Source organism: Ovis canadensis, chromosome 24 (genome assembly GCF_042477335.2).
Source record: "Ovis canadensis isolate MfBH-ARS-UI-01 breed Bighorn chromosome 24, ARS-UI_OviCan_v2, whole genome shotgun sequence".
In the NCBI taxonomy this organism is placed as follows: domain Eukaryota; kingdom Metazoa; phylum Chordata; class Mammalia; order Artiodactyla; family Bovidae; genus Ovis; species Ovis canadensis.
The window spans coordinates 3,241,322-3,312,041 of record NC_091268.1 but is presented as its reverse complement, the minus strand read 5'-3'; positions in this window follow the sequence as shown (position 1 = coordinate 3,312,041).

Sequence of the window (70,720 nt, the reverse complement as noted above, 5' to 3'; positions counted from 1 at the left end):
CAACTCGAGAAAATCCAGGAGGTTTTGCCCTCCAGGCGAGATGAGGCCCATTTCCGCTGAGGCTTCTCGAGGCCAATCACGTCTAACCACTGGAACTTCCAAAGGGTCCTTCACACCCTTGCTGCAACTCAAGAAGTTCCCCGACATACCCGTCTCCACTCGAGAGGAAGCACGTGGGGTCCCGCACACATCCAGGGGAGCCCCGTTTCCGCCTCCTAGCTCGAGATGAGGGATCCTTTCCCTGTTTCGTAGGGAAAGAATTCCCGGCGTTCCCGTCGCATCTCAAGAGGAGGCGCTCTCCACAGGAAAGGCGAGAGGAACTCCAGGGTCATGCCACCATTCCAAGAGTCCCCCAGATGTGTCAGTCCATTCCAGAGGAACCGGTTTTCCCTGCACTGCCTTGACGTTCAAGCCGAGGATCGACTCCCACCACGTGTGCACGTGGGACAGCCCTGTGGGAAGCCTCGTGGGAAAGCCTCGTGGGAAAGACTCGAGGGAAAACCATAGATCCTTTGATCCACGCGGCGGACTGCGTGACACTGCTGCTACCGCTCTGGAGGAAAGCGCAAGTGCATGCCCGCATTCGAGACGAGGACTGACTCCCCTGGGGAGACTCCAGAAGTACCCCAAGATCCATGTCAGCACTGGAGAGGAATCCTCAGGTTCCGGCCCCGACTCCACACAAGATCTTAGGCCCCGGCATCGACGGGAGAGGAATCCCGAGAGACCCCCGAGGAACTCGCATGGGGACTGGCCTTTCCTGAGGCCACCAGAGCGGTTCCCTGAGGTCCCCGTCGTAAGTCGAGAGCACCTGCCGCAACTCGAGAAAATCCAGAAGGTTTTGCCCTCGAGGCGAGATGAGGCCCATTTCGGCTGAGGCTTCTCGAGGCTAATCACGTCTAACCACTGGAACTTCCAAAGGGTCCTTCACACCCTTGCTGCAACTCAAGAAGTTCCCCGACATACACGTCTCCACTCGAGAGGAAGCACGTGGGTCCCGCACAAATCCAGGGGAGCCCCGTTTCCGCCTCCTAGCTCGAGATGAGGGATCCTTTCCCTGTTTCGTAGGGAAAGAATTCCCAGCGTTCCCGTCGCATCTCAAGAGGAGGCGCTCTCCACAGGAAAGGCGAGAGGAACTCCAGGGTCGTGACACCATTCCAAGAGTCCCCCAGATGTGTCAGTCCATTCCAGAGGAACCAGTTTTCCCTGCACTGCCTTGACGTTCAAGCCGAGGATCGACTCCCACCACGTGTGCACGTGGGACAGCCCTGTGGGAAAGCCTCGTGGGAAAGCCTCGTGGGAAAGACTCGAGGGAAAACCATAGATCCTTTGATCCACGCGGCGGACTGCGTGACACTGCTGCTACCGCTCTGGAGGAAAGCGCAAGTGCATGCCCGCATTCGAGACGAGGACTGACTCCCCTGGGGAGACTCCAGAAGTACCCCAAGATCCATGTCAGCACTGGAGAGGAATCCTCAGGTTCCGGCCCCGACTCCACACAAGGTCTTAGGCCCCGGCATCGACGGGAGAGGAATCCCGAGAGGCCCCCGAGGAACTCGCATGGGGACTGGCCTTTCATGAGGCCACCAGAGCGGTTCCCTGAGGTCCCCGTCGTAAGTCGAGAGCACCTGCCGCAACTCGAGAAAATCCAGGAGGTTTTGCCCTCCAGGCGAGATGAGGCCCATTTCCGCTGAGGCTTCTCGAGGCCAATCACGTCTAACCACTGGAACTTCCAAAGGGTCCTTCACACCCTTGCTGCAACTCAAGAAGTTCCCCGACATACCCGTCTCCACTCGAGAGGAAGCACGTGGGGTCCCGCACACATCCAGGGGAGCCCCGTTTCCGCCTCCTAGCTCGAGATGAGGGATCCTTTCCCTGTTTCGTAGGGAAAGAATTCCCGGCGTTCCCGTCGCATCTCAAGAGGAGGCGCTCTCCACAGGAAAGGCGAGAGGAACTCCAGGGTCGTGCCACCATTCCAAGAGTCCCCCAGATGTGTCAGTCCATTCCAGAGGAACCTGTTTTCCCTGCACTGCCTTGACGTTCAAGCCGAGGATCGACTCCCACCACGTGTGCACGTGGGACAGCCCTGTGGGAAAGCCTCGTGGGAAAGCCTCGTGGGAAAGACTCGAGGGAAAACCATAGATCCTTTGATCCACGCGGCGGACTGCGTGACACTGCTGCTACCGCTCTGGAGGAAAGCGCAAGTGCATGCCCGCATTCGAGACGAGGAGTGACTCCCCTGGGGAGACTCCAGAAGTACCCCAAGATCCATGTCAGCACTGGAGAGGAATCCTCAGGTTCCGGCCCCGACTCCACACAAGGTCTTAGGCCCCGGCATCGACGGGAGAGGAATCCCGAGAGGCCCCCGAGGAACTCGCATGGGGACTGGCCTTTCCTGAGGCCACCAGAGCGGGTCCCTGAGGTCCCCGTCGTAAGTCGAGAGCACCTGCCGCAACTTGAGAAAATCCAGGAGGTTTTGCCCTCCAGGCGAGATGAGGCCCATTTCCGCTGAGGCTTCTCGAGGCCAATCACATCTAACCACTGGAACTTCCAAAGGGTCCTTCACACCCTTGCTGCAACTCAAGAAGTTCCCCGACATACCCGTCTCCACTCGAGAGGAAGCACGTGGTGTCCCGCAAACATCCAGGGGAGCCCCGTTTCCGCCTCCTAGCTCGAGATGAGGGATCCTTTCCCTGTTTCGTAGGGAAAGAATTCCCGGCGTTCCCGTCGCATCTCAAGAGGAGGCGCTCTCCACAGGAAAGGCGAGAGGAACTCCAGGGTCATGCCACCATTCCAAGAGTCCCCCAGATGTGTCAGTCCATTCCAGAGGAACCTGTTTTCCCTGCACTGCCTTGACGTTCAAGCCGAGGTTCGACTCCCACCACGTGTGCACGTGGGACAGCCCTGTGGGAAAGCCTCGTGGGAAAGCCTCGTGGGAAAGACTCGAGGGAAAACCATAGATCCTTTGATCCACGCGGCGGACTGCGTGACACTGCTGCTACCGCTCTGGAGGAAAGCGCAAGTGCATGCCCGCATTCGAGACGAGGACTGACTCCCCTGGGGAGACTCCAGAAGTACCCCAAGATCCATGTCAGCACTGGAGAGGAATCCTCAGGTTCCGGCCCCGACTCCACACAAGGTCTTAGGTCCCGGCATTGACGGGAGAGGAATCCCGAGAGGCCCCCGAGGAACTCGCATGGGGACTGGCCTTTCCTGAGGCCACCAGAGCGGGTCCCTGAGGTCCCCGTCGTAAGTCGAGAGCACCTGCGGCCACTGGTGAAAATCCAGGAGGTTTTGCCCTCCAGGCGAGATGAGGCCCATTTCCGCTGAGGCTTCTCGAGGCTAATCACGTCTAACCACTGGAACTTCCAAAGGGTCCTTCACACCCTTGCTTCAACTCAAGAAGTTCCCCGACATACCCGTCTCCACTCGAGAGGAAGCACGTGGGTCCCGCACACATCCAGGGGAGCCCCGTTTCCGCCTCCTAGCTCGAGATGAGGGATCCTTTCCCTGTTTCGTAGGGAAAGAATTCCCGGCGTTTCCGTCGCATCTCAAGAGGAGGCGCTCTCCACAGGAAAGGCGAGAGGAACTCCAGGGTCGTGACACCATTCCAAGAGTCCCCCAGATGTGTCAGTCCATTCCAGAGGAACCAGTTTTCCCTGCACTGCCTTGACGTTCAAGCCGAGGATCGACTCCCACCACGTGTGCACGTGGGACAGCCCTGTGGGAAAGCCTCGTGGGAAAGCCTCGTGGGAAAGACTCGAGGGAAAACCATAGATCCTTTGATCCACGCGGCGGACTGCGTGACACTGCTGCTACCGCTCTGGAGGAAAGCGCAAGTGCATGCCCGCATTCGAGACGAGGACTGACTCCCCTGGGGAGACTCCAGAAGTACCCCAAGATCCATGTCAGCACTGGAGAGGAATCCTCAGGTTCCGGCCCCGACTCCACACAAGGTCTTAGGCCCCGGCATCGACGGGAGAGGAATCCCGAGAGGCCCCCGAGGAACTCGCATGGGGACTGGCCTTTCATGAGGCCACCAGAGCGGTTCCCTGAGGTCCCCGTCGTAAGTCGAGAGCACCTGCCGCAACTCGAGAAAATCCAGGAGGTTTTGCCCTCCAGGCGAGATGAGGCCCATTTCCGCTGAGGCTTCTCGAGGCCAATCACGTCTAACCACTGGAACTTCCAAAGGGTCCTTCACACCCTTGCTGCAACTCAAGAAGTTCCCCGACATACCCGTCTCCACTCGAGAGGAAGCACGTGGGGTCCCGCACACATCCAGGGGAGCCCCGTTTCCGCCTCCTAGCTCGAGATGAGGGATCCTTTCCCTGTTTCGTAGGGAAAGAATTCCCGGCGTTCCCGTCGCATCTCAAGAGGAGGCGCTCTCCACAGGAAAGGCGAGAGGAACTCCAGGGTCGTGCCACCATTCCAAGAGTCCCCCAGATGTGTCAGTCCATTCCAGAGGAACCTGTTTTCCCTGCACTGCCTTGACGTTCAAGCCGAGGATCGACTCCCACCACGTGTGCACGTGGGACAGCCCTGTGGGAAAGCCTCGTGGGAAAGCCTCGTGGGAAAGACTCGAGGGAAAACCATAGATCCTTTGATCCACGCGGCGGACTGCGTGACACTGCTGCTACCGCTCTGGAGGAAAGCGCAAGTGCATGCCCGCATTCGAGACGAGGACTGACTCCCCTGGGGAGACTCCAGAAGTACCCCAAGATCCATGTCAGCACTGGAGAGGAATCCTCAGGTTCCGGCCCCGACTCCACACAAGGTCTTAGGCCCCGGCATCGACGGGAGAGGAATCCCGAGAGGCCCCCGAGGAACTCGCATGGGGACTGGCCTTTCCTGAGGCCACCAGAGCGGGTCCCTGAGGTCCCCGTCGTAAGTCGAGAGCACCTGCCGCAACTTGAGAAAATCCAGGAGGTTTTGCCCTCCAGGCGAGATGAGGCCCATTTCCGCTGAGGCTTCTCGAGGCCAATCACATCTAACCACTGGAACTTCCAAAGGGTCCTTCACACCCTTGCTGCAACTCAAGAAGTTCCCCGACATACCCGTCTCCACTCGAGAGGAAGCACGTGGTGTCCCGCAAACATCCAGGGGAGCCCCGTTTCCGCCTCCTAGCTCGAGATGAGGGATCCTTTCCCTGTTTCGTAGGGAAAGAATTCCCGGCGTTCCCGTCGCATCTCAAGAGGAGGCGCTCTCCACAGGAAAGGCGAGAGGAACTCCAGGGTCATGCCACCATTCCAAGAGTCCCCCAGATGTGTCAGTCCATTCCAGAGGAACCTGTTTTCCCTGCACTGCCTTGACGTTCAAGCCGAGGTTCGACTCCCACCACGTGTGCACGTGGGACAGCCCTGTGGGAAAGCCTCGTGGGAAAGCCTCGTGGGAAAGACTCGAGGGAAAACCATAGATCCTTTGATCCACGCGGCGGACTGCGTGACACTGCTGCTACCGCTCTGGAGGAAAGCGCAAGTGCATGCCCGCATTCGAGACGAGGACTGACTCCCCTGGGGAGACTCCAGAAGTACCCCAAGATCCATGTCAGCACTGGAGAGGAATCCTCAGGTTCCGGCCCCGACTCCACACAAGGTCTTAGGTCCCGGCATTGACGGGAGAGGAATCCCGAGACACCCCCGAGGAACTCGCATGGGGACTGGCCTTTCCTGAGGCCACCAGAGCGGGTCCCTGAGGTCCCCGTCGTAAGTCGAGAGCACCTGCGGCAACTCGTGAAAATCCAGGAGGTTTTGCCCTCCAGGCGAGATGAGGCCCATTTCCGCTGAGGCTTCTCGAGGCTAATCACGTCTAACCACTGGAACTTCCAAAGGGTCCTTCACACCCTTGCTTCAACTCAAGAAGTTCCCCGACATACCCGTCTCCACTCGAGAGGAAGCACGTGGGTCCCGCACACATCCAGGGGAGCCCCGTTTCCGCCTCCTAGCTCGAGATGAGGGATCCTTTCCCTGTTTCATAGGGAAAGAATTCCCGGCGTTTCCGTCGCATCTCAAGAGGAGGCGCTCTCCACAGGAAAGGCGAGAGGAACTCCAGGGTCGTGACACCATTCCAAGAGTCACCCAGATGTGTCAGTCCATTCCAGAGGAACCTGTTTTCCCTGCACTGCCTTGACGTTCAAGCCGAGGATCGACTCCCACCACGTGTGCACGTGGGACAGCCCTGTGGGAAAGCCTCGTGGGAAAGCCTCGTGGGAAAGACTCGAGGGAAAACCATAGATCCTTTGATCCACGCGGCAGAAGCGTTACACTGCTGCTACCGCTCTGGAGGAAAGCGCAAGTGCATGCCCGCATTCGAGATGAGGACTGACTCCCCTGGGGAGACTCCAGAATTACCCCAAGATCCATGTCAGCACTGGAGAGGAATCCTCAGGTTCCGGCCCCGACTCCACACAAGGTCTTAGGCCCCGGCATCGACGGGAGAGGAATCCCGAGAGGCCCCCGAGGAACTCGCATGGGGACTGGCCTTTCCTGAGGCCACCAGAGCGGGTCCCTGAGGTCCCCGTCGTAAGTCGAGAGCACCTGCCGCAACTTGAGAAAATCCAGGAGGTTTTGCCCTCCAGGCGAGATGAGGCCCATTTCCGCTGAGGCTTCTCGAGGCCAATCACATCTAACCACTGGAACTTCCAAAGGGTCCTTCACACCCTTGCTGCAACTCAAGAAGTTCCCCGACATACCCGTCTCCACTCGAGAGGAAGCACTTGGGTCCCGCACACATCCAGGGGAGCCCCGTTTCCGCCTCCTACCTCGAGATGAGGGATCCTTTCCCTGTTTCGTAGGGAAAGAATTCCCGGCGTTTCCGTCGCATCTCAAGAGGAGGCGCTCTCCACAGGAAAGGCGAGGGGAACTCCAGGGTCGTGCCACCATTCCAAGAGTCCCCCAGATGTGTCAGTCCATTCCAGAGGAACCTGTTTTCCCTGCACTGCCTTGACGTTCAAGCCGAGGATCCACTCCCACCACGTGTGCACGTGGGACAGCCCTGTGGGAAAGCCTCGTGGGAAAGCCTCGTGGGAAAGACTCGAGGGAAAACCATAGATCCTTTGATCCACGCGGCAGAAGCGTTACACTGCTGCTACCGCTCTGGAGGAAAGCGCAAGTGCATGCCCGCATTCGAGATGAGGACTGACTCCCCTGGGGAGACTCCAGAAGTACCCCAAGATCCATGTCAGCACTGGAGAGGAATCCTCAGGTTCCGGCCCCGACTCCACACAAGGTCTTAGGCCCCGGCATCAACGGGAGAGGAATCCCGAGAGGCCCCCGAGGAACTCGCATGGGGACTGGCCTTTCCTGAGGCCACCAGAGCAGGTCCCTGAGGTCTCCGTCGTAAGTCGAGAGCACCTGCCGCAACTCGAGAAAATCCAGGAGTTTTTGCCCTCGAGGCGAGATGAGGCCCATTTTGGCTGAGGCTTCTCGAGGCTAATCACGTCTAACCACTGGAACTTCCAAAGGGTCCTTCACACCCTTGCTGCAAATCAAGAAGTTCCCCGACATACCCGTCTCCACTCGAGAGGAAGCACGTGGGGTCCCGCACACATCCAGGGGAGCCCCGTTTCTGCCTCCGAGCTCGAGATGAGGGATCCTTTCCCTGTTTCGTAGGGAAAGAATTCCCGGCGTTCCCGTCGCATCTCAAGAGGAGGCGCTCTCCACAGGAAAGGCGAGAGGAACTCCAGGGTCGTGCCACCATTCCAAGAGTCCCCCAGATGTGTCAGTCCATTCCAGAGGAACCTGTTTTCCCTGCACTGCCTTGACGTTCAAGCCGATGATCGACTCCCACCACGTGTGCACGTGGGACAGCCCTGTGGGAAAGCCTCGTGGGAAAGCCTCGTGGGAAAGACTCGAGGGAAAACCATAGATCCTTTGATCCACGCGGCGGACTGCGTGACACTGCTGCTACCGCTCTGGAGGAAAGCGCAAGTGCATGCCCGCATTCGAGACGAGGACTGACTCCCCTGGGGAGACTCCAGAAGTACCCCAAGATCCATGTCAGCACTGGAGAGGAATCCTCAGGTTCCGGCCCCGACTCCACACAAGGTCTTAGGCCCCGGCATCGACGGGAGAGGAATGCCGAGAGGCCCCTGAGGAACTCGCATTGGGACTGGCCTTTCCTGAGGCCACCAGAGCGGGTCCCTGAGGTGCCCATCGTAAGTCGAGAGCACCTGCCGCAACTCGAGAAAATCCAGGAGGTTTTGCCCTCCAGGCGAGATGAGGCCCATTTCCGCTGAGGCTTCTCGAGGCTAATCACGTCTAACCACTGGAACTTCCAAGGGGTCCTTCACACCCTTGCTGCAACTCAAGAAGTTCCCCGACATACCCGTCTCCACTCGAGAGGAAGCACGTGGGGTCCCGCACACATCCAGGGGAGCCCCGTTTCCGCCTCCTAGCTCGAGATGAGGGATCCTTTCCCTGTTTCGTAGGGAAAGAATTCCCGGCGTTCCCGTCGCATCTCAAGAGGAGGCGCTCTCCACAGGAAAGGCGAGAGGAACTCCAGGGTCGTGCCACCATTCCAAGAGTCCCCCAGATGTGTCAGTCCATTCCAGAGGAACCTGTTTTCCCTTCACTGCCTTGACGTTCAAGTCGAGGATCCACTCCCACCACGTGTGCACGTGGGACAGCCCTGTGGGAAAGCCTCGTGGGAAAGCCTCGTGGGAAAGACTCGAATGAAAACCATAGATCCTTTGATCCACGCGGCGGACTGCGTGACACTGCTGCTACCGCTCTGGTGGAAAGCGCAAGTGCATGCCCGCATTCGAGACGAGGACTGACTCCCCTGGGGAGACTCCAGAAGTACCCCAAGATCCATGTCAGCACTGGAGAGGAATCCTCAGGTTCCGGCCCCGACTCCACACAAGGTCTTAGGCCCCGGCATCGACGGGAGAGGAATCCCGAGAGGCCCCCGAGGAACTCGCATGGGGACTGGCCTTTCCTGAGGCCACCAGAGCGGGTCCCTGAGGTCCCCGTCGTAAGTCGAGAGCACCTGCCGCAACTCGAGAAAATCCAGGAGGTTTTGCCCTCCAGGCGAGATGAGGCCCATTTCCGCTGAGGCTTCTCGAGGCCAATCACGTCTAACCACTGGAACTTCCAAAGGGTCCTTCACACCCTTGCTGCAACTCAAGAAGTTCCCCGACATACCCGTCTCCACTCGAGAGGAAGCACGTGGGGTTCCGCACACATCCAGGGGAGCCCCGTTTCCGCCTCCTAGCTCGAGATGAGGGATCCTTTCCCTGTTTCGTAGGGAAAGAATTCCCGGCGTTCCCGTCGCATCTCAAGAGGAGGCGCTCTCCACAGGAAAGGCGAGAGGAACTCCAGGGTCGTGCCACCATTCCAAGAGTCCCCCAGATGTGTCAGTCCATTCCAGAGGAACCTGTTTTCCCTGCACTGCCTTGACGTTCAAGCCGAGGATCGACTCCCACCACGTGTGCACGTGGGACAGCCCTGTGGGAAAGCCTCGTGGGAAAGCCTCGTGGGAAAGACTCGAGGGAAAACCATAGATCCTTTGATCCACGCGGCGGACTGCGAGACACTGCTGCTACCGCTCTGGAGGAAAGCGCAAGTGCATGCCCGCATTCGAGACGAGGACTGACTCCCCTGGGGAGACTCCAGAAGTACCCCAAGATCCATGTCAGCACTGGAGAGGAATCCTCAGGTTCCGGCCCCGACTCCACACAAGGTCTTAGGCCCCGGCATCGACGGGAGAGGAATGCCGAGAGGCCCCCGAGGAACTCGCATGGGGACTGGCCTTTCCTGAGGCCACCAGAGCGGGTCCCTGAGGTCCCCGTCGTAAGTCGAGAGCACCTGCCGCAACTCGAGAAAATCCAAGAGGTTTTGCCCTCCAGGCGAGATGAGGCCCATTTCCGCTGAGGCTTCTCGAGGCTAATCACGTCTAACCACTGGAACTTCCAAAGGGTCCTTCACACCCTTGCTGCATCTCAAGAAGTTCCCCGACAAACCCGTCTCCACTCGAGAGGAAGCACGTGGGGTCCCGCACACATCCAGGGGAGCCCCGTTTCCGCCTCCTAGCTCGAGATGAGGGATCCTTTCCCTGTTTCGTAGGGAAAGAATTCCCGGCGTTCCCGTCGCATCTCAAGAGGAGGCGCTCTCCACAGGAAAGGCGAGAGGAACTCCAGGGTCGTGCCACCATTCCAAGAGTCCCCCAGATGTGTCATTCCATTCCAGAGGAACCTGTTTTCCCTGCACTGCCTTGACGTTCAAGGCGAGGATCGACTCCCACCACGTGTGCACGTGGGACAGCCCTGTGGGAAAGCCTCGTGGGAAAGCCTCGTGGGAAAGACTCGAGGGAAAACCATAGATCCTTTGATCCACGCGGCGGACTGCGTGACACTGCTGCTACCGCTCTGGAGGAAAGCGCAAGTGCATGCCCGCATTCGAGACGAGGACTGACTCCCCTGGGGAGACTCCAGAAGTACCCCAAGATCCATGTCAGCACTGGAGAGGAATCCTCAGGTTCCGGCCCCGACTCCACACAAGGTCTTAGGTCCCGGCATTGACGGGAGAGGAATCCCGAGACGCCCCCGAGGAACTCGCATGGGGACTGGCCTTTCCTGAGGCCACCAGAGCGGGTCCCTGAGGTCCCCGTCGTAAGTCGAGAGCACCTGCGGCAACTCGTGAAAATCCAGGAGGTTTTGCCCTCCAGGCGAGATGAGGCCCATTTCCGCTGAGGCTTCTCGAGGCTAATCACGTCTAACCACTGGAACTTCCAAAGGGTCCTTCACACCCTTGCTTCAACTCAAGAAGTTCCCCGACATACCCGTCTCCACTCGAGAGGAAGCACGTGGGTCCCGCACACATCCAGGGGAGCCCCGTTTCCGCCTCCTAGCTCGAGATGAGGGATCCTTTCCCTGTTTCGTAGGGAAAGAATTCCCGGCGTTTCAGTCGCATCTCAAGAGGAGGCGCTCTCCACAGGAAAGGCGAGAGGAACTGCAGGGTCGTGACACCATTCCAAGAGTCACCCAGATGTGTCAGTCCATTCCAGAGGAACCTGTTTTCCCTGCACTGCCTTGACGTTCAAGCCGAGGATCCACTCCCACCACGTGTGCACGTGGGACAGCCCTGTGGGAAAGCCTCGTGGGAAAGCCTCGTGGGAAAGACTCGAGGGAAAACCATAGATCCTTTGATCCACGCGGTAGAAGCGTTACACTGCTGCTACCGCTCTGGAGGAAAGCGCAAGTGCATGCCCGCATTCGAGATGAGGACTGACTCCCCTGGGGAGACTCCAGAAGTACCCCAAGATCCATGTCAGCACTGGAGAGGAATCCTCAGGTTCCGGCCCCGACTCCACACAAGGTCTTAGGCCCCGGCATCGACGGGAGAGGAATCCCGAGAGGCCCCCGAGGAACGCGCATGGGGACTGGCCTTTCCTGAGGCCACCAGAGCAGGTCCCTGAGGTCTCCGTCGTAAGTCGAGAGCACCTGCCGCAACTCGAGAAAATCCAGGAGGTTTTGCCCTCCAGGCGAGATGAGGCCCATTTCCGCTGAGGCTTCTCGAGGCTAATCACGTCTAACCACTGGAACTTCCAAAGGGTCCTTCACACCCTTGCTGCAACTCAAGAAGTTCCCCGACATACACGACTCCACTCGAGACGAAGCACGTGGGTCCCGCACACATCCAGGGGAGCCCCTTTTCCGCCTCCTAGCTCGAGATGAGGGATCCTTTCCCTGTTTCGTAGGGAAAGAATTCCCGGCGTTCCCGTCGCATCTCAAGAGGAGGCGCTCTCCACAGGAAAGGCGAGAGGAACTCCAGGGTCGTGCCACCATTCCAAGAGTCCCCCAGATGTGTCAGTCCATTCCAGAGGAACCTGTTTTCCCTGCACTGCCTTGACGTTCAAGCCGAGGATCGACTCCCACCACGTGTGCACGTGGGACAGCCCTGTGGAAAGCCTCGTGGGAAAGCCTCGTGGGAAAGACTCGAGGGAAAACCATAGATCCTTTGATCCACGCGGCGGACTGCGTGACACTGCTGCTACCGCTCTGGAGGAAAGCGCAAGTGCATGCCCGCATTCGAGACGAGGACTGACTCCCCTGGGGAGACTCCAGAAGTACCCCAAGATCCATGTCAGCACTGGAGAGGAATCCTCAGGTTCCGGCCCCGACTCCACACAAGGTCTTAGGCCCCGGCATCGACGGGAGAGGAATCCCGAGAGGCCCCCGAGGAACTCGCATGGGGACTGGCCTTTCCTGAGGCCACCAGAGCGGGTCCCTGAGGTCCCCGTCGTAAGTCGAGAGCACCTGCCGCAACTTGAGAAAATCCAGGAGGTTTTGCCCTCCAGGCGAGATGAGGCCCATTTCCGCTGAGGCTTCTCGAGGCCAATCACGTCTAACCACTGGAACTTCCAAAGGGTCCTTCACACCCTTGCTGCAACTCAAGAAGTTCCCCGACATACCCGTCTCCACTCGAGAGGAAGCACGTGGGGTCCCGCACACATCCAGGGGAGCCCCGTTTCCGCCTCCTAGCTCGAGATGAGGGATCCTTTCCCTGTTTCGTAGGGAAAGAATTCCCGGCGTTCCCGTCGCATCTCAAGAGGAGGCGCTCTCCACAGGAAAGGCGAGAGGAACTCCAGGGTCATGCCACCATTCCAAGAGTCCCCCAGATGTGTCAGTCCATTCCAGAGGAACCTGTTTTCCCTGCACTGCCTTGACGTTCAAGCCGAGGATCGACTCCCACCACGTGTGCACGTGGGACAGCCCTGTGGGAAAGCCTCGTGGGAAAGACTCGAGGGAAAACCATAGATCCTTTGATCCACGCGGCGGACTGCGTGACACTGCTGCTACCGCTCTGGAGGAAAGCGCAAGTGCATGCCCGCATTCGAGACGAGGACTGACTCCCCTGGGGAGACTCCAGAAGTACCCCAAGATCCATGTCAGCACTGGAGAGGAATCCTCAGGTTCCGGCCCCGACTCCACACAAGGTCTTAGGTCCCGGCATTGACGGGAGAGGAATCCCGAGACGCCCCCGAGGAACTCGCATGGGGACTGGCCTTTCCTGAGGCCACCAGAGCGGGTCCCTGAGGTCCCCGTCGTAAGTCGAGAGCACCTGCGGCAACTCGTGAAAATCCAGGAGGTTTTGCCCTCCAGGCGAGATGAGGCCCATTTCCGCTGAGGCTTCTCGAGTCTAATCACGTCTAACCACTGGAACTTCCAAAGGGTCCTTCACACCCTTGCTTCAACTCAAGAAGTTCCCCGACATACCCGTCTCCACTCGAGAGGAAGCACGTGGGTCCCGCACACATCCAGGGGAGCCCCGTTTCCGCCTCCTAGCTCGAGATGAGGGATCCTTTCCCTGTTTCGTAGGGAAAGAATTCCCGACGTTTCCGTCGCATCTCAAGAGGAGGCGCTCTCCACAGGAAAGGCGAGAGGAACTCCAGGGTCGTGACACCATTCCAAGAGTCACCCAGATGTGTCAGTCCATTCCAGAGGAACCTGTTTTCCCTGCACTGCCTTGACGTTCAAGCCGAGGATCGACTCCCACCACGTGTGCACGTGGGACAGCCCTGTGGGAAAGCCTCGTGGGAAAGACTCGAGGGAAAACCATAGATCCTTTGATCCACGCGGCGGACTGCGTGACACTGCTGCTACCGCTCTGGAGGAAAGCGCAAGTGCATGCCCGCATTCGAGACGAGGACTGACTCCCCGGGGAAACTCCAGAAGTACCCCAAGATCCATGTCAGCACTGGAGAGGAATCCTCAGGTTCCGGCCCCGACTCCACACAAGGTCTTAGGCCCCGGCATCGACGGGAGAGGAATCCCGAGAGGCCCCCGAGGAACTCGCATGGGGACTGGCCTTTCCTGAGGCCACCAGAGCGGGTCCCTGAGGTCCCCGTCGTAAGTCGAGAGCACCTGCCGCAACTCGAGAAAATCCAGGAGGTTTTGCCCTCCAGGCGAGATGAGGCCCATTTCCGCTGAGGCTTCTCGAGGCTAATCACGTCTAACCACTGGAACTTCCAAAGGGTCCTTCACACCCTTGCTGCAACTCAAGAAGTTCCCCGACATACCCGTCTCCACTCGAGAGGAAGCACGTGGGTCCCGCACACATCCAGGGGAGACCCGTTTCCGCCTCCTAGCTCGAGATGAGGGATCCTTTCCCTGTTTCTTAGGGAAAGAATTCCCGGCGTTCCCGTCGCATCTCAAGAGGAGGCGCTCTCCACAGGAAAGGCGAGAGGAACTCCAGGGTCGTGCCACCATTCCAAGAGTCCCCCAGATGTGTCAGTCCATTCCAGAGGAACCTGTTTTCCCTGCACTGCCTTGACGTTCAAGCCGAGGATCGACTCCCACCACGTGTGCACGTGGGACAGCCCTGTGGGAAAGCCTCGTGGGAAAGCCTCGTGGGAAAGACTCGAGGGAAAACCATAGATCCTTTGATCCACGCGGCGGACTGCGTGACACTGCTGCTACCGCTCTGGAGGAAAGCGCAAGTGCATGCCCACATTCGAGACGAGGACTGACTCCCCTTGGGGAGACTCCAGAAGTACCCCAAGATCCATGTCAGCACTGGAGAGGAATCCTCAGGTTCCGGCCCCGACTCCACACAAGGTCTTAGGCCCCGTCATGGACGGGAGAGGAATCCCGAGAGGCCCCCGAGGAACTCGCCTGGGGACTGGCCTTTCCTGAGGCCACCAGAGCGGGTCCCTGAGGTCCCCGTCGTAAGTCGAGAGCACCTGCCGCAACTCGAGAAAATCCAGGAGGTTTTGCCCTCCAGGCGAGATGAGGCCCATTTCCGCTGAGGCTTCTCGAGGCCAATCACATCTAACCACTGGAACTTCCAAAGGGTCCTTCACACCCTTGCTGCAACTCAAGAAGTTCCCCGACATACCCGTCTCCACTCGAGAGGAAGCACGTGGTGTCCCGCACACATCCAGGGGAGCCCCGTTTCCGCCTCCTAGCTCGAGATGAGGGATCCTTTCCCTGTTTCGTAGGGAAAGAATTCCCGGCGTTCCCGTCGCATCTCAAGAGGAGGCGCTCTCCACAGGAAAGGCGAGAGGAACTCCAGGGTCATGCCACCATTCCAAGAGTCCCCCAGATGTGTCAGTCCTTTCCAGAGGAACCTGTTTCCCCTGCACTGCCTTGACGTTCAAGCCGAGGATCGACTCCCACCACGTGTGTACGTGGGACAGCCCTGTGGGAAAGCCTCGTGGGAAAGCCTCGTGGGAAAGACTCGAGGGAAAACCATAGATCCTTTGATCCACGCGGCGGACTGCGTGACACTGCTGCTACCGCTCTGGAGGAAAGCGCAAGTGCATGCCCGCATTCGAGACGAGGACTGACTCCCCTGGGGAGACTCCAGAAGTACCCCAAGATCCATGTCAGCACTGGAGAGGAATCCTCAGGTTCCGGCCCCGACTCCACACAAGGTCTTAGGCCCCGGCATCGACGGGAGAGGAATCCCGAGAGGCCCCCGAGGAACTCGCATGGGGACTGGTCTTTCCTGAGGCCACCAGAGCGTGTCCCTGAGGTCCCCGTCGTAAGTCGAGAGCACCTGCCGCAACTCGAGAAAATCCAGGAGGTTTTGCCCTCCAGGCGAGATGAGGCCCATTTCCGCTGAGGCTTCTCGAGGCCAATCACATCTAACCACTGGAACTTCCAAAGGGTCCTTCACACCCTTGCTGCAACTGAAGAAGTTCCCCGACATACCCGTCTCCACTCGAGAGGTAGCACGTGGGGTCCCGCACACATCCAGGGGAGCCCCGTTTACCCCTCCTAGTTCGAGATGAGGGATCCTTTCCCTGTTTCGCAGGGAAAGAATTCCCGGCGTTCCCGTCGCATCTCAAGAGGAGGCGCTCTCCACAGGAAAGGCGAGAGGAACTCCAGGGTCGTGCCACCATTCCAAGAGACCCCCAGATGTGTCAGTCCATTCCAGAGTAACCTGTTTTCCCTGCACTGCCTTGACGTTCAAGCCGAGGATCGACTCCCATCACGTGTGCACGTGGGACAGCCCTGTGGGAAAGCCTCGTGGGAAAGCCTCGTGGGAAAGACTCGAGGGAAAACCATAGATCCTTTGATCCATGCGGCGGACTGCGTGACACTGCTGCTACCGCTCTGAAGGAAAGCGCAAGTGCAATCCCGCATTCGAGACGAGGACTGACTCCCCTGGGGAGACTCCAGAAGTACCCCAAGATCCATGGAAGCACTGGAGAGGAATCCTCAGTTTCCGGCCCCGAATCCACACAAGGTCTTAGGCCCCGGCATCGACGGGAGAGGAATCCCCAGAGGCCCCAGGGGAACTCGCATGGGGACTGGCCTTTCCTAAGGCCACCAGAGCGGGTCCCTGAGGTCCCCGTCGTAAGTCGAGAGCACCTGCCGCAACTCGAGAAAATCCAGGAGGTTTTGCACTCCAGGCGAGATGAGGCCCATTTCCGCTGAGGCTACTCGAGGCTAATCACGTCTAACCACTGGAACTTCCAAAGGGTCCTTCACACCCTTGCTGCAACTCAAGAAGTTCCCCGACATACACGTCTCACTCGAGAGGAAGCACGTGGGGTCCCGCACACATCCAGGGGAGCCCCTTTTCCGCCTCCTAGCTCGAGATGAGGGATCCTTTCCCTGTTTCTTAGGGAAAGAATTCCCGGCGTTCCCGTCGCATCTCAAAAGGAGGCACTCTCCACAGGAAAGGCGAGAGGAACTCCAGGGTCGTGCCACCATTCCAAGAGTCCCCCAGATGTGTCAGTCCATTCCAGAGGAACCTGTTTTCCCTGCACTGCCTTGACGTTCAAGCCGAGGATCGACTCCCACCACGTGTGCACGTGGGACAGCCCTGTGGGAAAGCCTCGTGGGAAAGCCTCGTGGGAAAGACTCGAGGGAAAACCATAGATCCTTTGATCCACGCGGCGGACTGCGTGACACTGCTGCTACCGCTCTGGAGGAAAGCGCAAGTGCATGCCCGCATTCGAGACGAGGACTGACTCCTCTGGGGAGACTCCAGAAGTACCCCAAGATCCATGTCAGCACTGGAGAGGAATCCTCAGGTTCCGGCCCCGACTCCACACAAGGTCTTAGGCCCCGGCATCGACGGGAGAGGTATCCCGAGAGGCCCCCGAGGAACTCGCATGGGGACTGGCCTTTCCTGAGGCCACCAGAGCGGGTCCCTGAGGTCCCCGTCATAAGTCGAGAGCACCTGCCGCAACTCGAGAAAATCCAGGAGGTTTTGCCCTCCAGGCGAGATGAGGCCCATTTCCGCTGAGGCTTCTCGAGGCTAATCACGTCTAACCACTGGAACTTCCAAAGGGTCCTTCACACCCTTGCTGCAACTCAAGAAGTTCCCCGACATACCCGTCTCCACTCGAGAGGAAGCACGTGGGGTCCCGCACATATCCAGGGGAGCCCCGTTTCTGCCTCCGAGCTCGAGATGAGGGATCCTTTCCCTGTTTCGTAGGGAAAGAATTCCCGGCGTTCCCGTCGCATCTCAAGAGGAGGCGCTCTCCACAGGAAAGGCGAGAGGAACTCCAGGGTCGTGCCACCATTCCAAGAGTCCCCCAGATGTGTCAGTCCATTCCAGAGGAACCTGTTTTCCCTTCACTGCCTTGACGTTCAAGCCGAGGATCGATTCCCACCACGTGTGCACGTGGGACAGCCCTGTGGGAAAGCCTCGTGGGAAAGCCTCGTGGGAAAGACTCGAGGGAAAACCATAGATCCTTTGATCCACGCGGAGGACTGCGTGACACTGCTGCTACCGCTCTGGAGGAAAGCACAAGTGCATGCCCGCATTCGAGACGAGGACTGACTCCCCTGGGGAGGCTCCAGAAGTACCCCAAGATCCATGTCAGCACTGGAGAGGAATCCTCAGGTGCCGGCCCCGACTCCACACAAGGTCTTAGGACCCGGCATCGACGGGAGAGGAATCCCGAGAGGCCCCCGAGGACCTCGCATGGGGACTGGCCTTTCCTGAGGCCACCAGAGCGGGTCCCTGAGGTCCCCGTCGTAAGTCGAGAGCACCTGCCGCAACTCGAGAAAATCCAGGAGGTTTTGCCCTCCAGGCGAGATGAGGCCCATTTCCGCTGAGGCTTCTCGAGGCTAATCACGTCTAACCACTGGAACTTCCAAAGGGTCCTTCACACCCTTGCTGCAACTCAAGAAGTTCCCCGACATACCCGTCTCCACTCGAGAGGAAGCACGTGGGGTCCCGCACACATCCAGGGGAGCCCCGTTTCCGCCTCCTAGCTCGAGATGAGGGATCCTTTCCCTGTTTCGTAGGGAAAGAATTCCCGGCGTTCCCGTCGCATCTCAAGAGGAGGCGCTCTCCACAGGAAAGGCGAGAGGAACTCCAGGGTCGTGCCACCATTCCAAGAGTCCCCCAGATGTGTCAGTCCATTCCAGAGGAACCTGTTTTCCCTGCACTGCCTTGACGTTCAAGCCGAGGATCGACTCCCACCACGTGTGCACGTGGGACAGCCCTGTGGGAAAGCCTCGTGGGAAAGCCTCGTGGGAAAGACTCGAGGGAAAACCATAGATCCTTTGATCCAAGCGGCGGACTGCGTGACACTGCTGCTACCGCTCTGGAGGAAAGCGCAAGTGCATGCCCGCATTCGAGACGAGGACTGACTCCCCTGGGGAGACTCCAGAAGTACCCCAAGATCCATGTCAGCACTGGAGAGGAATCCTCAGGTTCCGGCCCCGACTCCACACAAGGTCTTAGGCCCCGGCATCGACGGGAGAGGAATGCCGAGAGGCCCCTGAGGAACTCGCATTGGGACTGGCCTTTCCTGAGGCCACCAGAGCGGGTCCCTGAGGTGCCCATCGTAATTCGAGAGCACCTGCCGCAACTCGAGAAAATCCAGGAGGTTTTGCCCTCCAGGCGAGATGAGGCCCATTTCCGCTGAGGCTTCTCGAGGCTAATCACGTCTAACCACTGGAACTTCCAAGGGGTCCTTCACACCCTTGCTGCAACTCAAGAAGTTCCCCGACATACCCGTCTCCACTCGAGAGGAAGCACGTGGGGTCCCGCACACATCCAGGGGAGCCCCGTTTCCGCCTCCTAGCTCGAGATGAGGGATCCTTTCCCTGTTTCGTAGGGAAAGAATTCCCGGCGTTCCCGTCGCATCTCAAGAGGAGGCGCTCTCCACAGGAAAGGCGAGAGGAACTCCAGGGTCGTGCCACCATTCCAAGAGTCCCCCAGATGTGTCAGTCCATTCCAGAGGAACCTGTTTTCCCTGCACTGCCTTGACGTTCAAGCCGAGGATCGACTCCCACCACGTGTGCACGTGGGACAGCCCTGTGGGAAAGCCTCGTGGGAAAGCCTCGTGGGAAAGACTCGAGGGAAAACCATAGATCCTTTGATCCACGCGGCGGACTGCGTGACACTGCTGCTACCGCTCTGGAGGAAAGCGCAAGTGCATGCCCGCATTCGAGACGAGGACTGACTCCCCTGGGGAGACTCCAGAAGTACCCCAAGATCCATGTCAGCACTGGAGAGGAATCCTCAGGTTCCGGCCCCGACTCCACACAAGGACTTAGGCCCCGGCATCGACGGGAGAGGAATCCCGAGAGGCCCCCGAGGAACTCGCATGGGGACTGGCCTTTCCTGAGGCCACCAGAGCGGGTCCCTGAGGTCCCCGTCGTAAGTCGAGAGCACCTGCCGCAACTCGAGAAAATCCAGGAGGTTTTGCCCTCCAGGCGAGATGAGGCCCATTTCCGCTGAGGCTTCTCGAGGCCAATCACGTCTAACCACTGGAACTTCCAAAGGGTCCTTCACACCCTTCCTGCAACTCAAGATGTTCCCCGACATACCCGTCTCCACTCGAGAGGAAGCACGTGGGGTTCCGCACACATCCAGGGGAGCCCCGTTTCCGCCTCCTAGCTCGAGATGAGGGATCCTTTCCCTGTTTCGTAGGGAAAGAATTCCCGGCGTTCCCGTCGCATCTCAAGAGGAGGCGCTCTCCACAGGAAAGGCGAGAGGAACTCCAGGGTCGTGCCACCATTCCAAGAGTCCCCCAGATGTGTCAGTCCATTCCAGAGGAACCTGTTTTCCCTGCACTGCCTTGACGTTCAAGACGAGGATCGAGTCCCACCACGTGTGCACGTGGGACAGCCCTGTGGGAAAGCCTCGTGGGAAAGACTCGTGGGAAAGACTCGAGGGAAAACCATAGATCCTTTGATCCACGCGGCGGACTGCGTGACACTGCTGCTACCGCTCTGGAGGAAAGCGCAAGTGCATGCCCGCATTTGAGACGAGGACTGACTCCCCTGGGGAGACTCCAGAAGTACCCCAAGATCCATGTCAGCACTGGAGAGGAATCCTCAGGTTCCGGCCCCGACACCACACAAGGTCTTAGGCCCCGGCATCGACGGGAGAGGAATCCCGAGAGGCCCCCGAGGAACTCGCATGGGGACTGGCCTTTCCTGAGGCCACCCGAGCGGGTCCCTGAGGTCCCCGTCGTAAGTTGAGAGCACCTGCCGCAACTCGAGAAAATCCAGGACGTTTTGCCCTCCAGGCGAGATGAGGCCCAATTCCGCTGAGGCTTCTCGAGGCTAATCACGTCTAACAACCCGAACTTCCAAAGGGTCCTTCACACCCTTGCTGCAACTCAAGAAGTTCCCCGACATACCCGTCTCCACTCGAGAGGAAGCACGTGGGGTCCCGCACACATCCAGGGGAGCCCCGTTTCCGCCTCCTAGCTCGAGATGAGGGATCCTTTCCCTGTTTCGTAGGGAAAGAATTCCCGGCGTTCCCGTCGCATCTCAAGAGGAGGCGCTCTCCACAGGAAAGGCGAGAGGAACTCCAGGGTCGTGCCACCATTCCAAGAGTCCCCCAGATGTGTCAGTCCATTCCAGAGGAACCTGTTTTCCCTGCACTGCCTTGACGTTCAAGCCGAGGATACACTCCCACCACGTGTGCACGTGGGACAGCCCTGTGGGAAAGCCTCGTGGGAAAGCCTCGTGGGAAAGACACGAGGGAAAACCATAGATCCTTTGATCCACGGGGCGGACTGCGAGACACTGCTGCTACCGCTCTGGAGGAAAGCGCAAGTGCATGCCCGCATTCGAGACGAGGACTGACTCCCCTGGGGAGACTCCAGAAGTACCCCAAGATCCATGTCAGCACTGGAGAGGAATCCTCAGGTTCCGGCCCCGACTCCACACAAGGTCTTAGGCCCCGGCATCGACGGGAGAGGAATCCCGAGAGGCCCCCGAAGAACTCGCATGGGGACTGGCCTTTCCTGAGGCCACCAGAGCGGGTCCCTGAGGTCCCCGTCGTAAGTCGAGAGCACCTGCCGCAACTCGAGAAAATCCAGGAGGTTTTGCCCTCCAGGCGAGATGAGGCCCATTTCCGCTGAGGCTTTTCGAGGCTAATCACGTCTAACCACTGGAACTTCCAAAGGGTCCTTCACACCCTTGCTGCAACTCAAGAAGTTCCCCGACATACCCGTCTCCACTCGAGAGGAAGCACGTGGGGTCCCGCACACATCCAGGGGAGCCCCGTTTCCGCCTCCTAGCTCGAGATGAGGGATCCTTTCCCTGTTTCGTAGGGAAAGAATTCCCGGCGTTCCCGTCGCATCTCAAGAGGAGGCGCTCTCCACAGGAAAGGCGAGAGGAACTCCAGGGTCGTGCCACCATTCCAAGAGTCCCCCAGATGTGTCAGTCCGTTCCAGAGGAACCTGTTTTCCCTGCACTGCCTTGACGTTCAAGCCGAGGATCGACTCCCACCACGTGTGCACGTGGGACAGCCCTGTGGGAAAGCCTCGTGGGAAAGCCTCGTGGGAAAGACTCGAGGGAAAACCATAGATCCTTTGATCCACGCGGCGGACTGCGTGACACTGCTGCTACCGCTCTGGAGGAAAGCGCAAGTGCATGCCCGCATTCGAGACGAGGACTGACTCCCCTGGGGAGACTCCAGAAGTACCCCAAGATCCATGTCAGCACTGGAGAGGAATCCTCAGGTTCCGGCCCCGACTCCACACAAGGTCTTAGGCCCCGGCATCGACGGGAGAGGAATCCCGAGAGGCCCCCGAGGAACTCGCATGGGGACTGGCCTTTCCTGAGGCCACCAGAGCGGGTCCCTGAGGTCCCCGTCGTAAGTCGAGAGCACCTGCCGCAACTCGAGAAAATCCAGGAGGTTTTGCCCTCCAGGCGAGATGAGGCCCATTTCCGCTGAGGCTTCTCGAGGCTAATCACGTCTAACCACTGGAACTTCCAAAGGGTCCTTCACACCCTTGCTGAAACTCAAGAAGTTCCCCGACATACCCGTCTCCACTCGAGAGGAAGCACGTGGGGTCCCGCACACATCCAGGGGAGCCCCGTTTCCGCCTCCTAGCTCGAGATGAGGGATCCTTTCCCTGTTTCGTAGGGAAAGAATTCCCGGCGTTCCCGTCGCATCTCAAGAGGAGGCGCTCTCCAAAGGAAAGGCGAGAGGAACTCCAGGGTCGTGCCACCATTCCAAGAGTCCCCCAGATGTGTCAGTCCATTCCAGAGGAACCTGTTTTTCCTGCACTGCCTTGACGTTCAAGCCGAGGATCCACTCCCACCACGTGTGCACGTGGGACAGCCCTGTGGGAAAGCCTCGTGGGAAAGCCTCGTGGGAAAGACTCGAGAGACAACCATAGATCCTTTGATCCACGCGGCGGACTGCGTGACACTGCTGCTACCGCTCTGGAGGAAAGCGCAAGTGCATGCATGCATTAGAGACGAGGACTGACTCCCCTGGGGAGACTCCAGAAGTACCCCAAGATCCATGTCAGCACTGGGGAGGAATCCTCAGGTTCCGGCCCCGACTACACAAGGTCTTAGGCCCCGGCATCAACGGGAGAGGAATGCCGAGAGGCCCCCGAGGAACTCGCATGGGGACTGGCCTTTCCTGAGGCCACCAGAGCGGGTCCCTGAGGTCCCCGTCGTAAGTCGAGAGCACCTGCCGCAACTCGAGAAAATCCAGGAGGTTTTGCCCTCCAGGCGAGATGAGGCCCATTTCCGCTGAGGCTTCTCGAGGCTAATCACGTCTAACCACTGGAACTTCCAAAGGGTCCTTCTCACCCTTGCTGCATCTCAAGAAGTTCCCCGACAAACCCGTCTCCACTCGAGAGGAAGCACGTGGGGTCCCGCACACATCCAGGGGAGCCCCGTTTCCGCCTCCTAGCTCGAGATGAGGGATCCTTTCCCTGTTTCGTAGGGAAAGAATTCCCGGCGTTCCCTTCGCATCTCAAGAGGAGGCGCTCTCCACAGGAAAGGCGAGAGGAACTCCAGGGTCGTGCCACCATTCCAAGAGTCCCCCAGATGTGTCAGTCCATTCCAGAGGAACCTGTTTTCCCTGCACTGCCTTGACGTTCAAGCCGAGGATCGACTCCCACCACGTGTGCACGTGGGACAGCCCTGTGGGAAAGCCTCGTGGGAAAGCCTCGTGGGAAAGACTCGAGGGAAAACCATAGATCCTTTGATCCACGCGGCGGACTGCGTGACACTGCTGCTACCGCTCTGGAGGAAAGCGCAAGTGCATGCCCGCATTCGAGACGAGGACTGACTCCCCTGGGGAGACTCCAGAAGTACCCCAAGATCCATGTCAGCACTGGAGAGGAATCCTCAGGTTCCGGCCCCGACTCCACACAAGGTCTTAGGCCCCGGCATCGACGGGAGAGGAATCCCGAGAGGCCCCCGAGGAACTCGCATGGGGACTGGCCTTTCCTGAGGCCACCAGAGCGGGTCCCTGAGGTCCCCGTCGTAAGTCGAGAGCACCTGCCGCAACTCGAGAAAATCCAGGAGGTTTTGCCCTCCAGGCGAGATGAGGCCCATTTCCGCTGAGGCTTCTCGAGGCCAATCACGTCTAACCACTGGAACTTCCAAAGGGTCCTTCACACCCTTGCTGCAACTCAAGAAGTTCCCCGACATACCCGTCTCCACTCGAGAGGAAGCACGTGGGGTTCCGCACACATCCAGGGGAGCCCCGTTTCCGCCTCCTAGCTCGAGATGAGGGATCCTTTCCCTGTTTCGTAGGGAAAGAATTCCCGGCGTTCCCGTCGCATCTCAAGAGGAGGCCCTCTCCACAGGAAAGGTGAGAGGAACTCCAGGGTCGTGCCACCATTCCAAGAGTCCCCCAGATGTGTCAGTCCATTCCAGAGGAACCTGTTTTCCCTGCACTGCCTTGACGTTCAAGCCGAGGATCGACTCCCACCACGTGTGCACGTGGGACAGCCCTGTGGGAAAGCCTCGTGGGAAAGCCTCGTGGGAAAGACTCGACGGAAAACCATAGATCCTTTGATCCACGCGGCGGACTGCGTGACACTGCTGCTACCGCTCTGGAGGAAAGCGCAAGTGCATGCCCGCATTCGAGACGAGGACTGACTCCCCTGGGGAGACTCCAGAAGTACCCCAAGATCCATGTCAGCACTGGAGAGGAATCCTCAGGTTCCGGCCCCGACTCCACACAAGGTCTTAGGCCCCGGCATCGACGGGAGAGGAATGCCGAGAGGCCCCTGAGGAACTCGCATTGGGACTGGCCTTTCCTGAGGCCACCAGAGCGGGTCCCTGAGGTGCCCATCGTAATTCGAGAGCACCTGCCGCAACTCGAGAAAATCCAGGAGGTTTTGCCCTCCAGGCGAGATGAGGCCCATTTCCGCTGAGGCTTCTCGAGGCTAATCACGTCTAACCACTGGAACTTCCAAGGGGTCCTTCACACCCTTGCTGCAACTCAAGAAGTTCCCCGACATACCCGTCTCCACTCGAGAGGAAGCACGTGGGGTCCCGCACACATCCAGGGGAGCCCCGTTTCCGCCTCCTAGCTCGAGATGAGGGATCCTTTCCCTGTTTCGTAGGGAAAGAATTCCCGGCGTTCCCGTCGCATCTCAAGAGGAGGCGCTCTCCACAGGAAAGGCGAGAGGAACTCCAGGGTCGTGCCACCATTCCAAGAGTCCCCCAGATGTGTCAGTCCATTCCAGAGGAACCTGTTTTCCCTGCACTGCCTTGACGTTCAAGCCGAGGATCGACTCCCACCACGTGTGCACGTGGGACAGCCCTGTGGGAAAGCCTCGTGGGAAAGCCTCGTGGGAAAGACTCGAGGGAAAACCATAGATCCTTTGATCCACGCGGCGGACTGCGTGACACTGCTGCTACCGCTCTGGAGGAAAGCGCAAGTGCATGCCCGCATTCGAGACGAGGACTGACTCCCCTGGGGAGACTCCAGAAGTACCCCAAGATCCATGTCAGCACTGGAGAGGAATCCTCAGGTTCCGGCCCCGACTCCACACAAGGTCTTAGGCCCCGGCATCGACGGGAGAGGAATCCCGAGAGGCCCCCGAGGAACTCGCATGGGGACTGGCCTTTCCTGAGGCCACCAGAGCGGGTCCCTGAGGTCCCCGTCGTAAGTCGAGAGCACCTGCCGCAACTCGAGAAAATCCAGGAGGTTTTGCCCTCCAGGCGAGATGAGGCCCATTTCCGCTGAGGCTTCTCGAGGCCAATCACGTCTAACCACTGGAACTTCCAAAGGGTCCTTCACACCCTTGCTGCAACTCAAGAAGTTCCCCGACATACCCGTCTCCACTCGAGAGGAAGCACGTGGGGTTCCGCACACATCCAGGGGAGCCCCGTTTCCGCCTCCTAGCTCGAGATGAGGGATCCTTTCCCTGTTTCGTAGGGAAAGAATTCCCGGCGTTCCCGTCGCATCTCAAGAGGAGGCGCTCTCCACAGGAAAGGCGAGAGGAACTCCAGGGTCGTGCCACCATTCCAAGAGTCCCCCAGATGTGTCAGTCCATTCCAGAGGAACCTGTTTTCCCTGCACTGCCTTGACGTTCAAGACGAGGATCGAGTCCCACCACGTGTGCACGTGGGACAGCCCTGTGGGAAAGCCTCGTGGGAAAGACTCGTGGGAAAGACTCGAGGGAAAACCATAGATCCTTTGATCCACGCGGCGGACTGCGTGACACTGCTGCTACCGCTCTGGAGGAAAGCGCAAGTGCATGCCCGCATTTGAGACGAGGACTGACTCCCCTGGGGAGACTCCAGAAGTACCCCAAGATCCATGTCAGCACTGGAGAGGAATCATCAGGTTCCGGCCCCGACTCCACACAAGGTCTTAGGCCCCGGCATCGACAGGAGAGGAATCCCGAGAGGCCCCCGAGGAACTCGCATGGGGACTGGCCTTTCCTGAGGCCACCCGAGCGGGTCCCTGAGGTCCCCGTCGTAAGTTGAGAGCACCTGCCGCAACTCGAGAAAATCCAGGACGTTTTGCCCTCCAGGCGAGATGAGGCCCAATTCCGATGAGGCTTCTCGAGGCTAATCACGTCTAACCACCCGAACTTCCAAAGGGTCCTTCACACCCTTGCTGCAACTCAAGAAGTTCCCCGACATACCCGTCTCCACTCGAGAGGAAGCACGTGGGGTCCCGCACACATCCAGGGGAGCCCCGTTTCCGCCTCCTAGCTCGAGATGAGGGATCCTTTCCCTGTTTCGTAGGGAAAGAATTCCCGGCGTTCCCGTCGCATCTCAAGAGGAGGCGCTCTCCACAGGAAAGGCGAGAGGAACTCCAGGGTCGTGCCACCATTCCAAGAGTCCCCCAGATGTGTCAGTCCATTCCAGAGGAACCTGTTTTCCCTGCACTGCCTTGACGTTCAAGCCGAGGATACACTCCCACCACGTGTGCACGTGGGACAGCCCTGTGGGAAAGCCTCGTGGGAAAGCCTCGTGGGAAAGACTCGAGGGAAAACCATAGATCCTTTGATCCACGGGGCGGACTGCGAGACACTGCTGCTACCGCTCTGGAGGAAAGCGCAAGTGCATGCCCGCATTCGAGACGAGGACTGACTCCCCTGGGGAGACTCCAGAAGTACCCCAAGATCCATGTCAGCACTGGAGAGGAATCCTCAGGTTCCGGCCCCGACTCCACACAAGGTCTTAGGCCCCGGCATCGACGGGAGAGGAATCCCGAGAGGCCCCCGAAGAACTCGCATGGGGACTGGCCTTTCCTGAGGCCACCAGAGCGGGTCCCTGAGGTCCCCGTCGTAAGTCGAGAGCACCTGCCGCAACTCGAGAAAATCCAGGAGGTTTTGCCCTCCAGGCGAGATGAGGCCCATTTCCGCTGAGGCTTTTCGAGGCTAATCACGTCTAACCACTGGAACTTCCAAAGGGTCCTTCACACCCTTGCTGCAACTCAAGAAGTTCCCCGACATACCCGTCTCCACTCGAGAGGAAGCACGTGGGGTCCCGCACACATCCAGGGGAGCCCCGTTTCCGCCTCCTAGCTCGAGATGAGGGATCCTTTCCCTGTTTCGTAGGGAAAGAATTCCCGGCGTTCCCGTCGCATCTCAAGAGGAGGCGCTCTCCACAGGAAAGGCGAGAGGAACTCCAGGGTCGTGCCACCATTCCAAGAGTCCCCCAGATGTGTCAGTCCGTTCCAGAGGAACCTGTTTTCCCTGCACTGCCTTGACGTTCAAGCCGAGGATCGACTCCCACCACGTGTGCACGTGGGACAGCCCTGTGGGAAAGCCTCGTGGGAAAGCCTCGTGGGAAAGACTCGAGGGAAAACCATAGATCCTTTGATCCACGCGGCGGACTGCGTGACACTGCTGCTACCGCTCTGGAGGAAAGCGCAAGTGCATGCCCGCATTCGAGACGAGGACTGACTCCCCTGGGGAGACTCCAGAAGTACCCCAAGATCCATGTCAGCACTGGAGAGGAATCCTCAGGTTCCGGCCCCGACTCCACACAAGGTCTTAGGCCCCGGCATCGACGGGAGAGGAATCCCGAGAGGCCCCCGAGGAACTCGCATGGGGACTGGCCTTTCCTGAGGCCACCAGAGCGGGTCCCTGAGGTCCACGTCGTAAGTCGAGAGCACCTGCCGCAACTCGAGAAAATCCAGGAGGTTTTGCCCTCCAGGCGAGATGAGGCCCATTTCCGCTGAGGCTTCTCGAGGCTAATCACGTCTAACCACTGGAACTTCCAAAGGGTCCTTCACACCCTTGCTGAAACTCAAGAAGTTCCCCGACATACCCGTCTCCACTCGAGAGGAAGCACGTGGGGTCCCGCACACATCCAGGGGAGCCCCGTTTCCGCCTCCTAGCTCGAGATGAGGGATCCTTTCCCTGTTTCGTAGGGAAAGAATTCCCGGCGTTCCCGTCGCATCTCAAGAGGAGGCGCTCTCCAAAGGAAAGGCGAGAGGAACTCCAGGGTCGTGCCACCATTCCAAGAGTCCCCCAGATGTGTCAGTCCATTCCAGAGGAACCTGTTTTTCCTGCACTGCCTTGACGTTCAAGCCGAGGATCCACTCCCACCACGTGTGCACGTGGGACAGCCCTGTGGGAAAGCCTCGTGGGAAAGCCTCGTGGGAAAGACTCGAGAGACAACCATAGATCCTTTGATCCACGCGGCGGACTGCGTGACACTGCTGCTACCGCTCTGGAGGAAAGCGCAAGTGCATGCATGCATTCGAGACGAGGACTGACTCCCCTGGGGAGACTCCAGAAGTACCCCAAGATCCATGTCAGCACTGGGGAGGAATCCTCAGGTTCCGGCCCCGACTACACAAGGTCTTAGGCCCCGGCATCAACGGGAGAGGAATGCCGAGAGGCCCCCGAGGAACTCGCATGGGGACTGGCCTTTCCTGAGGCCACCAGAGCGGGTCCCTGAGGTCCCCGTCGTAAGTCGAGAGCACCTGCCGCAACTCGAGAAAATCCAGGAGGTTTTGCCCTCCAGGCGAGATGAGGCCCATTTCCGCTGAGGCTTCTCGAGGCTAATCACGTCTAACCACTGGAACTTCCAAAGGGTCCTTCACACCCTTGCTGCATCTCAAGAAGTTCCCCGACAAACCCGTCTCCACTCGAGAGGAAGCACGTGGGGTCCCGCACACATCCAGGGGAGCCCCGTTTCCGCCTCCTAGCTCGAGATGAGGGATCCTTTCCCTGTTTCGTAGGGAAAGAATTCCCGGCGTTCCCTTCGCATCTCAAGAGGAGGCGCTCTCCACAGGAAAGGCGAGAGGAACTCCAGGGTCGTGCCACCATTCCAAGAGTCCCCCAGATGTGTCAGTCCATTCCAGAGGAACCTGTTTTCCCTGCACTGCCTTGACGTTCAAGCCGAGGATCGACTCACACCACGTGTGCACGTGGGACAGCCCTGTGGGAAAGCCTCGTGGGAAAGCCTCGTGGGAAAGACTCGAGGGAAAACCATAGATCCTTTGATCCACGCGGCGGACTGCGTGACACTGCTGCTACCGCTCTGGAGGAAAGCGCAAGTGCATGCCCGCATTCGAGACGAGGACTGACTCCCCTGGGGAGACTCCAGAAGTACCCCAAGATCCATGTCAGCACTGGAGAGGAATCCTCAGGTTCCGGCCCCGACTCCACACAAGGTCTTAGGCCCCGGCATCGACGGGAGAGGAATGCCGAGAGACCCCCGAGGAACTCGCATGGGGACTGGCCTTTCCTGAGGCCACCAGAGCGGGTCCCTGAGGTCCCCGTCGTAAGTCGAGAGCACCTGCCGCAACTCGAGAAAATCCAGGAGGTTTTGCCCTCCAGGCGAGATGAGGCCCATTTCCGCTGAGGCTTCTCGAGGCCAATCACGTCTAACCACTGGAACTTCCAAAGGGTCCTTCACACCCTTGCTGCAACTCAAGAAGTTCCCCGACATACCCGTCTCCACTCGAGAGGAAGCACGTGGGGTTCCGCACACATCCAGGGGAGCCCCGTTTCCGCCTCCTAGCTCGAGATGAGGGATCCTTTCCCTGTTTCGTAGGGAAAGAATTCCCGGCGTTCCCGTCGCATCTCAAGAGGAGGCCCTCTCCACAGGAAAGGTGAGAGGAACTCCAGGGTCGTGCCACCATTCCAAGAGTCCCCCAGATGTGTCAGTCCATTCCAGAGGAACCTGTTTTCCCTGCACTGCCTTGACGTTCAAGACGAGGATCGAGTCCCACCACGTGTGCACGTGGGACAGCCCTGTGGGAAAGCCTCGTGGGAAAGACTCGTGGGAAAGACTCGAGGGAAAACCATAGATCCTTTGATCCACGCGGCGGACTGCGTGACACTGCTGCTACGGCTCTGGAGGAAAGCGCAAGTGCATGCCCGCATTTGAGACGAGGACTGACTCCCCTGGGGAGACTCCAGAAGTACCCCAAGATCCATGTCAGCACTGGAGAGGAATCCTCAGGTTCCGGCCCCGACTCCACACAAGGTCTTAGGCCCCGGCATCGACGGGAGAGGAATCCCGAGAGGCCCCCGAGGAACTCGCATGGGGACTGGCCTTTCCTGAGGCAACCAGAGCGGGTCCCTGAGGTCCCCGTCGTAAGTTGAGAGCACCTGCCGCAACTCGAGAAAATCCAGGACGTTTTGCCCTCCAGGCGAGATGAGGCCCAATTCCGCTGAGGCTTCTCGAGGCTAATCACGTCTAACCACTGGAACTTCCAAAGGGTCCTTCACACCCTTGCTGCAACTCAAGAAGTTCCCCGACATACCCGTCTCCACTCGAGAGGAAGCACGTGGGGTCCCGCACACATCCAGGGGAGCCCCGTTTCCGCCTCCTAGCTCGAGATGAGGGATCCTTTCCCTGTTTCGTAGGGAAAGAATTCCCGGCGTTCCCGTCGCATCTCAAGAGGAGGCGCTCTCCACAGGAAAGGCGAGAGGAACTCCAGGGTCGTGCCACCATTCCAAGAGTCCCCCAGATGTGTCAGTCCATTCCAGAGGAACCTGTTTTCCCTGCACTGCCTTGACGTTCAAGCCGAGGATCCACTCCCACCACGTGTGCACGTGGGACAGCCCTGTGGGAAAGCCTCGTGGGAAAGCCTCGTGGGAAAGACTCGAGGGAAAACCATAGATCCTTTGATCCACGGGGCGGACTGCGAGACACTGCTGCTACCGCTCTGGAGGAAAGCGCAAGTGCATGCCCGCATTCGAGACGAGGACTGACTCCCCTGGGGAGACTCCAGAAGTACCCCAAGATCCATGTCAGCACTGGAGAGGAATCCTCAGGTTCCGGCCCCGACTCCACACAAGGTCTTAGGCCCCGGCATCGACGGGAGAGGAATCCCGAGAGGCCCCCGAGGAACTCGCATGGGGACTGGCCTTTCCTGAGGCCACCAGAGCGGGTCCCTGAGGTCCCCGTCGTAAGTCGAGAGCACCTGCCGCAACTCGAGAAAATCCAGGAGGTTTTGCCCTCCAGGCGAGATGAGGCCCATTTCCGCTGAGGCTTTTCGAGGCTAATCACGTCTAACCACTGGAACTTCCAAAGGGTCCTTCACACCCTTGCTGCAACTCAAGAAGTTCCCCGACATACCCGTCTCCACTCGAGAGGAAGCACGTGGGGTCCCGCACACATCCAGGGGAGCCCCGTTTCCGCCTCCTAGCTCGAGATGAGGGATCCTTTCCCTGTTTCGTAGGGAAAGAATTCCCGGCGTTCCCGTCGCATCTCAAGAGGAGGCGCTCTCCACAGGAAAGGCGAGAGGAACTCCAGGGTCGTGCCACCATTCCAAGAGTCCCCCAGATGTGTCAGTCCGTTCCAGAGGAACCTGTTTTCCCTGCACTGCCTTGACGTTCAAGCCGAGGATCGACTCCCACCACGTGTGCACGTGGGACAGCCCTGTGGGAAAGCCTCGTGGGAAAGCCTCGTGGGAAAGACTCGAGGGAAAACCATAGATCCTTTGATCCACGCGGCGGACTGCGTGACACTGCTGCTACCGCTCTGGAGGAAAGCGCAAGTGCATGCCCGCATTCGAGACGAGGACTGACTCCCCTGGGGAGACTCCAGAAGTACCCCAAGATCCATGTCAGCACTGGAGAGGAATCCTCAGGTTCCGGCCCCGACTCCACACAAAGTCTTAGGCCCCGGCATCGACGGGAGAGGAATCCCGAGAGGCCCCCGAGGAACTCGCATGGGGACTGGCCTTTCCTGAGGCCACCAGAGCGGGTCCCTGAGGTCCCCGTCGTAAGTCGAGAGCACCTGCCGCAACTCGAGAAAATCCAGGAGGTTTTGCCCTCCAGGCGAGATGAGGCCCATTTCCGCTGAGGCTTCTCGAGGCTAATCACGTCTAACCACTGGAACTTCCAAAGGGTCCTTCACACCCTTGCTGCAACTCAAGAAGTTCCCCGACATACCCGTCTCCACTCGAGAGGAAGCACGTGGGGTCCCGCACACATCCAGGGGAGCCCCGTTTCCGCCTCCTAGCTCGAGATGAGGGATCCTTTCCCTGTTTCGTAGGGAAAGAATTCCCGGCGTTCCCGTCGCATCTCAAGAGGAGGCGCTCTCCAAAGGAAAGGCGAGACGAACTCCAGGGTCGTGCCACCATTCCAAGAGTCCCCCAGATGTGTCAGTCCATTCCAGAGGAACCTGTTTTCCCTGCACTGCCTTGACGTTCAAGCCGAGGATCCACTCCCACCACGTGTGCACGTGGGACAGCCCTGTGGGAAAGCCTCGTGGGAAAGCCTCGTGGGAAAGACTCGAGGGAAAACCATAGATCCTTTGATCCACGCGGCGGACTGCGTGACACTGCTGCTACCGCTCTGGAGGAAAGCGCAAGTGCATGCCCGCATTCGAGACGAGGATTGACTCCGCTGGGGAGACTCCAGAATTACCCGAAGATCCATGTCAGCACTGGAGAGGAATCCTCAGGTTCCGGCCCCGACTCCACACAAGGTCTTAGGCCCCGGCATCGACGGGAGAGGAATCCCGAGAGGCCCCCGAGGAACTCACATGGGGACTGGCCTTTCCTGAGGCCACCAGAGCGGATCCCTGAGGTCCCCGTCGTAAGTCGAGAGCACCTGCCGCAACTCGAGAAAATCCAGGAGGTTTTGCCCTCCAGGCGAGATGAGGCCCATTTCCGCTGAGGCTTCTCGAGGCTAATCACGTCTAACCACTGGAACTTCCAAAGGGTCCTTCACACCCTTGCTGCATCTCAAGAAGTTCCCCGACATACCCGTCTCCACTCGAGAGGAAGCACGTGGGGTCCCGCACACATCCAGGGGAGACCCGTTTCCGGCTCCTAGCTCGAGATGAGGGATCCTTTCCCTGTTTCTTAGGGAAAGAATTCCCGGCGTTCCCGTCGCATCTCAAGAGGAGGCGCTCTCCACAGGAAAGGCGAGAGGAACTCCAGGGTCGTGCCACCATTCCAAGAGTCCCCCAGATGTGTCAGTCCATTCCAGAGGAACCTGTTTTCCCTGCACTGCCTTGACGTTCAAGCCGAGGATCGACTCCCACCACGTGTGCACGTGGGACAGCCCTGTGGGAAAGCCTCGTGGGAAAGCCTCGTGGGAAAGACTCGAGGGAAAACCATAGATCCTTTGATCCACGCGGCGGACTGCGTGACACTGCTGCTACCGCTCTGGAGGAAAGCGCAAGTGCATGTCCGCATTCGAGACGAGGACTGACTCCCCTGGGGAGACTCCAGAAGTACCCCAAGATCCATGTCAGCACTGGAGAGGAATCCTCAGGTTCCGGCCCCGACTCCACACAAGGTCTTAGGCCCCGGCATCGACGGGAGAGGAATCCCGAGACGCCCTCGAGGAACTCGCATGGGGACTGGCCTTTCCTGAGGCCACCAGAGCGGGTCCCTGAGGTCCCCGTCGTAAGTCGAGAGCACCTGCCGCAACTCGAGAAAATCCAGGAGGTTTTGCCCTCCAGGCGAGATGAGGCCCATTTCCGCTGAGGCTTCTTGAGGCTAATCACGTCTAACCACTGGAACTTCCAAAGGGTCCTTCACACCCTTGCTGCAACTCAAGAAGTTCCCCGACATACCCGTCTCCACTCGAGAGGAAGCACGTGGGGTCCCTCACACATCCAGGGGAGCCCCGTTTCCGCCTCCTAGCTCGAGATGAGGGATCCTTTCCCTGTTTCGTAGGGAAAGAATTCCCGGCGTTCCCGTCGCATCTCAAGAGGAGGCGCTCTCCACAGGAAAGGCGAGAGGAACTCCAGGGTCGTGCCACCATTCCAAGAGTCCCCCAGATGTGTCAGTCCATTCCAGAGGAACCTGTTTTCCCTGCACTGCCTTCACGTTCAAGCCGAGGATCGACTCCCACCACGTGTGCACCTGGGACAGCCCTGTGGGAAAGCCTCGTTGGAAAGCCTCGTGGGAAAGACTCGAGGGAAAACCATAGATCCTTTGATCCACGCGGCGGACTGCGTGACACTGCTGCTACCGCTTTGGAGGTAAGCGCAAGTGCATGCCCGCATTCGAGACGAGGACTGACTCCCCTGGGGAGACTCCAGAACTACCCGAAGATCCATGTCAGCACTGGAGAGGAATCCTCAGGTTCCGGCCCCGACTCCACACAAGGTCTTAGGCCCCGGCATCGACGGGAGAGGAATCCCGAGAGGCCCCCGAGGAACTCGCATGGGGACTGGCCTTTCCTGAGGCCACCAGAGCGGGTCCCTGAGGTCCCGGTCGTAAGTCGAGAGCACCTGCCGCAACTCGAGAAAATCCAGGAGGTTTTGCCCTCCAGGCGAGATGAGGCCCATTTCCGCTGAGGCTTCTCGAGGCTAATCACGTCTAACCACTGGAACTTCCAAAGGGTCCTTCACACCCTTGCTGCATCTCAAGAAGTTCCCCGACAAACCCGTCTCCACTCGAGAGGAAGCACGTGGGGTCCCGCACACATCCAGGGGAGCCCCGTTTCCGCCTCCTAGCTCGAGATCAGGGATCCTTTCCCTGTTTCGTAGGGAAAGAATTCCCGGCGTTCCCTTCGCCTCTCAAGAGGAGGCGCTCTCCACAGGAAAGGCGAGAGGAACTCCAGGGTCGTGCCACCATTCCAAGAGTCCCCCAGATGTGTCAGTCCATTCCAGAGGAACCTGTTTTCCCTGCACTGCCTTGACGTTCAAGCCGAGGATCGACTCCCACCACGTGTGCACGTGGGACAGCCCTGTGGGAAAGCCTCGTGGGAAAGCCTCGTGGGAAAGACTCGACGGAAAACCATAGATCCTTTGATCCACGCGGCGGACTGCGTGACACTGCTGCTACCGCTCTGGAGGAAAGCGCAAGTGCATGCCCGCATTCGAGACGAGGACTGACTCCCCTGGGGAGACTCCAGAAGTACCCCAAGATCCATGTCAGCACTGGAGAGGAATCCTCAGGTTCCGGCCCCGACTCCACACAAGGTCTTAGGCCCCGGCATCGATGGGAGAGGAATCCCGAGAGGCCCCCAAGGAACTCGCATGGGGACTGGCCTTTCCTGAGGCCACCAGAGCGGGTCCCTGAGGTCCCCGTCGTAAGTTGAGAGCACCTGCCGCAACTCGAGAAAATCCAGGACGTTTTGCCCTCCAGGCGAGATGAGGCCCATTTCCGCTGAGGCTTCTCGAGGCTAATCACGTCTAACCACTGGAACTTCCAAAGGGTCCTTCACACCCTTGCTGCAACTCAAGAAGTTCCCCGACATACACGTCTCCACTCGAGAGGAAGCACGTGGGGTCCCGCACACATCCAGGGGAGCCCCGTTTCCGCCTCCTAGCTCGAGATGAGGGATCCTTTCCCTGTTTCGTAGGGAAAGAATTCCCGGCGTTCCCGTCGCATCTCAAGAGGAGGCGCTCTCCACAGGAAAGGCGAGAGGAACTCCAGGGTCGTGCCACCATTCCAAGAGTCCCCCAGATGTGTAAGTCCATTCCAGAGGAACCTGTTTTCCCTGCACTGCCTTGACGTTCAAGCCGAGGATCGACTCCCACCACGTGTGCACGTGGGACAGCCCTGTGGGAAAGCCTCGTGGGAAAGCCTCGTGGGAAAGACTCGAGGGAAAACCATAGATCCTTTGATCCACGCGGCGGACTGCGTGACACTGCTGCTACCGCTCTGGAGGAAAGCGCAAGTGCATGCCCGCATTCGAGACGAGGACTGACTCCCCTGGGGAGACTCCAGAAGTACCCCAAGATCCATGTCAGCACTGGAGAGGAATCCTCAGGTTCCGGCCCCGACTCCACACAAGGTCTTAGGCCCCGGCATCGACGGGAGAGGAATGCCGAGAGGCCCCCGAGGAACTCGCATGGGGACTGGCCTTTCCTGAGGCCACCAGAGCGGGTCCCTGAGGTCCCCGTCGTAAATCGAGAGCACCTGCCGCAACTCCAGAAAATCCAGGAGGTTTTTCCCTCCAGGCGAGATGAGGCCCATTTCCGCTGAGGCTTCTCGAGGCTAATCACGTCTAACCACTGGAACTTCCAAAGGGTCCTTCACACCCTTGCTGCAACTCAAGGAGTTCCCCGACATACCCGTCTCCACTCGAGAGGAAGCACGTGGGGTCCCGCACACATCCAGGGGAGCCCCGTTTCCGCCTCCTAGCTCGAGATGAGGGATCCTTTCCCTGTTTCGTAGGGAAAGAATTCCCGGCGTTCCCGTCGCATCTCAAGAGGAGGCGCTCTCCACAGGAAAGGCGAGAGGAACTCCAGGGTCGTGCCACCATTCCAAGAGTCCCCCAGATGTGTCAGTCCATTCCAGAGGAACCTGTTTTCCCTGCACTGCCTTGACGTTCAAGCCGAGGATCGACTCCCACCACGTGTGCACGTGGGACAGCCCTGTGGGAAAGCCTCGTGGGAAAGCCTCGTGGGAAAGACTCGAGGGAAAACCATAGATCCTTTGATCCACGCGGCGGACTGCGTGACACTGCTGCTACCGCTCTGGAGGAAAGCGCAAGTGCATGCCCGCATTCGAGACGAGGACTGACTCCCCTGGGGAGACTCCAGAAGTACCCCAAGATCCATGTCAGCACTGGAGAGGAATACTCAGGTTCCGGCCCCGACTCCACACAAGGTCTTAGGCCCCGGCATCGACGGGAGAGGAATCCCGAGAGGCCCCCGAGGAACTCGCATGGGGACTGGCCTTTCCTGAGGCCACCAGAGCGGGTCCCTGAGGTCCCCGTCGTAAGTCGAGAGCACCTGCCGCAACTCGAGAAAATCCAGGAGGTTTTGCCCTCCAGGCGAGATGAGGCCCATTTCCGCTGAGGCTTCTCGAGGCTAATCACGTCTAACCACTGGAACTTCCAAAGGGTCCTTCACACCCTTGCTGCAACTCAAGAAGTTCCCCGACATACCCATCTCCACTCGAGAGGAAGCACGTGGGGTCCCGCACACATGCAGGGGAGCCCCGTTTCCGCCTCCTAGCTCGAGATGAGGGATCCTTTCCCTGTTTCGTAGGGAAAGAATTCCCGGCGTTCCCGTCGCATCTCAAGAGGAGGCGCTCTCCACAGGAAAGGCGAGAGGAACTCCAGGGTCGTGCCACCATTCCAAGAGTCCCCAGATTTGTCAGTCCATTCCAGAGGAACCTGTTTTCCCTGCACTGCCTTGACGTTCAAGCCGAGGATCGACTCCCACCAGGTGTGCACGTGGGACAGCCCTGTGGGAAAGCCTCGTGGGAAAGCCTCGTGGGAAAGACTCGAGGGAAAACCATAGATCCTTTGATCCACGCGGCGGACTGCGTGACACTGCTGCTACCGCTCTGGAGGAAAGCGCAAGTGCATGCCCGCATTCGAGACGAGGACTGACTCCCCTGGGGAGACTCCAGAAGTACCCCAAGATCCATGTCAGCACTGGAGAGGAATCCTCAGGTTCCGGCCCCGACTCCACACAAGGTCTTAGGCCCCGGCATGGACGGGAGAGGAATCCCGAGAGGCCCCCGAGGAACTCGCCTGGGGACTGGCCTTTCCTGAGGCCACCAGAGTGGGTCCCTGAGGTCCCCGTCGTAAGTCGAGAGCACCTGCCGCAACTCGAGAAAATCCAGGAGGTTTTGCCCTCCAGGCGAGATGAGGCCCATTTCCGCTGAGGCTTCTCGAGGCTAATCACGTCTAACCACTGGAACTTCCAAAGGGTCCTTCACACCCTTGCTGCAACTCAAGAAGTTCCCCGACATACCCGTCTCCACTCGAGAGGAAGCACGTGGGGTCCCGCACACATCCAGGGGAGCCCCGTTTCCGCCTCCTAGCTCGAGATGAGGGATCCTTTCCCTGTTTCGTAGGGAAAGAATTCCTGGCGTTCCCGTCGCAACTCAAGAGGAGGCGCTCTCCACAGGAAAGGCGAGAGGAACTCCAGGGTCGTGCCACCATTCCAAGAGTCCCCCAGATGTGTAAGTCCATTCCAGAGGAACCTGTTTTCCCTGCACTGCCTTGACGTTCAAGCCGAGGATCGACTCCCACCACGTGTGCACGTGGGACAGCCCTGTGGGAAAGCCTCGTGGGAAAGCCTCGTGGGAAAGACTCGAGGGAAAACCATAGATCCTTTGATCCACGCGGCGGACTGCGTGACACTGCTGCTACCGCTCTGGAGGAAAGCGCAAGTGCATGCCCGCATTCGAGACGAGGACTGACTCCTCTGGAAGACTCCAGAAGTACCCCAAGATCCATGTCAGCACTGGAGAGGAATCCTCAGGTTCCGGAGCCGACTCCACACAAGGTCTTAGGCCCCGGCATCGACGGGAGAGGAATCCCGAGAGGCCCCCGAGGAACTCGCATGGGGACTGGCCTTTCCTGAGGCCACCAGAGCGGGTCCCTGAGGTCCCCGTCGTAAGTCGAGAGCACCTGCCGCAACTCGAGAAAATCCAGGAGGTTTTGCCCTCCAGGCGAGATGAGGCCCATTTCCGCTGAGGCTTCTCGAGGCTAATCACGTCTAACCACTGGAACTTCCAAAGGGTCCTTCACACCCTTGCTGCAACTCAAGAAGTTCCCCGACATACCCGTCTCCACTCGAGAGGAAGCACGTGGGGTCCCGCACACATCCAGGGGAGCCCCGTTTCCACCTCCTAGCACGAGATGAGGGATCCTTTCCCTGTTTCGTAGGGAAAGAATTCCCGGCGTTCCCGTCGCATCTCAAGAGGAGGCGCTCTCCACAGGAAAGGCGAGAGGAACTCCAGGGTCGTGCCACCATTCCAAGAGTCCCCCAGATGTGTCAGTCCATTCCAGAGGAACCTGTTTTCCCTGCACTGCCTTGACGTTCAAGCCGAGGATCGACTCCCACCACGTGTGCACGTGGGACAGCCCTGTGGGAAAGCCTCGTGGGAAAGCCTCGTGGGAAAGACTCGAGGGAAAACCATAGATCCTTTGATCCACGCGGCGGACTGCGTGACACTGCTGCTACCGCTCTGGAGGAAAGCGCAAGTGCATGCCCGCATTCGAGACGAGGACTGACTCCCCTGGGGAGACTCCAGAATTACCCGAAGATCCATGTCAGCACTGGAGAGGAATCCTCAGGTTCCGGCCCCGACTCCACACAAGGTCTTAGGCCCCGGCATCGACGGGAGAGGAATCCCGAGAGGCCCCCGAGGAACTCGCATGGGGACTGGCCTTTCCTGAGGCCACCAGAGCGGGTCCCTGAGGTCCCCGTCGTAAGTCGAGAGCACCTGCCGCAACTCGAGAAAATCCAGGAGGTTTTGCCCTCCAGGCGAGATGAGGCCCATTTCCGCTGAGGCTTCTCGAGGCTAAGCACGTCTAACCACTGGAACTTCCAAAGGGTGCTTCACACCCTTGCTGCAACTCAAGAAGTTCCCCGACATACCCGTCTCCACTCGAGAGGAAGCACGTGGGGTCCCGCACACATCCAGGGGAGCCCCGTTTCCGCCTCCTAGCTCGAGATGAGGGATCCTTTCCCTGTTTCGTAGGGAAAGAATTCCCGGCGTTCCCGTCGCATCTCAAGAGGAGGCGCTCTCCACAGGAAAGGCGAGAGGAACTCCAGGGTCGTGCCACCATTCCAAGAGTCCCCCAGATGTGTCAGTCCATTCCAGAGGAACCTGTTTTCCCTGCACTGCCTTGACGTTCAAGCCGAGGATCGACTCCCACCACGTGTGCACGTGGGACAGCCCTGTGGGAAAGCCTCGTGGGAAAGCCTCGTGGGAAAGACTCGAGGGAAAACCATAGATCCATTGATCCACGCGGCGGACTGCGTGACACTGCTGCTACCGCTCTGGAGGAAAGCGCAAGTGCATGCCCGCATTCGAGACGAGGACTGACTCCCCTGGGGAGACTCCAGGAGTACCCCAAGATCCATGTCAGCACTGGAGAGGAATCCTCAGGTTCCGGCCCCGACTCCACACAAGGTCTTAGGCCCCGGCATCGACGGGAGAGGAATCCCGAGAGGCACCCGAGGAACTCGCATGGGGACTGGCCTTTCCTGAGGCCACCAGAGCGGGTCCCTGAGGTCCCCGTCGTAAGTCGAGAGCACCTGCCGCAACTCGAGAAAATCCAGGAGGTTTTGCCCTCCAGGCGAGATGAGGCCCATTTCCGCTGAGGCTTCTCGAGGCTAAGCACGTCTAACCACTGGAACTTCCAAAGGGTGCTTCACACCCTTGCTGCAACTCAAGAAGTTCCCCGACATACCCGTCTCCACTCGAGAGGAAGCACGTGGGGTCCCGCACACATCCAGGGGAGCCCCGTTTCCGCCTCCTAGCTCGAGATGAGGGATCCTTTCCCTGTTTCGTAGGGAAAGAATTCCCGGCGTTCCCGTCGCATCTCAAGAGGAGGCGCTCTCCACAGGAAAGGCGAGAGGAACTCCAGGGTCGTGCCACCATTCCAAGAGTCCCCCAGATGTGTCAGTCCATTCCAGAGGAACCTGTTTTCCCTGCACTGCCTTGACGTTCAAGCCGAGGATCGACTCCCACCACGTGTGCACGTGGGACAGCCCTGTGGGAAAGCCTCGTGGGAAAGCCTCGTGGGAAAGACTCGAGGGAAAACCATAGATCCATTGATCCACGCGGCGGACTGCGTGACACTGCTGCTACCGCTCTGGAGGAAAGCGCAAGTGCATGCCCGCATTCGAGACGAGGACTGACTCCCCTGGGGAGACTCCAGGAGTACCCCAAGATCCATGTCAGCACTGGAGAGGAATCCTCAGGTTCCGGCCCCGACTCCACACAAGGTCTTAGGCCCCGGCATCGACGGGAGAGGAATCCCGAGAGGCACCCGAGGAACTCGCATGGGGACTGGCCTTTCCTGAGGCCACCAGAGCGGGTCCCTGAGGTCCCCGTCGTAAGTCGAGAGCACCTGCCGCAACTCGAGAAAATCCAGGAGGTTTTGCCCTCCAGGCGAGATGAGGCCCATTTCCGCTGAGGCTTCTCGAGGCTAATCACGTCTAACCACTGGAATTTCCAAAGGGTCCTTCACACCCTTGCTGCAACTCAAGAAGTTCCCCGACATACCCGTCTCCACTCGAGAGGAAGCACGTGGGGTCCCGCACACATCCAGGGGAGCCCCGTTTCCGCCTCCTAGCTCGAGATGAGGGATCCTTTCCCTGTTTCGTAGGGAAAGAATTCCCGGCGTTCCCGTCGCATCTCAAGAGGAGGCGCTCTCCACAGGAAAGGCGTGAGGAACTCCAGGGTCGTGCCACCATTCCAAGAGTCCCCCAGATGTGTCAGTCCATTACAGAGGAACCTGTTTTCCCTGCACTGCCTTGACGTTCAAGCCGAGGATCCACTCCCACCACGTGTGCACGTGGGACAGCCCTGTGGGAAAGCCTCGTGGGAAAGCCTCGTGGGAAAGCCTCGAGGGAAAACCATAGATCCTTTGATCCACGCGGCGGACTGCGTGACACTGCTGCTACCGCTCTGGAGGAAAGCGCAAGTGCATGTCCGCATTCGAGACGAGGACTGACTTCCCTGGGGAGACTCCAGAAGTACCCCAAGATCCATGTCAGCACTGGAGAGGAATCCTCAGGTTCCGGCCCCGACTCCACACAAGGTCTTAGGCCCCGGCACCGACGGGAGAGGAATCCCGATGGGCCCCCGAGGAACTCGCATGGTACTGGCCTTTCCTGAGGCCACCAGAGCGGGTCCCTGAGGTCCCCGTCGTAAGTCGAGAGCACCTGCCGCAACTCGAGAAAATCCAGGAGGTTTTGCCCTCCAGGCGAGATGAGGCCCATTTCCGCTGAGGCTTCTCGAGGCTAATCACGTCTAACCACTGGAACTTCTAAAGGGTGCTTCACACCCTTGCTGCAACTCAAGATGTTCCCCGACATACCCGTCTCCACTCGAGAGGAAGCACGTTGGGTCCCGCACACATCCAGGGGAGCCCCGTTTCCGCCTCCTAGCTCGAGATGAGGGATCCTTTCCCTGTTTCGTAGGGAAAGAATTCCCGGCGTTCCCGTCGCATCTCAAGAGGAGGCGCTCTCCACAGGAAAGGCGAGAGGAACTCCAGGGTCGTGCCACCATTCCAAGAGTCCCCCAGATGTGTCAGTCCATTCCAGAGGAACCTGTTTTCCCTGCACTGCCTTGACGTTCAAGCCGAGGATCGACTCCCACCACGTGTGCACGTGGGACAGCCCTGTGGGAAAGCCTCGTGGGAAAGCCTCGTGGGAAAGACTCGAGGGAAAACCATAGATCCTTTGATCCACGCGGCGGACTGCGTGACACTGCTGCTACCGCTCTGGAGGAAAGCGCAAGTGCATGCCCGCATTCGAGACGAGGACTGACTCCCCTGGGGAGACTCCAGAAGTACCCCAAGATCCATGTCAGCACTGGAGAGGAATCCTCAGGTTCCGGCCCCGACTCCACACAAGGTCTTAGGCCCCGGCATCGACGGGAGAGGAATCCCGAGAGGCCCCCGAGGAACTCGCATGGGGACTGGCCTTTCCTGAGGCCACCAGAGCGGGTCCCTGAGGTCCCCGTCGTAAGTCGAGAGCACCTGCCACAACTCGAGAAAATCCAGGAGGTTTTGCCCTCCAGGCGAGATGAGGCCCATTTCCGCTGAGGCTTCTCGAGGCTAATCACGTCTAACCACTGGAACTTCCAAAGGGTCCTTCACACCCTTGCTGCAACTCAAGAAGTTCCCCGACATACCCGTCTCCACTCGAGAGGAAGCACGTGGTGTCCCGCACACATCCAGGGGAGCCCCGTTTCCGCCTCCTAGCTCGAGATGAGGGATCCTTTCCCTGTTTCGTAGGGAAAGAATTCCCTGCGTTCCCGTCGCATCTCAAGAGGAGGCGCTCTCCACAGGAAAGGCGAGAGGAACTCCAGGGTCGTGCCACCATTCCAAGAGTCCCCCAGATGTGTCAGTCCATTCCAGAGGAACCTTTTTTCCCTGCACTGCCTTGACGTTCAAGCCGAGGATCGACTCCCACCACGTGTGCACGTGGGACAGCCCTGTGGGAAAGCCTCGTGGGAAAGCCTCGTGGGAAAGACTCGAGGGAAAACCATAGATCCTTTGATCCACGCGGCGGACTGCGTGACACTGCTGCTACCGCTCTGGAGGAAAGCGCAAGTGCATGCCTGCATTCGAGACGAGGACTGACTCCCCTGGGGAGACTCCAGGAGTACCCCAAGATCCATGTCAGCACTGGAGAGGAATCCTCAGGTTCCGGCCCCGACTCCACACAAGGTCTTAGGCCCCGGCATCGATGGGAGAGGAATCCCGAGAGGCCCCCGAGGAACTCGCATGGGGACTGGCCTTTCCTGAGGCCACCAGAGCGGGTCCCTGAGGTCCCCGTCGTAAGTCGAGAGCACCTGCCGCAACTCGAGAAAATCCAGGAGGTTTTGCCCTCCAGGCGAGATGAGGCCCATTTCCGCTGAGGCTTCTCGAGGCTAATCACGTCTAACCACTGGAACTTCCAAAGGGTCCTTCACACCCTTGCTGCAACTCAAGAAGTTCCCCGACATACCCGTCTCCACTCGAGAGGAAGCACGTGGGGTCCCGCACACATCCAGGGGAGCCCCGTTTCCGCCTCCTAGCTCGAGATGAGGGATCCTTTCCCTGTTTCGTAGGGAAAGAATTCCCGGCGTTCCCGTCGCATCTCAAGAGGAGGCGCTCTCCACAGGAAAGGCGTGAGGAACTCCAGGGTCGTGCCACCATTCCAAGAGTCCCCCAGATGTGTCAGTCCATTCCAGAGGAACCTGTTTTCCCTGCACTGCCTTGACGTTCAAGCCGAGGATCGACTCCCACCACGTGTGCACGTGGGACAGCCCTGTGGGAAAGCCTCGTGGGAAAGCCTCGTGGGAAAGACTCGAGGGAAAACCATAGATCCTTTGATCCACGCGGCGGACTGCGTGACACTGCTGCTACCGCTCTGGAGGAAAGCGCAAGTGCATGTCCGCATTCGAGACGAGGACTGACTCCCCTGGGGAGACTCCAGAAGTACCCCAAGATCCATGTCAGCACTGGAGAGGAATCCTCAGGTTCCGGCCCCGACTCCACACAAGGTCTTAGGCCCCGGCACCGACGGGAGAGGAATCCCGAGAGGCCCCCGAGGAACTCGCATGGTACTGGCCTTTCCTGAGGCCACCAGAGCGGGTCCCTGAGGTCCCCGTCATAAGTCGAGAGCACCTGCCGCAACTCGAGAAAATCCAGGAGGTTTTGCCCTCCAGGCGAGATGAGGCCCATTTCCGCTGAGGCTTCTCGAGGCTAATCACGTCTAACCACTGGAACTTCCAAAGGGTGCTTCACACCCTTGTTGCAACTCAAGATGTTCCCCGACATACCCGTCTCCACTCGAGAGGAAGCACGTGGGGTCCCGCACACATCCAGGGGAGCCACGTTTCCGCCTCCTAGCTCGAGATGAGGGATCCTTTCCCTGTTTCGTAGGGAAAGAATTCCCGGCGTTCCCGTCGCATCTCAAGAGGAGGCGCTCTCCACAGGAAAGGCGAGAGGAACTCCAGGGTCGTGCCACCATTCCAAGAGTCCCCCAGATGTGTCAGTCCATTCCAGAGGAACCTGTTTTCCCTGCACTGCCTTGACGTTCAAGCCGAGGATCGACTCCCACCACGTGTGCACGTGGGACAGCCCTGTGGGAAAGCCTCGTGGGAAAGCCTCGTGGGAAAGACTCGAGGGAAAACCATAGATCCTTTGATCCACGCGGCGGACTGCGTGACACTGCTGCTACCGCTCTGGAGGAAAGCGCAAGTGCATGCCCGCATTCGAGACGAGGACTGACTCCCCTGGGGAGACTCCAGGAGTACCCCAAGATCCATGTCAGCACTGGAGAGGGATCCTCAGGTTCCGGCCCCGACTCCACACAAGGTCTTAGGCCCCGGCGTCGACGGGAGAGGAATCCCGAGAGGCCCCCGAGGAACTCGCATGGGGCCTGGCCTTTCCTGAGGCCACCAGAGCGGGTCCCTGAGGTCCCCGTCGTAAGTCGAGAGCACCTGCCGCAACTCGAGAAAATCCAGGAGGTTTTGCCCTCGAGGCGAGATAAGGCCCATTCCGCTGAGGCTTCTCGAGGCTAATCACGTCTAACCACTGGAACTTCCAAAGGGTCCTTCACACCCTTGCTGTAACTCAAGAAGTTCCCCGACATACCCGTCTCCACTGGAGAGGAAGCACGTGGGGTCCCGCACACATCCAGGGGAGCCCCGTTTCCGCCTCCTAGCTCGAGATGAGGGATCCTTTCCCTGTTTCGTAGGGAAAGAATTCCCGGCGTTCCCGTCGCATCTCAAGAGGAGGCGCTCTCCACAGGAAAGGCGAGAGGAACTCCAGTGTCGTGCCACCATTCCAAGAGTCCCCCAGATGTGTCAGTCCATTCCAGAGGAACCTTTTTTCCCTGCACTGCCTTGACGTTCAAGCCGAGTATCCACTCCCACCACGTGTGCACGTGGGACAGCCCTGTGGGAAAGCCTCGTGGGAAAGCTTCGTGGGAAAGAATCGAGGGAAAACCATAGATCCTTTGATCCACGCGGCGGACTGCGTGACACTGCTGCTACCGCTCTGGAGGAAAGCGCAAGTGCATGCCCGAATTCGAGACGAGGACTGACTCCCCTGGGGAGACTCCAGAATTAACCCAAGATCCATGTCAGCACTGGAGAGGAATCCTCAGGTTCCGGCCCCGACCCACACAAGGTCTTAGGCCCCGGCATCGACGGGAGAGGAATGCCGAGAGGCCCCCGAGGAACTCGCATGGGGACTGGCCTTTCCTGAGGCCACCAGAGCGGGTCCCTGAGGTCCCCATCGTAAGTCGAGAGCACCTGCCGCAACTCGAGAAAATCCAGGAGGTTTTGCCCTCCAGGCGAGATGAGGCCCATTTCCGCTGAGGCAACTCGAGGCTAATCACGTCTAACCACTGGAACTTCCAAAGGGTCCTTCACACCCTTGCTGCAACTCAAGCAGTTCCGCGACATACCCGTATCCACTCGAGAGGAAGCACGTGGGGTCCCGCACACATCCAGGGGAGCCCCGTTTCCGCCTCCTAGCTCGAGATGAGGGATCCTTTCCCTGTTTCGAAGGGAAAGAATTCCCGGCGTTCCCGTCGCATCTCAAGAGGAGGCGCTCTCCACAGGAAAGGCGAGAGGAACTCCAGGGTCGTGCCACCATTCCAAGAGTCCCCCAGATGTGTCAGTCCATTCCAGAGGAACCTGTTTTCCCTGCACTGCCTTGACGTTCAAGCCGAGGATCGACTCCCACCACGTGTGCACGTGGGACAGCCCTGTGGGAAAGCCTCGTGGGAAAGCCTCGTGGGAAAGACTCGAGGGAAAACCATAGATCCTTTGATCCACGCGGCGGACTGCGTGACACTGCTGCTACCGCTCTGGAGGAAAGCGCAAGTGCATGCCCGCATTCGAGACGAGGACTGACTCCCCTGGGGAGACTGCAGAAGTACCCCAAGATCCATGTCAGCACTGGAGAGGAATCCTCAGGTTCCGGCCCCGACTCCACACAAGGTCTTAGGCCCCGGCATCGACGGGAGAGGTATCCCGAGTGGCCCCCGAGGAACTCGCATGGGGACTGGCCTTTCCTGAGGCCACCAGAGCGGGTCCCTGAGGTCCCCATCGTAATTCGAGAGCACCTGCGGCAACTCGAGAAAATCCAGGAGGTTTTGCCCTCCAGGCGAGATAAGGCCCATTTCCGATGAGGCTTCTCGAGGCTAATCACGTCTAACCACTGGAACTTCCAAAGGGTCCTTCACACCCTTGCTGCAACTCAAGAAGTTCCCCGACATACCCGTCTCCACTCGAGAGGAAGCACATGGGGTCCCGCACACATCCAGGGGAGCCCCGTTTCCGCCTCCTAGCTCGAGATGAGGGATCCTTTCCCTGTTTCGTAGGGAAAGAATTCCCTGCGTTCCCGTCGCATCTCAAGAGGAGGCGCTCTCCACAGGAAAGGCGAGAGGAACTCCAGGGTCGTGCCACCATTCCAAGAGTCCCCCAGATGTGTCAGTCCATTCCAGAGGAACCTTTTTTCCCTGCACTGCCTTGACGTTCAAGCCGAGGATCCACTCCCACCACGTGTGCACGTGGGACAGCCCTGTGGGAAAGCCTCGTGGGAAAGCTTCGTGGGAAAGACTCGAGGGAAAACCATAGATCCTTTGATCCACGCGGCGGACTGCGTGACACTGCTGCTACCGCTCTGGAGGAAAGCGCAAGTGCATGCCCGCATTCGAGACGAGGACTGACTCCCCTGGGGAGACTCCAGAAGTACCCCAAGATCCATGTCAGCACTTTAGAGGAATCCTCAGGTTCCTACCCCGACCCACACAAGGTCTTAGGCCCCGGCATCGACGGGAGAGGAATGCCGAGAGGCCCCCGAGGAACTCGCATGGGGACTGGCCTTTCCTGAGGCCACCAGAGCGGGTCCCTGAGGTCCCCATCGTAAGTCGAGAGCACCTGCCGCAACTCGAGAAAATCCAGGAGGTTTTGCCCTCCAGGCGAGATGAGGCCCATTTCCGCTGAGGCAACTCGAGGCTAATCACGTCTAACCACTGGAACTTCCAAAGGGTCCTTCACACCCTTGCTGCAACTCAAGCATTTCCGCGACATACCCGTATCCACTCGAGAGGAAGCACGTGGGGTCCCGCACACATCCAGGGGAGCCCCGTTTCTGCCTCCTAGCTCGAGATGAGTGATCCTTTCCCTGTTTCGTAGGGAAAGAATTCCCGGCGTTCCCGTCGCATCTCAAGAGGAGGCGCTCTCCACAGGAAAGGCGAGAGGAACTCCAGGGTCGTGGCACCATTCCAAGAGACCCCCAGATGTGTCAGTCCATTCCAGAGGAACCTGTTTTCCCTGCACTGCCTTGACGTTCAAGCCGAGGATCGACTCCCACCACGTGTGCACGTGGGACAGCCCTGTGGGAAAGCCTCGTGGGAAAGCCTCGTGGGAAAGACTCGAGGGAAAACCATAGATCCTTTGATCCACGCGGCGGACTGCGTGACACTGCTACTACCGCTCTGGAGGAAAGCGCAAGTGCATGCCCGCATTCGAGACGAGGACTGACTCCCCTGGGGAGACTCCAGAAGTACCCCAAGATCCATGTCAGCACTGGAGAGGAATCCTCAGGTTCCGGCCCCGACTCCACACAACGTCTTAGGCCCCGGCATCGACGGGAGAGGAATCCCGAGAGGCCCCCGAGGAACTCGCATGGGGACTGGCCTTTCCTGAGGCCACCAGAGCGGGTCCCTGAGGTCCCCGTCGTAAGTCGAGAGCACCTGCCGCAACTCGAGAAAATCCAGGAGGTTTTGCCCTCCAGGCGAGATGAGGCCCATTTCCGCTGAGGCTTCTCGAGGCTAATCACGTCTAACCACTGGAACTTCCAAAGGGTCCTTCACACCCTTGCTGCAACTCAAGAAGTTCCCCGACATACCCGTCTCCACTCGAGAGGAAGCACGTGGGGTCCCGCACACATCCAAGGGAGCCCCGTTTCCGCCTCCTAGCTCGAGATGAGGGATCCTTTCCCTGTTTCGTAGGGAAAGAATTCCCGGCGTTCCCGTCGCATCTCAAGAGGAGGCGCTCTCCACAGGAAAGGCGAGAGGAACTCCAGGATCGTGCCACCATTCCAAGAGTCCCCCAGATGTGTCAGTCCATTCCAGAGGAACCTGTTTTCCCTGCACTGCTTTGACGTTCAAGCCGAGGATCGACTCCCACCACGTGTGCACGTGGGACAGCCCTGTGGGAAAGCCTCGTGGGAAAGCCTCGTGGGAAAGACTCGAGGGAAAACCATAGATCCTTTGATCCACGCGGCGGACTGCGTGACACTGCTGCTTCCGCTCTGGAGGAAAGCGCAAGTGCATGCCCGCATTCGAGACGAGGACTGACTCCCCTGGGGAGACTCCAGAAGTACCCCAAGATCCATGTCAGTACTGGAGAGGAATCCTCAGGTTCCGGCCCCGACTCCACACAAGGTCTTAGGCCCCGGCATCGACGGGAGAGGAATGCCGAGAGGCCCCCGAGGAACTCGCATGGGGACTGGCCTTTCCTGAGGCCACCAGAGCGGTTCCCTGAGGTCCCCGTCGTAAATCGAGAGCACCTGCCGCAACTCGACAAAATCCAGGAGGTTTTGCCCTCCAGGCGAGATGAGGTCCATTTCCGCTGAGGCTTCTCGAGGCTAATCACGTCTAACCACTGGAACTTCCAAAGGGTGCTTCACACCCTTGCTGCAACTGAAGAAGTTCCCCGACATACCCGTCTCCACTCGAGAGGAAGCACGTGGGGTCCCTCACACATCCAGGGGAGCCACGTTTCCGCCTCCTAGCTCGAGATGAGGGATCCTTTCCCTGTTTCGTAGGGAAAGAATTCCCGGCGTTCCCGTCGCATCTCCAGAGGAGGCGCTCTAAACAGGAAAGGAGAGAGGAACTCCAGGGTCGTGCCACCATTCCAAGAGTCCCCCAGATATGTCAGTCCATTCCAGAGGAACCGGTTTTCCCTGCACTGCCTTGACGTTCAAGCCGAGGATCGACTCCCACCACGTGTGCACGTGGGACAGCCCTGTGGGAAAGCCTCGTGTGAAAGCCTCGTGGGAAAGACTCGAGGGAAAACCATAGATCCTTTGATCCACGCGGCGGACTGCGTGACACTGCTGCTACCGCTCTGGAGGAAAGCGCAAGTGCATGCCCGCATTCGAGACGAGGACTGACTCCCCTGGGGAGACTCCAGAAGTACCCCAAGATCCATGTCAGCACTGGAGAGGAATCCTCAGGTTCCGGCCCCGACTCCACACAAGGTCTTAGGCCCCGGCATCGACGGGAGAGGAATCCCGAGAGGCCCCCGAGGAACTCGCATGGGGACTGGCCTTTCCTGAGGCCACCCGAGCGGGTCCCTGAGGTCCCCGTCGTAAGTCGAGAGCACCTGCCGCACCTCGAGAAAATCCAGGACTTTTGCCCTCCAGGCGAGATGAGGCCCATTTCCGCTGAGGCTTCTCGAGTCTAATCACATCTAACCCCTGGAACTTCCAAAGGGTCCTTCACACCCTTGCTGCAACTCAAGCAGTTCCGCGACATACCCGTCTCCACTCGAGAGGAAGCACGTGGGGTCCCGCACACATCCAGGGGAGCCCCGTTTCCGCCTCCTAGCTCGAGATGAGGGATCCTTTCCCTGTTTCGTAGGGAAAGAATTCCCGGCGTTCCCGTCGTATCTCAAGTGGAGGCGCTCTCCACAGGAAAGGCGAGAGGAACTCCAGGGTCGTGCCACCATTCCAAGAGTCCCCCAGATGTGTCAGTCCATTCCAGAGGAACCTGTTTTCCCTGCACTGCCTTGACGTTCAAGCCGAGGATCGACTCCCACCACGTGTGCAAGTGGGACAGCCCTGTGGGAAAGCCTCGTGGGAAAGACTCCAGGGAAAACCATAGATCCTTTGATCCACGCGGCGGACTGCGTGACACTGCTGCTACCGCTCTGGAGGAAACGCAAGTGCATGCCCGCATTCGAGACGAGGACTGACTCCCCTGGGGAGACTCCAGAAGTACCCCAAGATCCATGTCAGCACTGGAGAGGAATCCTCAGGTTCCGGACCCGACTCCACACAAGGTCTTAGGCCCCGGCATCGACGGGAGAGGAATCCCGAGAGGCCCCCGAGGAACTCGCATGGGGACTGGCCTTTCCTGAGGCCACCAGAGCGGGTCCCTGAGGTCCCCGTCGTAATTCGAGAGCACCTGCCGCAACTCGAGAAAATCCAGGAGGTTTTGCCCTCCAGGCGAGATGAGGCCCATTTCCGATGAGGCTTCTCGAGGCCAATCACATCTAACCACTGGAACTCCCAAAGGGTCCTTCACACCATTGCTGCAACTCAAGAAGTTCCCCGACCTACCCGTCTCCACTCGAGAGGAAGCACGTGGTGTCCCGCCCACATGCAGGGGAGCTCCGTTTCCGACTCCTAGCTCGAGATGAGGGATCCTTTCCCTGTTTCGTAGGGAAAGAATTCCCGGCGTTCCCGTCGCATCTCAAGAGGAGGCGCTCTCCACAGGAAAGGCGAGAGGAACTCCAGGGTCGTGCCACCATTCCAAGAGTCCCCCAGATGTGTCAGTCCATTCCAGAGGAACCTGTTTTCCCTGCACTGCCTTGACGTTCAAGCCGAGGATCCACTCCCACCACGTGTGCACGTGGGACAGCCCTGTGGGAAAGCCTCGTGGGAAAGCCTCGTGGGAAAGACTCGAGGGAAAACCATAGATCCTTTGATCCACGCGGCGGACTGCGTGACACTGCTGCTACCGCTCTGGAGGAAAGCGCAAGTGCATGCCCGCATTCGAGACGAGGACTGACTCCCCTGGGGAGACTCCAGAAGTACCCCAAGATCCATGTCAGTACTGGAGAGGAATCCTCAGGTTCCTACCCCGACCCACACAAGGTCTTAGGCCCCGGCATCGACGGGAGAGGAATGCCGAGAGGCCCCCGAGGAACTCGCATGGGGACTGGCCTTTCCTGAGGCCACCAGAGCGGGTCCCTGAGGTCCCCATCGTAAGTCGAGAGCACCTGCCGCAACTCGAGAAAATCCAGGAGGTTTTGCCCTCCAGGCGAGATGAGGCCCATTTCCGCTGAGGCAACTCGAGGCTAATCACGTCTAACCACTGGAACTTCCAAAGGGTCCTTCACACCCTTGCTGCAACTCAAGCATTTCCGCGACATACCCGTATCCACTCGAGAGGAAGCACGTGGGGTCCCGCACACATCCAGGGGAGCCCCGTTTCCGCCTCCTAGCTCGAGATGAGGGATCCTTTCCCTGTTTCGTAGGGAAAGAATTCCCGGCGTTCCCGTCGCATCTCAAGAGGAGGCGCTCTCCACAGGAAAGGCGAGAGGAACTCCAGGGTCGTGGCACCATTCCAAGAGACCCCCAGATGTGTCAGTCCATTCCAGAGGAACCTGTTTTCCCTGCACTGCCTTGACGTTCAAGCCGAGGATCGACTCCCACCACGTGTGCACGTGGGACAGCCCTGTGGGAAAGCCTCGTGGGAAAGCCTCGTTGGAAAGACTCTAGGGAAAACCATAGATCCTTTGATCCACGTGGCGGACTGCGTGACACTGCTGCTACCGCTCTGGAGGGAAGCTCAAGTGCATGCCCGCATTCGAGACGAGGACTGACTCCCCTGGCGAGACTCCAGAAGTACCTCAACATCCATGTCAGCACTGGAGAGGAATCCTCAGGTTCCGGCCCCGACTCCACACAAGGTCTTAGGCCCCGGCATGGACGGGTAGGAATCCCGAGAGGCCCCCGAGGAACTCGCCTGGGGACTGGCCTTTCCTGAGGCCACCAGAGCGGGTCCCTGAGGTCCCCGTCGTAAGTCGAGAGCACCTGGCGCAACTCGAGAAAATCCAGGAGGTTTTGCCCTCCAGGCGAGATGAGGCCCATTTCCGCTGAGGCTTCTCGAGGCTAATCACGTCTAACCACTGGAACTTCCAAAGGGTCCTTCACACCCTTGCTGCATCTCAAGAAGTTCCCCGACATACCCGTCTCCACTGGAGAGGAAGCACGTGGGGTCCCGCACACATCCAGGGGAGACCCGTTTCCGCCTCTTGGCTCGAGATGAGGGATCCTTTCCCTGTTTCGTAGGGAAAGAATTCCCGGCGTTCCCGTCGCATCTCAAGAGGAGGCGCTCTCCACAGGAAAGGCAAGAGGAACTCCAGGGTCGTGCCACAATTCCAAGAGTCCCCCAGATGTGTCAGTCCATTCCAGAGGAACCGGTTTTCCCTGCACTGCCTTGACGTTCAAGCCGAGGATCGACTCCCACCATGTGTGCACGTGGGACAGCCCTGTCGGAAAGCCTCGTGGGAAAGCCTCGTGGGAAAGACTCGAGGGAAAACCATAGATCCTTTGATCCACGCGGCGGACTGCGTGACACTGCTACTACCGCTCTGGAGGAAAGCGCAAGTGCATGCCCGCATTCGAGACGAGGACTGACTCCCCTGGGGAGACTCCAGAAGTACCCCAAGATCCATGTCAGCACTGGAGAGGAATCCTCAGGTTCCGGCCCCGACTCCACACAAGGTCTTAGGCCCCGGCATCGACGGGAGAGGAATCCCGAGAGGCCCCCGAGGAACTCGCATGGGGACTGGCCTTTCCTGAGGCCACCAGAGCGGGTCCCTGAGGTCCCCGTCGTAAGTCGAGAGCACCTGCCGCAACTCGAGAAAATCCAGGAGGTTTTGCCCTCCAGGCGAGATGAGGCCCATTTCCGCTGAGGCTTCTCGAGGCTAATCACGTCTAACCACTGGAACTTCCAAAGGGTCCTTCACACCCTTGCTGCAACTCAAGAAGTTCCCCGACATACCCGTCTCCACTCGAGAGGAAGCACGTGGGGTCCCGCACACATCCAAGTGAGCCCCGTTTCCGCCTCCTAGCTCGAGATGAGGGATCCTTTCCCTGTTTCGTAGGGAAAGAATTCCCGGCGTTCCCGTCGCATCTCAAGAGGAGGCGCTCTCCACAGGAAAGGCGAGAGGAACTCCAGGATAGTGCCACCATTCCAAGAGTCCCCCAGATGTGTCAGTCCATTCCAGAGGAACCTGTTTTCCCTGCACTGCCTTGACGTTCAAGCCGAGGATCGACTCCCACCACGTGTGCACGTGGGACAGCCCTGTGGGAAAGCCTCGTGGGAAAGCCTCGTGGGAAAGACTCGAGGGAAAACCATAGATCCTTTGATCCACGCGGCGGACTGCGTGACACTGCTGCTACCGCTCTGGAGGAAAGCGCAAGTGCATGCCCGCATTCGAGACGAGGACTGACTCCCCTGGGGAGACTCCAGAAGTACCCCAAGATCCATGTCAGTACTGGAGAGGAATCCTCAGGTTCCGGCCCCGACTCCACACAAGGTCTTAGGCCCCGGCATCGACGGGAGAGGAATGCCGAGAGGCCCCCGAGGAACTCGCATGGGGACTGGCCTTTCCTGAGGCCACCAGAGCGGGTCCCTGAGGTCCCCGTCGTAAGTCGAGAGCACCTGCCGCAACTCGAGAAAATCCAGGAGGTTTTGCCCTCCAGGCGAGATGAGGCCCATTTCCGCTGAGGCTTCTCGAGGCTAATCACGTCTAACCACTGGAACTTCCAAAGGGTGCTTCACACCCTTGCTGCAACTCAAGAAGTTCCCCGACATACCCGTCTCCACTCGAGAGGAAGCACGTGGGGTCCCTCACACATCCAGGGGAGCCACGTTTCCGCCTCCTAGCTCGAGATGAGGGATCCTTTCCCTGTTTCGTAGGGAAAGAATTCCCGGCGTTCCCGTCGCATCTCCAGAGGAGGCGCTCTAAACAGGAAAGGCGAGAGGAACTCCAGGGTCGTGCCACAATTCCAAGAGTCCCCCAGATGTGTCAGTCCATTCCAGAGGAACCTGTTTTCCCTGCACTGCCTTGACGTTCAAGCCGAGGATCGACTCCCACCACGTGTGCACGTGGGACAGCCCTGTGGGAAAGCCTCGTGGGAAAGCCTCGTGGGAAAGACTCGAGGGAAAACCATAGATCCTTTGATCCACGCGGCGGACTGCGTGACACTGCTGCTACCGCTCTGGAGGAAAGCGCAAGTGCATGCCCGCATTCGAGACGAGGACTGACTCCCCTGGGGAGACTCCAGAAGTACCCCAAGATCCATGTCAGCACTGGAGAGGAATCCTCAGGTTCCGGCACCGACTCCACACAAGGCCTTAGGCCCCGGCATCGACGGGAGAGGAATCCCGAGAGGCCCCCGAGGAACTCGCATGGAGACTGGCCTTTCCTGAGGCCACCAGAGCGGGTCCCTGAGGTCCCCGTCGTAAGTCGAGAGCACCTGCCGCAACTCGAGAAAATCCAGGAGGTTTTGCCCTCCAGGCGAGATGAGGCCCATTTCCGCTGAGGCTTCTCGAGGCTAATCACATCTAACCACTGGAACTTCCAAAGGGTCCTTCACACCCTTGCTGCAACTCAAGAAGTTCCCCGACATACCCGTCTCCACTCGAGAGGAAGCACGTGGGGTCCCGCACACATCCAGGGGAGCCCCGTTTCCGCCTCCTAGCTCGAGATGAGGGATCCTTTCCCTGTTTGGTAGGGAAAGAATTCCCTGCGTTCCCGTCGCATCTAAGAGGAGGCGCTCTCCACAGGAAAGGCGAGAGGAACTCCAGGGTCGTTCCACCATTCCAAGAGTCCCCAAGATGTGTCAGTCCATTCCAGAGGAACCGGTTTTCCCTGCACTGCCTTGACGTTCAAGCCGAGGATCGACTCCCACCACGTGTGCACGTGGGACAGCCCTGTGGGAAAGCCTCGTGGGAAAGCCTCGTGGGAAAGACTCGAGGGAAAACCATAGATCCTTTGATCCACGCGGCGGACTGCGTGACACTGCTGCTACCGCTCTGGAGGAAAGCGCAAGTGCATGCCCGCATTCGAGACGAGGACTGACTCCCCTGGGGAGACTCCAGAAGTACCCCAAGATCCATGTCAGCACTGGAGAGGAATCCTCAGGTTCCGGCCCCGACTCCACACAAGGTCTTAGGCCCCGGCATCGACGGGAGAGGAATCCCGAGAGGCCCCCGAGGAACTCGCATGGGGACTGGCCTTTCCTGAGGCCACCAGAGCGGGTCCCTGAGGTCCCCGTCGTAAGTCGAGAGCACCTGCCGCAACTCGAGAAAATCCAGGAGGTTTTGCCCTCCAGGCGAGATGAGGCCCATTTCCGTTGAGGCTTCTCGAGGCTAATCACGTCTAACCACTGGAACTTCCAAAGGGTCCTTCACACCCTTGCTGAAACTCAAGAAGTTCCCCGACATACCCGTCTCCACTCGAGAGGAAGCACGTGGGGTCCCGCACACATCCAAGGGAGCCCCGTTTCCGCCTCCTAGCTCGAGATGAGGGATCCTTTCCCTGTTTCGTAGGGAAAGAATTCCCGGCGTTCCCGTCGCATCTCAAGAGGAGCCGCTCTCCACAGGAAAGGCGAGAGGAACTCCAGGGTCGTGACACCATTCCAAGAGTCCCCCAGATGTGTCAGTCCATTCCAGAGGAACCGGTTTTCCCTGCACTGCCTTGACGTTCAAGCCGAGGATCGACTCCCACCACGTGTGCACGTGGGACAGCCCTGTGGGAAAGCCTCGTGGGAAAGCCTCGTGGGAAAGACTCGAGGGAAAACCATAGATCCTTTGATCCACGCGGCGGACTGCGTGACACTGCTGCTACCGCTCTGGAGGAAAGCGCAAGTGCATGCCCGCATTCGAGACGAGGACTGACTCCCCTGGGGAGACTCCAGAAGTACCCCAAGATCCATGTCAGCACTGGAGAGGAATCCTCAGGTTCCGGCCCCGACTCCACACAAGGTCTTAGGCCCCGGCATCAACGGGAGAGGAATGCCGAGAGGCCCCCGAGGAACTCGCATGGGGACTGGCCTTTCCTGAGGCCACCAGAGCGGGTCCCTGAGGTCCCCGTCGTAAGTCGAGAGCACCTGCCCCAACTCGAGAAAATCCAGGAGGTTTTGCCCTCCAGGCGAGATGAGGCCCATTTCCGCTGAGGCTTCTCGAGGCCAATCACATCTAACCACTGGAACTTCCAAAGGGTCCTTCACACCCTTGCTGCAACTCAAGCAGTTCCGCGACATACCTGTCTCCACTCGAGAGGAAGCACGTGGGGTCCCGCACACATCCAGGGGAGCCCCGTTTCCGCCTCCTAGCTCGAGATGAGTGATCCTTTCCCTGTTTCGTAGGGAAAGAATTCCCGGCGTTCCCGTCGCATCTCAAGAGGAGGCGCTCTCCACAGGAAAGGCGAGAGGAACTCCAGGATCTTGGCACCATTCCAAGAGACCCCCAGATGTGTCAGTCCATTCCAGAGGAACCTGTTTTCCCTGCACTGCCTTGACGTTCAAGCCGAGGATCCACTCCCACCACGTGTGCATGTGGGACAGCCCTGTGGGAAAGCCTCGTGGGAAAGCCTCGTGGGAAAGACTCGAGGGAAAACCATAGATCCTTTGATCCACGCGGCGGACTGCGTGACACTGCTGCTGCCGCTCTGGAGGGAAGCGCAAGTGCATGCCCGCATTCGAGACGAGGACTGACTCCCCTGGGGAGACTCCAGAATTACCCCAAGATCCATGTCAGCACTGGAGAGGAATCCTCAGGTTCCGGCCCCGACTCCACACAAGGTCTTAGGCCCCGGCATGGACGGGAGAGGAATCCCGAGAGGCCCCCGAGGAACTCGCCTGGGGACTGGCCTTTCCTGAGGCCACCAGAGCGGGTCCCTGAGGTCCCCGTCGTAAGTCGAGAGCACCTGCCGCAACTCGAGAAAATCCAGGAGGTTTTGCCCTCCAGGCGAGATGAGGCCCATTTCCGCTGAGGCTTCTCGAGGCTAATCTCGTCTAACCACTGGAACTTCCAAAGGGTCCTTCACACCCTTGCTGCAACTCAAGAAGTTCCCGGACATACCCGTCTCCACTCGAGAGGAAGCACGTTCGGTCCCGCACACATCCAGGGGAGCCCCGTTTCCGCCTCCTAGCTCGAGATGAGGGATCCTTTCCCTGTTTCGTAGGGAAAGAATTCCCGGCGTTCCCGTCGCATCTCAAGAGGAGGCGCTCTCCACAGGAAAGGCGAGAGGAACTCCAGGGTCGTGCCACCATTCCAAGAGTCCCCCAGATGTGTCAGTCCATTCCAGAGGAACCTGTTTTCCCTGCACTGCCTTGACGTTCAAGCCGAGGATCGACTCCCACCACGTGTGCACGTGGGACAGCCCTGTGGGAAAGCCTCGTGGGAAAGCCTCGTGGGAAAGACTCGAGGGAAAACCATAGATCCTTTGATCCACGCGGCGGACTGCGTGACACTGCTGCTACCGCTCTGGAGGAAAGCGCAAGTGCATGCCTGCATTCGAGACGAGGACTGACTCCCCTGGGGAGACTCCAGAAGTACCCCAAGATCCATGTCAGCACTGGAGAGGAATCCTCAGGTTCCGGCCCCGACTTCACACAAGGTCTTAGGCCCCGGCATCGACGGGAGAGGAATCCCGAGAGGCCCCCGAGAAACTCGCATGGGGACTGGCCTTTCCTGAGGCCACCAGAGCGGGTCCCTGAGGTCCCCGTCGTAAGTCGAGAGCACCTGCCGCAACTCGAGAAAATCCAGGAGGTTTTGCCCTCCAGGCGAGATGAGGCCCATTTCCGCTGAGGCTTCTCGAGGCTAATCACGTCTAACCACTGGAACTTCCAAAGGGTCCTTCACACCCTTGCTGCAACTCAAGAAGTTCCCCGACATACCCGTCTCCACTCGAGAGGAAGCACGTGGGGTCCCGCACACATCCAGGGGAGCCCCGTTTCCGCCTCCTAGCTCGAGATGAGGGATCCTTTCCCTGTTTCGTAGGGAAAGAATTCCCGGCGTTCCAGTCGCATCTCAAGAGGAGGCGCTCTCCACAGGAAAGGCGAGAGGAACTCCAGGGTCGTGCCACCATTCCAAGAGTCCCCCAGATGTGTCAGTCCATTCCAGAGGAACCTGTTTTCCCTGCACTGCCTTCACGTTCAAGCCGAGGATCGACTCCCACCACGTGTGCACGTGGGACAGCCCTGTGGGAAAGCCTCGTGGGAAAGCCTCGTGGGAAAGACTCGAGGGAAAACCATAGATCCTTTGATCCACGCGGCGGACTGCGTGACACTGCTGCTACCGCTCTGGAGGAAAGCGCAAGTGCATGCCCACATTCGAGACGAGGACTGACTTCCCTGGGGAGACTCCAGAAGTACCCCAAGATCCATGTCAGCACTGGAGAGGAATCCTCAGGTTCCGGCCCCGACTCCACACAAGGTCTTAGGCCCCGGCATCGACGGGAGAGGAATGCCGAGAGGCCCCCGAGGAACTCGCATGGGGACTGGCCTTTCCTGAGGCCACCAGAGCAGGTCCCTGAGGTCCCCGTCGTAAGTCGAGAGCACCTGCCGCACTCGAGAAAATCCAGGAGGTTTTGCCCTCCAGGCGAGATGAGGCCCATTTCCGCTGAGGCTTCTCGAGGCCAATCACATCTAACCACTGGAACTTCCAAAGGGTCCTTCACACCCTTGCTGCAACTCAAGCAGTTCCGCGACATACCTGTCTCCACTCGAGAGGAAGCACGTGGGGTCCCACACATCCAGGGGAGCCCCGTTTCCGCCTCCTAGCTCGAGATGAGTGATCCTTTCCCTGTTTCGTAGGGAAAGAATTCCCGGCGTTCCCGTCGCATCTCAAGAGGAGGCGCTCTCCACAGGAAAGGCGAGAGGAACTCCAGGGTCGTGGCACCATTCCAAGAGTCCCCCAGATGTGTCAGTCCATTCCAGAGGAACCTGTTTTCCCTGCACTGCCTTGACGTTCAAGCCGAGGATCCACTCCCACCCCTTGTGCACGTGGGACAGCCCTGTGGGAAAGCCTCGTGGGAAAGCCTCGTGGGAAAGACTCGAGGGAAAACCATAGATCCTTTGATCCACGCGGCGGACTGCGTGACACTGCTGCTACCGCTCTGGAGGAAAGCGCAAGTGCATGCCCGCATTCGAGACGAGGACTGACTCCCCTGGGGAGACTCCAGAAGTACCCCAAGATCCATGTCAGCACTGGAGAGGAATCCTCAGGTTCCGGCCCCGACTCCACACAAGGTCTTAGGCCCCGGCATCGACGGGAGAGGAATCCCGAGAGGCCCCCGAGGAACTCGCATGGGGACTGGCCTTTCCTGAGGCCACCAGAGCGGGTCCCTGAGGTCCCCGTCGTAAGTCAAGAGCACCTGCCGCAACTCGAGAAAATCCAGGAGGTTTTGCCCTCCAGGCGAGATGAGGCCCATTTCCGCTGAGGCTTCTCGAGGCTAATCACGTCTAACCACTGGAACTTCCAAAGGGTGCTTCACACCCTTGCTGCAACTCAAGAAGTTCCCCGACATACCCGTCTCCACTCGAGAGGAAGCACGTGGGGTCCCGCACACATCCAGGGGAGCCCCGTTTCCGCCTCCTAGCTCGAGATGAGGGATCCTTTCCCTGTTTCGTAGGGAAAGAATTCCCGGCGTTCCCGTCGCATCTCAAGAGGAGGCGCTCTCAACAGGAAAGGCGAGAGGAACTCCAGGGTCGTGCCACCATTCCAAGAGTCCCCCAGATGTGTCAGTCCATTCCAGAGGAACCTGTTTTCCCTGCACTGCCTTGACGTTCAAGCCGAGGATCCACTCCTTCCACGTGTGCACGTGGGACAGCCCTGTGGGAAAGCCTCGTGGGAAAGCCTCGTGGGAAAGACTCGAGGGAAAACCATAGATCCTTTGATCCACGCGGCGGACTGCGTGACACTGCTGTTACCGCTCTGGAGGAAAGCGCAAGTGCATGCCCGCATTCGAGACGAGGACTGACTCCCCTGGGGAGACTCCAGAAGTACCCCAAGATCCATGTCAGCACTGGAGAGGAATCCTCAGGTTCCGGCCCCGACTCCACACAAGGTCTTAGGCCCCGGCATCGACGGGAGAGGAATCCCGAGAGGCCCCCGAGGAACTCGCATGGGGACTGGCCTTTCCTGAGGCCACCAGAGCGGGTCCCTGAGGTCCCCGTCGTAAGTCGAGAGCACCTGCCGCAACTCGAGAAAATCCAGGAGGTTTTGCCCTCCAGGCGAGATGAGGCCCATTTCCTCTGAGGCTTCTCGAGGCTAATCACGTCTAACCACTGGAACTTCCAAAGGGTCCTTCACACCCTTGCTGCAACTCAAGAAGTTTCCCGACATACCCGTCTCCACTCGAGAGGAAGCACGTGGGGTCCCGCACACATCCAGGGGAGCCCCGTTTCCGCCTCCTAGCTCGAGATGAGGGATCCTTTCCCTGTTTCGTAGGGAAAGAATTCCCGGCGTTCCCGTCGCATCTCAAGAGGAGGCGCTCTCCACAGGAAAGGCGAGAGGAACTCCAGGGTCGTGCCACCATTCCAAGAGTCCCCCAGATGTGTCAGTCCATTCCAGAGGAACCTGTTTTCCCTGCACTGCCTTGACGTTCAAGCCGAGGATCGACTCCCACCACGTGTGCACGTGGGACAGCCCTGTGGGAAAGCCTCGTGGGAAAGCCTCGTGGGAAAGACTCGAGGGAAAACCATAGATCCTTTGATCCACGCGGCGGACTGCGTGACACTGCTGCTACCGCTCTGGAGGAAAGCGCAAGTGCATGCCCGCATTGGAGGCGAGGACTGACTCCCCTGGGGAGACTCCAGAAGTACCCCAAGATCCATGTCAGCACTGGAGAGGAATCCTCAGGTTCCGGCCCCGGCTCCACACAAGGTCTTAGGCCCGGCATCGACGGGAGAGGAATGCCGAGAGGCCCCCGAGGAACTCGCATGGGGACTGGCCTTTCCTGAGGCCACCAGAGCGGGTCCCTGAGGTCCCCATCGTAAGTCGAGAGCACCTGCCGCAACTCGAGAAAATCCAGGAGGTTTTGCCCTCCAGGCGAGATGAGGCCCATTTCCGCTGAGGCTTCTCGAGGCTAATCACATCTAACCGCTGGAACTTCCAAAGGGTCCTTCACACCCTTGCTGCAACGCAAGCAGTTCCGCGACATACCCGTCTCCACTCGAGAGGAAGCACGTGGGGTCCCGCACACATCCAGGGGAGCCCCGTTTCCGCCTCCTAGCTCGAGATGAGGAATCCTTTCCCTGTTTCGTAAGGAAAGAATTCCCGGCGTTCCCGTCGCATCTCAAGAGGAGGCCCTCTCCACAGGAAAGGCGAGAGGAACTCCAGGGTCGTGCCACCATTCCAAGAGTCCCCCAGATGTGTCAGTCCATTCCAGAGGAACCTGTTTTCCCTGCACTGCCTTGACGTTCAAGCCGAGGATCGACTCCCACCACGTGTGCACGTGGGACAGCCCTGTGTTAAAGCCTCGTGGGAAAGCCTCGTGGGAAAGACTCGAGGGAAAACCATAGATCCTTTGATCCACGCGGCGGACTGCGTGACACTGCTGCTACCGCTCTGGAGGAAAGCGCAAGTGCATGCCCGCATTCGAGACGAGGACTGACTCCCCTGGGGAGACTCCAGGAGTACCCCAAGATCCATGTCAGCACTGGAGAGGAATCCTCAGGTTCCGGCCCCGACTCCACACAAGGTCTTAGGCCCCGGCATCGACGGGAGAGGAATCCCGAGAGGCCCCCGAGGAACTCGCATGGGGACTGGCCTTTCCTGAGGCCACCAGAGCGGGTCCCTGAGGTCCCCGTCGTAAGTCGAGAGCACCTGCCGCAACTCGAGAAAATCCAGGAGGTTTTGCCCTCCAGGCGAGATGAGGCCCATTTCCGCTGAGGCTTCTCGAGGCTAATCACGTCTAACCACTGGAACTTCCAAAGGGTCCTTCACACCCTTGCTGCAACTCAAGAAGTTCCCCGACATACCCGTCTCCACTCGAGAGGAAGCACGTGGGGTCCCGCACACATCCAGGGGAGCCCCGTTTCCGCCTCCTAGCTCGAGATGAGGGATCCTTTCCCTGTTTCGTAGGGAAAGAATTCCCGGCGTTCCAGTCGCATCTCAAGAGGAGGCGCTCTCCACAGGAAAGGCGAGAGGAACTCCAGGGTCGTGCCACCATTCCAAGAGTCCCCCAGATGTGTCAGTCCATTCCAGAGGAACCTGTTTTCCCTGCACTGCCTTGACGTTCAAGCCGAGGATCGACTCCCACCACGTGTGCACGTGGGACAGCCCTGTGGGAAAGCCTCGGGGGAAACCCTCGTGGGAAAGACTCGAGGGAAAACCATAGATCCTTTGATCCACGCGGCGGACTGCGTGACACTGCTGCTACCGCTCTGGAGGAAAGCGCAAGTGCATGCCCACATTCGAGACGAGGACTGACTTCCCTGGGGAGACTCCAGAAGTACCCCAAGATCCATGTCAGCACTGGAGAGGAATCCTCAGGTTCCGGCCCCGACTCCACACAAGGTCTTAGGCCCCGGCATCGACGGGAGAGGAATGCCGAGAGGCCCCCGAGGAACTCGCATGGGGACTGGCCTTTCCTGAGGCCACCAGAGCAGGTCCCTGAGGTCCCCGTCGTAAGTCGAGAGCACCTGCCGCACTCGAGAAAATCCAGGAGGTTTTGCCCTCCGGGCGAGATGAGGCCCATTTCCGCTGAGGCTTCTCGAGGCCAATCACATCTAACCACTGGAACTTCCAAAGGGTCCTTCACACCCTTGCTGCAACTCAAGCAGTTCCGCGACATACCTGTCTCCACTCGAGAGGAAGCACGTGGGGTCCCACACATCCAGGGGAGCCCCGTTTCCGCCTCCTAGCTCGAGATGAGTGATCCTTTCCCTGTTTCGTAGGGAAAGAATTCCCGGCGTTCCCGTCGCATCTCAAGAGGAGGCGCTCTCCACAGGAAAGGCGAGAGGAACTCCAGGGTCGTGGCACCATTCCAAGAGACCCCCAGATGTGTCAGTCCATTCCAGAGGAACCTGTTTTCCCTGCACTGCCTTGACGTTCAAGCCGAGGATCCACTCCCACCACGTGTGCACGTGGGACAGCCCTGTGGGAAAGCCTCGTGGGAAAGCCTCGTGGGAAAGACTCGAGGGAAAACCATAGATCCTTTGATCCACGCGGCGGACTGCGTGACACTGCTGCTGCCGCTCTGGAGGGAAGCGCAAGTGCATGCCCGCATTCGAGACGAGGACTGACTCCCCTGGGGAGACTCCAGAAGTACCCCAAGATCCATGTCAGCACTGGAGAGGAATCCTCAGGTTCCGGCCCCGACTCCACACAAGGTCTTAGGCCCCGGCATGGACGGGAGAGGAATCCCGAGAGGCCCCCGAGGAACTCGCCTTGGGACTGGCCTTTCCTGAGGCCACCAGAGCGGGTCCCTGAGGTCCCCGTCGTAAGTCGAGAGCACCTGCCGCAACTCGAGAAAATCCAGGAGGTTTTGCCCTCCAGGCGAGATGAGGCCCATTTCCGCTGAGGCTTCTCGAGGCTAATCACGTCTAACCACTGGAACTTCCAAAGGGTCCTTCACACCCTTGCTGCAACTCAAGAAGTTCCCGGACATACCCGTCTCCACTCGAGAGGAAGCACGTTCGGTCCCGCACACATCCAGGGGAGCCCCGTTTCCGCCTCCTAGCTCGAGATGAGGGATCCTTTCCCTGTTTCGTAGGGAAAGAATTCCCGGCGTTCCCGTCGCATCTCAAGAAGAGGCGCCCTCCACAGGAAAGGCGAGAGGAACTCCAGGGTCGTGCCACCATTCCAAGAGTCCCCCAGATGTGTCAGTCCATTCGAGAGGAACCTGTTTTCCCTGCACTGCCTTTACGTTCAAGCCGAGGATCCACTCCCACCACGTGTGCACTTGGGACAGCCCTGTGGGAAAGCCTCGTGGGAAAGCCTCGTGGGAAAGACTCGAGGGAAAACCATAGATCCTTTGATCCACGCGGCGGACTGCGTGACACTGCTGCTACCGCTCTGGAGGGAAGCGCAAGTGCATGCCCGCATTCGAGACGAGGACTGACTCCCCTGGGGAGACTCCAGAAGTACCCCAAGATCCATGTCAGCACTGGAGAGGAATCCTCAGGTTCCGGCCCCGACTCCACACAAGGTCTTAGGCCCCGGCATCGATGGGAGAGGAATCCCGAGAGGCCCCCGAGGAACTCGCATGGGGACTGGCCTTTCCTGAGGCCACCAGAGCGGGTCCCTGAGGTCCCCGTCGTAAGTCAAGAGCACCTGCCGCAACTCGAGAAAATCCAGGAGGTTTTGCCCTCCAGGCGAGATGAGGCCCATTTCCGCTGAGGCTTCTCGAGGCTAATCACGTCTAACCACTGGAACTTCCAAAGGGTGCTTCACACCCTTGCTGCAACTCAAGAAGTTCCCCGACATACCCGTCTCCACTCGAGAGGAAGCACGTGGGGTCCCGCACACATCCAGGGGAGCCCCGTTTCCGCCTCCTAGCTCGAGATGAGGGATCCTTTCCCTGTTTCGTAGGGAAAGAATTCCCGGCGTTCCCGTCGCATCTCAAGAGGAGGCGCTCTCCACAGGAAAGGCGAGAGGAACTCCAGGGTCGTGCCACCATTCCAAGAGTCCCCCAGATGTGTCAGTCCATTCCAGAGGAACCTGTTTTCCCTGCACTGCCTTGACGTTCAAGCCGAGGATCGACTCCCACCACGTGTGCACGTGGGACAGCCCTGTGGGAAAGCCTCGTGGGAAAGCCTCGTGGGAAAGACTCGAGGGAAAACCATAGATCCTTTGATCCACGCGGCGGACTGCGTGACACTGCTGCTACCGCTCTGGAGGAAAGCGCAAGTGCATGCCCGCATTGGAGGCGAGGACTGACTCCCCTGGGGAGACTCCAGAAGTACCCCAAGATCCATGTCAGCACTGGAGAGGAATCCTCAGGTTCCGGCCCCGGCTCCACACAAGGTCTTAGGCCCGGCATCGACGGGAGAGGAATGCCGAGAGGCCCCCGAGGAACTCGCATGGGGACTGGCCTTTCCTGAGGCCTCCAGAGCGGGTCCCTGAGGTCCCCATCGTAAGTCGAGAGCACCTGCCGCAACTCGAGAAAATCCAGGAGGTTTTGCCCTCCAGGCGAGATGAGGCCCATTTCCGCTGAGGCTTCTCGAGGCTAATCACATCTAACCGCTGGAACTTCCAAAGGGTCCTTCACACCCTTGCTGCAACGCAAGCAGTTCCGCGACATACCCGTCTCCACTCGAGAGGAAGCACGTGGGGTCCCGCACACATCCAGGGGAGCCCCGTTTCCGCCTCCTAGCTCGAGATGAGGGATCCTTTCCCTGTTTCGTAAGGAAAGAATTCCCGGCGTTCCCGTCGCATCTCAAGAGGAGGCCCTCTCCACAGGAAAGGCGAGAGGAACTCCAGGGTCGTGCCACCATTCCAAGAGTCCCCCAGATGTGTCAGTCCATTCCAGAGGAACCTGTTTTCCCTGCACTGCCTTGACGTTCAAGCCGAGGATCGACTCCCACCACGTGTGCACGTGGGACAGCCCTGTGTTAAAGCCTCGTGGGAAAGCCTCGTGGGAAAGACTCGAGGGAAAACCATAGATCCTTTGATCCACGCGGCGGACTGCGTGACACTGCTGCTACCGCTCTGGAGGAAAGCGCAAGTGCATGCCCGCATTCGAGACGAGGACTGACTCCCCTGGGGAGACTCCAGGAGTACCCCAAGATCCATGTCAGCACTGGAGAGGAATCCTCAGGTTCCGGCCCCGACTCCACACAAGGTCTTAGGCCCCGGCATCGACGGGAGAGGAATCCCGAGAGGCCCCCGAGGAACTCGCATGGGGACTGGCCTTTCCTGAGGCCACCAGAGCGGGTCCCTGAGGTCCCCGTCGTAAGTCGAGAGCACCTGCCGCAACTCGAGAAAATCCAGGAGGTTTTGCCCTCCAGGCGAGATGAGGCCCATTTCCGCTGAGGCTTCTCGAGGCTAATCACGTCTAACCACTGGAACTTCCAAAGGGTCCTTCACACCCTTGCTGCAACTCAAGAAGTTCCCCGACATACCCGTCTCCACTCGAGAGGAAGCACGTGGGGTCCCGCACACATCCAGGGGAGCCCCGTTTCCGCCTCCTAGCTCGAGATGAGGGATCCTTTCCCTGTTTCGTAGGGAAAGAATTCCCGGCGTTCCAGTCGCATCTGAAGAGGAGGCGCTCTCCACAGGAAAGGCGAGAGGAACTCCAGGGTCGTGCCACCATTCCAAGAGTCCCCCAGATGTGTCAGTCCATTCCAGAGGAACCTGTTTTCCCTGCACTGCCTTGACGTTCAAGCCGAGGATCGACTCCCACCACGTGTGCACGTGGGACAGCCCTGTGGGAAAGCCTCGTGGGAAACCCTCGTGGGAAAGACTCGAGGGAAAACCATAGATCCTTTGATCCACGCGGCGGACTGCGTGACACTGCTGCTACCGCTCTGGAGGAAAGCGCAAGTGCATGCCCACATTCGAGACGAGGACTGACTCCCCTGGGGAGACTCCAGAAGTACCCCAAGATCCATGTCAGCACTGGAGAGGAATCCTCAGGTTCCGGCCCCGACTCCACACAAGGTCTTAGGCCCCGGCATCGACGGGAGAGGAATCCCGAGAGGCCCCCGAGGAACTCGCATGGGGACTGGCCTTTCCTGAGGCCACCAGAGCAGGTCCCTGAGGTCCCCGTCGTAAGTCGAGAGCACCTGCCGCACTCGAGAAAATCCAGGAGGTTTTGCCCTCCAGGCGAGATGAGGCCAATTTCCGCTGAGGCTTCTCGAGGCCAATCACATCTAACCACTGGAACTTCCAAAGGGTCCTCACACCCTTGCTGCAACTCAAGCAGTTCCGCGACATACCTGTCTCCACTCGAGAGGAAGCACGTGGGGTCCCGCACACATCCAGGGGAGCCCCGTTTCCGCCTCCTAGCTCGAGATGAGTGATCCTTTCCCTGTTTCGTAGGGAAAGAATTCCCGGCGTTCCCGTCGCATCTCAAGAGGAGGCGCCCTCCACAGGAAAGGCGAGAGGAACTCCAGGGTCGTGCCACCATTCCAAGAGTCCCCCAGATGTGTCAGTCCATTCCAGAGGAACCTGTTTTCCCTGCACTGCCTTGACGTTCAAGCCGAGGATCCACTCCCACCACGTGTGCACTTGGGACAGCCCTGTGGGAAAGCCTCGTGGGAAAGCCTCGTGGGAAAGACTCGAGGGAAAACCATAGATCCTTTGATCCACGCGGCGGACTGCGTGACACTGCTGCTACCGCTCTGGAGGAAAGCGCAAGTGCATGCCCGCATTCGAGACGAGGACTGACTCCCCTGGGGAGACTCCAGAAGTACCCCAAGATCCATGTCAGCACTGGAGAGGAATCCTCAGGTTCCGGCCCCGACTCCACACAAGGTCTTAGGCCCCGGTATCGACGGGAGAGGAATCCCGAGAGGCCTCCGAGGAATTCGCATGGGGACTGGCCTTTCCTGAGGCCACCAGAGCGGGTCCCTGAGGTCCCCGTCGTAAGTCGAGAGCACCTGCCGCAACTCGAGAAAATCCAGGAGGTTTTGCCCTTCAGGCGAGATGAGGCCCATATCCGCTGAGGCTTCTCGAGGCGAATCACGTCTAACCACTGAAACTTCCAAAGGGTCCTTCACACCCTTGCTGCAACTCAAGAAGTTCCCCGACATACCCGTCTCCACTCGAGAGGAAGCACGTGGGGTCCCGCACACATCCAGGGGAGCCCCGTTTCCGCCTCCTAGCTCGAGATGAGGGATCCTTTCCCTGTTTCGTAGGGAAAGAATTCCCGGCGTTCCCGTCGCATCTCAAGAGGAGGGGCTCTCCACAGGAGAGGCGAGAGGAACTCCAGGGTCGTGCCACCATTCCAAGAGACGCCCAGATGTGTCAGTCCATTACAGCGGAACCTGTTTTCCCTGCACTGCCTTGACGTTCAAGCCGAGGATCGACTCCCACCACCTGTGCACGTGGGACAGCCCTGTGGGAAAGCCTCGTGGGAAAGCCTCGTGGGAAAGACTAGAGGGAAAACCATAGATCCTTTGATCCACGCGGCGGACTGCGTGACACTGCTGCTACCGCTCTGGAGGAAAGCGCAAGTGCATGCCCGCATTCGAGACGAGGACTGACTCCCCTGGGGAGACTCCAGAAGTACCCCAAGATCCATGTCAGCACTGCAGAGGAATCCTCAGGTTCCGGCCCCGACTCCACACAAGGTCTTAGACCCCGGCATCGACGGGAGAGGTATCCCGAGAGGCCCCCGAGGAACTCGCATGGGGACTGGCCTTTCCTGAGGCCACCAGAGCGGGTCCCTGAGGTCCCCGTCGTAATTCGAGAGCACCTGCCGCAACTCGAGAAAATCCAGGAGGTTTTGCCCTCCAGGCGAGATGAGGCCCATTTCCGCTGAGGCTTCTCGAGGCTAATCACGTCTAACCATTGGAACTTCCAAAGGGTCCTTCACACCCTTGCTGCAACTCAAGAAGTTCCCCGACATACCCGTCTCCACTCGAGAGGAAGCACGTGGGGTCCCGCACACATCCAGGGGAGCCCCGTTTCCGCCTCCTAGCTCGAGATGAGGGATCCTTTCCCTGTTTCGTAGGGAAAGAATTCCCGGCGTTCCGGTCGCATCTCAAGAGGAGGCGCCCTCCACAGGAAAGGCGAGAGGAACTCCAGGGTCGTGCCACCATTCCAAGAGTCCCCCAGATGTGTCAGTCCATTCCAGAGGAACCTGTTTTCCCTGCACTGCCTTGACGTTCAAGCCGAGGATCCACTCCCACCACGTGTGCACGTGGGACAGCCCTGTGGGAAAGCCTCGTGGGAAAGCCTCGTGGGAAAGCCTCGTGGGAAAGACTCGAGGGAAAACCATAGATCCTTTGATCCACGCGGCGGACTGCGTGACACTGCTGCTACCGCTCTGGAGGAAAGCGCAAGTGCATGCCCGCATTCGAGACGAGGACTGACTCCCCTGGGGAGACTGCAGAAGTACCCCAAGATCCATGTCAGCACTGGAGAGGAATCCTCAGGTTCCGGCCCCGACTCCACACAAGGTCTTAGGCCCCGGCATCGACGGGAGAGGAATCCCGAGAGGCCCCCGAGGAACTCGCATGGGGACTGGCCTTTCCTGAGGCCACCAGAGCGGGTCCCTGAGGTCCCCGTCGTAAGTCGAGAGCACCTGCCGCACTCGAGAAATCCAGGAGGTTTTGCCTTCCAGGCGAGATGAGGCCCATTTCCGCTGAGGCTTCTCGAGGCCAATCACATCTAACCACTGGAACTTCCAAAGGGTCCTTCACACCCTTGCTGCAACTCAAGCAGTTCCGCGACATACCCGTCTCCACTCGAGAGGAAGCACGTGGGGTCCCGCACACATCCAGGGGAGCCCCGTTTCCGCCTCCTAGCTCGAGATGAGGGATCCTTTCCCTGTTTCGTAGGGAAAGAATTCCTGGCGTTCCCGTCGCATCTCAAGAGGAGGCGCTCTCCACAGGAAAGGCGAGAGGAACTCCAGGGTCGTGCCACCATTCCAAGAGTCCCCCAGATGTGTCAGTCCATTCCAGAGGAACCTGTTTTCCCTGCACTGCCTTGACGTTCAAGCCGAGATTCGACTCCCACCACGTGTGCACGTGGGACAGCCCTGTGGGAAAGCCTCGTGGGAAAGCCTCGTGGGAAAGACTCGAGGGAAAACCATAGATCCTTTGATCCACGCGGCAGACTGCGTGACACTGCTGCTACCGCTCTGGAGGAAAGCGCAAGTGCATGCCCGCATTCGAGACGAGGACTGACTCCCCTGGGGAGACTCCAGAAGTACCCCAAGATCCATGTCAGCACTGGAGAGGAATCCTCAGGTTCCGGCCCCCACTCCACACAAGGTCTTAGGCCCCGGCATCGACGGGAGAGGAATCCCGAGAGGCCCCCGAGGAACTCGCATGGGGACTGGCCTTTCCTGAGGCCACCAGAGCGGGTCCCTGAGGTCCCCGTCGTAAGTCGAGAGCACCTGCCGCAACTCGAGAAAATCCAGGAGGTTTTGCCCTCCAGGCGAGATGAGGCCCATTTCCGCTGAGGCTTCTCGAGGCTAATCACATCTAACCACTGGAACTTCCAAAGGGTCCTTCACACCCTTGCTGCAACTCAAGAAGTTCCCCGACATACCCGTCTCCACTCGAGAGGAAGCACGTGGGGTCCCGCACACATCCAGGGGAGCCCCGTTTCCGCCTCCTAGCTCAAGATGAGGGATCCTTTCCCTGTTTCGTAGGGAAAGAATTCCCGGCGTTCCCGTCGCATCTCAAGAGGAGGGACTCTCCACAGGAGAGGCGAGAGGAACTCCAGGGTCGGGCCACCATTCCAAGAGACGCCTAGATGTGTCAGTCCATTACAGAGGAACCTGTTTTCCCTGCACTGCCTTGACTTTCAAGCCGAGGATCGACTCCCACCACGTGTGCA